Source organism: Xenopus tropicalis, chromosome 8 (assembly GCF_000004195.4).
Source record: "Xenopus tropicalis strain Nigerian chromosome 8, UCB_Xtro_10.0, whole genome shotgun sequence".
Taxonomy (NCBI): Eukaryota; Metazoa; Chordata; class Amphibia; order Anura; family Pipidae; genus Xenopus; species Xenopus tropicalis.
Genome location: NC_030684.2, coordinates 72,911,519 through 72,975,013, shown reverse-complemented (window position 1 = coordinate 72,975,013; position 63,495 = coordinate 72,911,519). Strand labels below are relative to the sequence as shown.

At 42.4% G+C, this 63,495-nt stretch overlaps 1 protein-coding gene across 1 annotated transcript; it reads right to left on the bottom strand.

Moving 5' to 3' along the window:
• Window positions 1–5,167: 5,167 nt before the first annotated feature.
• Window positions 5,168–35,504, bottom strand: hla-dqa1 (major histocompatibility complex, class II, DQ alpha 1). Its single transcript, NM_001113067.1, is given in 4 exon segments — window positions 5,168–7,647; window positions 19,551–19,832; window positions 34,870–35,115; window positions 35,383–35,504. Coding segments are annotated over 4 exon segments (738 nt in total). The 5' UTR covers window positions 35,441–35,504; the 3' UTR covers window positions 5,168–7,495.
• Window positions 35,505–63,495: the final 27,991 nt, after the last annotated feature.

Sequence of the window (63,495 nt, the reverse complement as noted above, 5' to 3'; positions counted from 1 at the left end):
GTGACTGGAAAGCTAATACTGAGGGAAGATTAAGCCTGTGAGACCAGTTCCTTTGTCAGGAGATACTTTTCAGATGAAGTGCTACTATGCAGGGTATTGTGGTGGGAAAGATAATAATGCTACTACCTGCCCCAAAAAGCCAAGAACACTGACTCTAAGGGCTCTCTCTCTTCAGATGTATGTCTCTGTCACAGTAAAGTTGCTACACACAGCCTCTTGATACATTGTAACCAAATTTGGCAATGCCCAGGAATCATAATCTACCTGCAAAACTGCTTTCAGTATTCCCTGCTAAATGCATTGTAATTAAATCTCGCATCATGCCTGGAACTCATTGTATTATTTGCAATAGCTCTCTGTTAAATCTTATAATTATCTACAGGGAAGGTTCTCTGCCTTAACTTCACTTGGTCCCAGCCACTGAGAGATCTCAAATGCTTAAAATGTGTTCACATGATGTCTGCTATGAAGAAAAGCAATAAAAAAACTAGAAAGGGAAGTTTGAGAACAAACTTTATGTTGATTTGAAAAATGTGAAGTCACTGAATGAAATCTGACCTGTTGTTGGCTCCGCCCACTTTTTCTAACCTCGTACCACAGTTATATAGTAAAAGCCACTGTGCAAAGTTTGGGGACCCTGGTTTTAATAGTGTCTGAATGGCAGCAATTTAATTTTCCCCAATGAAAGTCAACGAGTGACATCTGATTGGTGGCTCCACCCACTTTTTCTAACCTGGAACTGCAGTTACCCAGTGACTAACTCTGCAAAGTTAGGGACGCTAAGAGTAATAGTTATAGATTAATCCTAGGGTCCCTAAAAAGTCAGTAGGTGAATTGTGATTGGTGGGTGTGCCCCCCTTTTTCTAACATTGTCACCCAGTGACAAACAGTGCAAAGTTTGGGCACCCTGGCATAAATAGTGTGAGAATGATGCATTTTAAATTTAAACCAAGTCAATGGGAAAATTTGGGGGTTCGGAGCGGCGCCACAAACAAATGGGGGGCGGGATCGCTTAGAAAAGCACAAGCAACATGTTCTACTATAGGACAAAGTAGCGTCTAGAGTTTCGGTGTTGTACCCTTAAAACTGTAGGAGGAGTAGCATTTAGAAAATGGGGGGACCTAAGAATAAGAAGAAAAGGAAGAATAAGCTGAAGTGGAAGAACAGTATGTTGGGTTTTTCAAACCAACATAAATAAAAAAAAATCTGGATGTTAAAATACACTTCTTATTAACTTCTATGTCATTTTGAGTCTGAGTTTTAGGCCACGGCCACAAAATCTGCTTATTTCTGTGTCTGCACAGACAGGCACAGTGTCAGCCTGTGTACAGATGCATGGAGCAGATTTTGGCATGATAATGTATACTATAGTGTTTCCATGCCAAAATCCACTCCTATGTCTGGACACAGGCTGAAGCCTTGCCTGTTAGTGCTGATACATGAAGGAGTGATTGCGAGTGGAACAGCTGTTTCTCTGCCTATTTTATTTGCTGAATAAGTAAAAGTCCATACACTCACAGTTACTTTATGAAACACTTATAGGTTATCTGTTGGTGCAGTCCTCCAAAGGCTCCGCACTCAATGTGCAAGTAATTACTGAAGAAAATAGGAAAATTTCAAATGGTGTAATGAATACCTCCAAGTCTTTTATTGCGGAGAACACATAAAAAAGCCAAACATTTCAAGGGCTCCAAGCCCTCTTCATCAGTGGAAAAGTGCACACAAACAGAAAACCACGCCAAACAAATTTAAATGTAATACAGTACCACCCCCAGCATTCAGTGTCACACACAAAAGCATACAAGACCATAGACAGTATTTCTATAGTTTGGAAGCACGCAGTGCCTAGTTACGTTATATTTTAGTCCACACAAGAAGATAGTCATGCATAACATCGCACAAGATAACAAGGTAAAGCCACATAATGCATGATAATGTCATGCATCAATTCTCATGAGACCATGCGCAGCATTTTAATTAGTTGAAACTACTCAGGACATCATGTTATCGGTTTCACTCCACTATAGTACGTCTCTAATCTGCATTGAATTCCATTACATCTGTGCCAACCAGGGTCGGACTGGGCCAGTTCGACCTTTGCCAGCGCTCCCCCTTCTGACCGTTCCTCCCCTGACGCGTTTATACGCGCTCAGGGGATGACGTCGGGTGGGGGCCCTGAGGGGGGGTTAGGGGGGCCCCTGGGGGGGTAGGGGACACGGCTGGCTGGGGCACCTGCAGGGCCCCTGGGGCGGGAGCCCTGGTGGGCCATGCACCCCCCAGTCCGACCCTGGTGCCAACCAATATGTGAATCTGGCGGCCATCTTGCCAACTACTATGTTTATATATATATATATATATATATATCATTTACATAAAGCATATATTTAAAAAAAATAATCTTAAGTGAAACAGGAGGTAATTAAATGCTCTTGAATCCACAGTCCACAGTATAGTATAATTTATCACCCCCAAAAAAGAGAAAAGATTATCAGTCAAATGTAACAATTTAAACTGTTACATTTGATTTAAAATCTTTTCTCCACAATAAAAGACTTGGTGGTATTCATTTTGCCATTTGAAATAGTCTCTGTGCATCCTTCCTATTTGTATTTGCCTTCTGTGGCATTAGCCTTAGATGGCAAGTTTTTCTTTTTATTTAAGATTTCCATTTGAGAAGTTTGAGAAGATGTGACAAAAATAGTTTTAATCTCTCAAACTGTGACACAAAACTGTTAATCAATTTGTAATAAATAACCCACTAGTGTATATACTTTAAACTGGATTTGTAATTTAGAACATTTTAAAATCACACCACAAACACCTAATCCTATTGTCCAGTACTGAAACAGTATGCCACTTGCAACACAGAAAACATTGTATATCTACTCAAATGCCCTAGTGGTAAATGTTCTGTTGGTCAGACAGCAAGGGCAATAAAGCAATGTATTAAAGAGCACCAGGAAAATATGCGAAATTTTAAGCAGGGTACCTCAACTGACACAACTACGTCAAGACATTTTAATGAAGCTAACCACAACCAATCCCAGTTAAAACGGATGGTGTTGAAAGTAGTGAATGCCTTACCAAGAGGTGGTAATTTAAAAGAACTATTACAAACAGAGGCCTTTTTGATAAAAAAAAAAACTGGACACAAGTCCAAAAGGTATGAATGATAGCTGGAGCATAAAATGTTTTCTCTGGTCACGGAATGTAACACTTTGATGTGTATGCTAATATGAGCCTTTTTCTTTCCAGATGAATAGTTGCCCCATTATGAAATGACAATAGAATATACCCGAATATGTATGTAACCCGTATTTATCTAAAATAGTCAATTTGTCCAACTAGGAACAGAGCATGGGGTACATTGCGACTTTCTTAAACAGGATGGGCCTTTGCTATGGGGAAGGAACTTCTGAAAGATGTTGTTGTACTATACCTCCCACTGCCACCGTGTAATGCAAATGCTTAGGTAGATGATAAAATGGAGACCAGGAGCTCTTGCAAACCAAACTTTAACTGTTTATTGTCCAAGACAAGTAGTAGTAGTGCAGGGAAATCAATACTCACAAATGCATAAATAGCAGTAACACTCTGAGAATAGTAAGAGAGGATGCCCACCGGTTTATCCCACCTCTTATGAGTCTGGGCAGGGTTGAGACATCTGTCAGCACAGCACCACTATGGAGGGCAGTCTGGATAGATACCTCAGTCCTCAGGTTGAATACCTTTAGCTTTAAAGAGTCCTACAGCCGACTGTGGATCAGGGATTTAAACTCACCCGAATCCCGCATCTTAACCGTGGCCCTATGCTAAAGCAACAGTGCCTGTATGTAAGGGTACTTCCAGCTAACCTCCTGGTTGGAGCCTGGAACTGCTCTATTTATAACTATCTCACTCCCCTAGAGCGTGCTATTAAGGTGTTCTTCTATGCTTGCTATTCCTCATTCACGGAGTCCCTATCCCCAACTTCTCTAGAGTGCAGATGGTAACTCTAGAGTAGGATTTGTCTTTACTGGGGCCTTTCTGATCCCAGGCCCAGTGGAACTTCCACCTGAGACATCAGAGGCAGCCAAAGAGGAAGATACACCTCCTTGCTAAACACTATATGAGAGTACAAGGGGTGTGGTAAACCAAATAACCAATAAGGCATAAGTGCAAAGGATAAACTAGATATATGGGTCTTTGTCCAGTAACAGCATAAACTAGGAAGTTGTAGGGTTTAAAGCCATAGGGGCATATTAACCCTATGGGTCACTACATGTATACTAGAAGTACAGCTAATGCTAAGAGTGTTGGGGCATTTTTTCTATTTCGATATCTGAGATATGCGTTTTCCCTTATTCTGCAAAATGGTATGAGGCAAAATTGGGCTTATTTTCAGGGGATATCAGTGGTAGGCCAGTAATATGCAGTACTTTAATTGAATAGATGGACTTTACTAAGAGACTTTAATAAGGATTCTATTAAGGACACTTACTGGATACCTCTAATGAACTATGTGTCACTATATATGGTAGGATTTTTCAGTCACACCTCCTTATTAAAGGTCATTGATTGCATCACTTCCTTTCAATGTATAAAAAGTTGTTGTAAACAGCACCGGATTTCTTATCCCCGCCCCCCCCACTCACATGCGCGCACACATGTGCAGGCGTTTAAACTCGCATATAGAGCAGTGGGGAGAGGTCCCCATTGCTCCGTATGGGAGCAAAATTTCAACATTTTGTTGCGGCATGCTGCCCCTAAATTTGTCCCACTCTAGGCCCGGGCCTTTCTGGCCTCTCCTCAAATCCGGGCCTGGTTGTACACTGTTGGTTGGTTATGGTTACACTAGATAAAGAGCCTTAGTGCTCGAAACATGTTGTGTAAATAAAGCACATTTCAGCAACAAGTACTGCAGTGTGGCGCTCTCTCAGTGACTTTTTATGGTTATATGTTTCACACCTATGGTTGGGGTGTACATAGAGATTGCGAGCAGGAGCTTTTAACCATGGACAGCATGGTTACCTTCACTGTTTGAGATATTGTCCAGTATTTGAGTATTCTAAAGAGCTCTCTTTTATAAATTAATAAACAAGGTGGAATCAGTAAAAACTACAGAATATGTAACAATGTGAACAAGAGGTAAGTGTGTGCAGTATAAAAAAATACAACAGGCAACAGGTTGAATGCAAACATACAGTATTTAATGCATAAGGCAGAAGGCACAAAACTAAAGAAAATGTCCTACGTGAGATTTAAACAGCACTCTCTTATAAGATATAAATCTCTTAAGATATAGTTCTGTCTTCAATCATGTGTTGCATTCCAGCTACCGCAGGGTTACAAGCATTATTACTATACTGATCATCTCTACAGAAAGACAAAAGTTAAATGAATTATAGGGTTGGGGTTACACTTTTTAATAGCTTTATTTTTGTTTAGGAGATCAAGAAAAACAGCAGGGCATCCATTTAGTTTGTACAGAAAGTAGCAATCAAGATCAGGGCTATATAAGAAAATACAAGAAAGTACATGACTGGATAGAATACTTTGCAGTTCTGGAGCTACCAGACCATAGAGCAAGCCAATTAACAGAGGATGTTACAACTTCAACATTCAATAACGATCCTCCTTGTAGCTGGGGGTAATTTGATATTCATTCAAAGCCAACACATACATTGTATTTTAAATCATCATCAAATAAAATTGTGGGTTAGAATGATATACATCACACAGAAACCATTGCAAATATTGAGGCTGCAATTAAATGTAATTTTCAATTTCAGAGATGCATCTAAAAGCTAAGCTAATTTAAAAACAAAAAAATCAAGGAATCAATCTTTCATACACTGTAGCAGAGATTATAGTATGTGTGATGCCCAATGATATATGAGTGCTATTTCATGGTGAATATGAACAGTTTCTATTCTGTTTGTGTAAGCAAGGTATATTCAGCAAAACAAAGGAGAACAGATACACCACATTAAAAGAATACAAAATTGTCCCACTGATTTGCATACCACCCTCAAGCACTAGTATAAGCACTTGTCAGGTGACAGCTGGAAACATGAACTGCCATGATTTTGTGTTACTTAACACCTTAGAGCTATGGTGTAAATGGCATATTGTCCATTGTGTTTTGGGGCAGAAAAGCACTTCCAGAATTGTCATATGTTTCCCACTGAAGTGAAAGGAAAGTAGCAGTGGTGGATTCTACACTTCTCTTCTGTCTGCAAGTTTTTGTTCAAGAAGGTGAAACATTTGCCATCAGCCTTAGACTTCACTGTATATTTAAAGGGGTTTCACCTTTCAAATGCTATTGTCTGTTTTCAAAGTACAGCAAGAGTTATGAAGTTTTTCTATTCTTTATTAATGTGAGCAGTTTAGTAAACTGCTACAATTTGATTAGTTGATATATTTTTTAACTTCAGTCCCTACTGAGCATAATCCTTTAGATATATATAAAAAACAAGACAGTGAGCCGCACACACAGGGACTATATATATTGGTGAGATTCCGCCAATGCTTCAGAAAGATGTATCACAAATGTAGGAAATTGTAACAGTTCAGACTGTCTGTTTATAGTGTAGTGGACAAACACCAGAGGGAGGAAGTTTAACTTAAATCTATGGGATTTAATAGGATCTAGTAGGAAGGAACTGAAATAGTCATTGTTATTGTACAGTTGTACTGAAAATAAGCATTTGTTAAACTTATCCCTTTAAGAAATAAAAGAAAAAAATGCCTCCAGCCATGCAGAATATAGATACAGTTATTTCAGAATGAGACCAGAGACTTTTCTTTGAGTTTAATTCAAGTCTCCAGAAACTTCCTACTGCAGTCAAATTGCTGAGTGTCAGTGGAAAAATGTCTGGGTAATGCTGCAGCTTCTGGCATTATGTGAGTGCCTTTCAGATAACCCAGTGCTGATGATCTTTGCTGGCTATCAGTATGCCCTTCTCTAAACAGAATTAAGTACAAGAATGGTTTGGGATGGGATAATTAAGGTTAAATGAACAGGTAAATACATTGGATTTCCAATTTGAAGAAAATGATATTGCATTGGGAGGGGAAATTTACAATATTATTTCAGTGAAGTATGATTCATAAAAATATCAGAGCTATAAGCATTACAACATTCTCTGCTTTGAGCCTCAAGTTACATTGCCTGCATTACAGACTAAAGCTGGCCATACACGGGCAGATCCACCGGATCCGCACCTACGGGCAATGGGGCAGTCGGTTCGGGGACCGCATCAACGAGTCGATGCGGTCCCCGATCCGACTGGATTTTCTAACCTGGCCGATCGATATCTGGCCAATTTTAGGCCAGATATCGGTCTGCCAGGCCCCTCGTTTCTGCCCCTACATGGGCAGATAAGCTGCCGAATCGGTCCAAGGGACTGATATCGGCAGCTATAATCAGCTGCCGATATCAGTTGTGTGCAGAAGATATTATGCAGTGTTACTAGAAATAAAAAGCAGTAGACCCCCCCCCCATTTCTCTACATTAACGCTGGCTCCTCCCCTGTGCAGCACTTTGCTTCATCCCTTTAATGATGAGCATGACTCCAGCAATAATCCCAATGATTCCAACTGCCAGACCCAATGCACAGATCACATTTTGGTAGGCCTCTGAGGTGGGTGTTGGGACATCATGTTCTGTAGGGAAGAGAAACAGATTTTCAAAAACACAACTTTTAACAAAATAATACTTACATAGTTACATAGGGTTGAAAAAAGACCAGAGTCCATCAAGTTCAACCCATCCGAGTAAACCCAGCACCCACAACCTATACTTACCAATCTATACACTCACATACATAAACTATATTTACAACCAGTAATACTAACTGTAGATATTAATATCACCATAGCCTTGGATATTCTGCTTGTTCAAAAATGTATCCAGGCCCCTCTTAAAGGCATTAACAGAATCTGCCATTACCACATCACTAGGAAGGGCATTCCACAACCTCACTGCCCTCACCGTGAAAAACCACCAACGCTGCTTCAAATGGAAGCTCCTTTCCTCTAATCTAAAGGGGTGGCCTCTGCTGTGTTGATCGTTAATGGGAAAAAAGAACCCCCCCTATCTGCCTATAATCCCCTCTAATGTACTTGTACAGAGTAATCATGTCCCCTCGCAAGCGCCTCTTTTCCAGAGAAAACAACCTCAACCTCGACAGTCTAACCTCATAGTTTAAATCTTCCATCCCCTTTACCAGTTTAGTTACACGTCTCTGCACTCTCTCCAGCTCATTAATATCCTTCTTAAGGACTGGAGCCCAAAACTGCACTGCATACTCAAGGTGAGGCCTTACCAGGGACCTATAAAGCAAAATTATGTTTTCATCCCTTGAGTCAATGGAATGTGAATGGAATATACCATTTTAACAGGATGTAATCCCTATAAAATGTTGATGCTTAAAATTCCAGCTAAAAATATAAAAAGCGGGGGGGCGTGGCTGACCTAGCGTGAAGCAGACGTGTTTCGAGGACGCTCCCGGGCTCCTGACCCAATCCTCTTCCATCTGAGCATATTAACAGCCATAAAGCCCCAAAGCAGTGCCCAGGCTCCTAAGGAGACATATCACCATAGTTTCAGGCCAAAACAAGCTCTCCCGCTTCGTCCGTTGCACAGATCCTGCTCCGGCCCAGTGACGTGAGTGAAGCCGGGGACTCTCGTAATTGCACTACCCGCTGGAGGCCTAACGAGACGTGCGGTTCCTCGCCACACTGCACCTACGCACCCTTTACTTACCCTCCACACGCACTATAACAGGCTGCACTGATCCCCCACGGAGCAACGCCAGAACCTCACACAACACCTCGCACCAACACCATTATCTGGGCAGCACAAGGAAGGCAAACAACCCTAGCCCACGGCAGGAGTCTAATCTCTGCTGAGCCACCCAGAATAAGCCAGCTGGCTCTTTACCCAGACACACTCTATCCAGCAGCGCTACTAAGCAATATACAGCACATCTAAAATCTGATGTACCCATGAGGGGACGAAACTAACCACCAACAAACATGGATGCTTAACACACTAGCCCCATGCTACATAGCCAGGAAACAGGTGGAAAAACGCCAAAATCAAGTAGCAAATAACTCTCATAAACTGCTGATCATCTCCGGGCTAAAAAGGGACCAAAACATCAGAACAAAAAATCACCCCAGCAACTGACTGCATACTTTTCTCCACAAGCGCAATCCGACCCACAACCACAGGCGGACGCCATCTCAGAACCGCACGGAGAAGCACAGGAGAAACATACAGCACCCGCTCACGAGCTATCGCCAACAGAGGCGGACATCAAACAGCTCTCTCAAGACATAAGGAAAGAGGTACAAGAGCTGGGAAAATGAACTGCACACATAGAAACGAAAATGGGCGAATATGCACAAGCACACAATGAGCTAGCAGATTCACAAGCCCATATAGAATCTGAACTAGAACGGTTAAGCAACAAGGTCGCTGATTTAGAAGATCTCGAAGGAACAACCTTAAACTCAAAGAGGTTCCAGGGTCGGTCCAACCCCAAGACTTAGAGACCTACCTAAGAGGCCTAATGCAAGCAATACTACCAGATGCAACAGAAACTGAACTTACCACAGACAGAATCCATCGGGTCCAAAAGCCTAGGGCAGCACCAGAAACAGCCCCAAGAGATGTGCTAGCAAAAAATCACTTCTTCAGAATCAAGGAGAAACTGCTACAAACAGCCCACAAGAAGGATAACTGGCCGCCAACGTATGTGGATTTACAAATATACTCGGATCTCTCCCAGGCCACACTTGCTAAAAGGAGATAATTCGCAGAAATAACATCCAAATTAAGAGAATCCCCTATAGATGGGGATTCCCGGTCAAACTAATCGTGATAAAAAGTGGCGCACCAATGGTCCTCAACACACCCGACGAGGCTGAAAAATCCTTACACAAATGGGGCCTAGAACGCAGCAGAAGGTCACCAAGACATACTTCTCCCACAGTCTCATCCCCACAGAAAATCAAAATCACCAGAGAATGGAAAAAAACATGAATCACAAAAGGAAATTCCTTCCAAAATCCACTCGAAAACATAATCTGGTTTAGAGCACGATCAGCTCAATATTTTTCTCACTCCCTGTTATTGCAACAAAAAATCCTACCTCCCCACCCCAAGTCCTACTGCTATATTGCACTCGGGCACCATTAAAGGCGCAGAAAAGCCAAATTCGACCCTGCGGTAGATGGTAGCTATATAACCTCTTGAAATAGTTGTTATCTACTGTCTTGCTAATCTATATTTGATTTACTGTTAATATGGAATATCAGTTACTAAACAGTGTTTTCAGTTTATATGTTATACATATTTGGTTTATTCTTACTCACCAGGCTAATGCCTATAACAAACCAAACCTAATATATATGCCACCACTTAAGGGGAAGCAAACAACAATGCTATCATGGTATCTTTCTACTCCCTAAACGCTAGGGGTTTAAATACCCCACAAAAAAGAAACCTAGCATTGCATGAGGTCTTCAAAGCAAAAGCCGACATTCTATTTTACCAAGAGACACATTAAAAAAGATCACCCCAACTTCATGAACAAAAGATACCCACATAACATTCATGCCTATTCCAAAACAAAATCTAAAGATGTTTTAATATTAATTAAATGCCAAAATGGTATTCCAAAAGCAACAGTTGTTTGCAGACCCCTTAGGTAGATATCTGATGTTAACATGCTCAATAGAAAACCAGTCTTATACATTAATAAATGTATATGCTCCAAATGATAACCAATTGCAATTTTTAACTAAAACTTTGACAAATCTGTTGGAACATATAAGAGGGAGATGTATCATGGCGGGAGACATTAATAGTATCATGAACCTACAGCTAGACGTACACAGAACAAATAAAATAAACACTACCAAGCAGCAAATAAAAACGGCAAAAACAACAAGGGACCTGTTCCACAAACTAGCCTTAATAGACACATGGAGAGCTAGATACCCACAGGAAAGAGAATACACTTTTTATTCGCCTAGACATTCTATGTCCTCTAGAATAGATCACATATTTGTAGACCGTCAAACTATGACAGCAGTAAAAAAACATGGATTGGAATACAGACCTGGTCAGACCACGCACCGATAGGTATAGAATTAGCCCCAATGAGATCTACACAACACCTAACACCCTGGCGACTTAACAAGTCTTTATTATTAAGACCAGACATCCAAGTCCAACTCACAAAATCTATAACAGAATACTTTCAACAAAACACAAATACAACTGTAGACCCCCAGGTGGTATGGCTGGCACAAAAAGCAAGTTTATGAGAAGAAATAATAGCAAATAGTAAAAGGAATCCGAAAACAAAAGAGATAAAAGCCAAAACAGCCTAGAACGAAACATACAACAAGCAGAACATAACTATAAGAATAAACATACAAAACAACTTGAGCAGCAGATACAAAACGACAAAAAAGAACTAACACAAATAATTTTAGCCAAAATTTAATATAGATTAAAACTCCTAAAACAATTTTACTACACCAAAAACAATAAAGAAAATAAGATCCTAGCATCTAAATTTAGGGCCAAACAAGCTCAAACTAGAATACTATACCTAATACAAAACAATGCTAAGGAATGTAGATAAAGACGCGTTAGTCTAGAGTTGTAGTTTAACAAGAATGTTTTTATGGACACGCGAATAAAGATTACTTTTTATTGAAAAGAGCTCCTGGAGTGCTCCGTCTTTATATACATTCCTTAGCTCTGACTCACGCCTGGACCGGGGGCGTATCCAGACGTGACAGCACGGAACTCTTTGACCGTGGAACTGCTCCGGTGAGTGCTCCCCAGATATTACTAATGTTGACTAATACAAAACAATGCCAAAATTACAGACCCAGCGCAAATAGCAAACAAATTTGCAACATACTACACCTCACTCTATAACCAAAACAACCAAGATAAAGAACCTAACCCCACTAAAGTACAAATAGAACAATACCTTATTGCACTACACTTGCCCCACCCCAACAACACAGAAAAAGAACTTCTCAACGCTCCAATAATTCAAGAAGAAATAGAGCAAGCAGTAAAACTACTCAAAATAGGAAAAGCACCAGGTCCAGACGGTTTTACAAACATACTATAAAACATACAAAACACTGCTTTTACCGCCTCCTAACTACATTCCAAAACATAATGGATACAGGGAAAATTAACGGAAAAAGAAAGGTAAAGTCACTTGGGGGTGCCAAAATGTTAGGCACCCCCAAGTGACTTTAACCGCCTACCTTTTACCCCGGGCTGGTGTCACTGTCAGGAGAAAACAGCACCAGCCCGGGGTAGCTGCCGGCACTTCCTCCTTCCGGCTTCGCTGCGCGTGCATGCGCAGTAGAGTGAAAAGCCGAACTTAAACATTTAAGTCGGCTTTTTCACTCTACTGTGCATGCCCGGCCACCGGCAGCTTAGGAAGCTGAAGGCGGAAGGCGGAAGCGCTGCGCTCCAGGTACCCCGGGCTGGTGCTATTTTCTCCGAACAGGGGCACCAGCCCGGGGTACGAGGTAAGCGGTTAAAGTCACTTGGGGGTGCTTAACATTTTGGCACCCCCAAGTGACTTTGCCTTTCCTTCTCCTTTAACCCAGAATTCCTTCAAGCCTGCATCACAACCACCCCAAACCAGGTAAAACTACAGATAACTGCCAAAATTTCAGACCGATAGCCCTCTTAAATACAGACCTCAAACTATATTCCAAAATATTAGCACAAAGACTAAACAATAAATAAATAAACAATGACCAAGTTGGCTTTATCACACATCGATAAGCACCTGACAACATACGAAAATTACACAACCTCTTACACATTATTAAGAATCAAAAATACCCATCCCTACTTCTATCACTCGATGCAGAAAAGGCATTCGACAGGGTCCATTGGAAATATATGGAACAAACACTAAAGAAATTCCAACTAGGAAACACATACATTAAAGAAATACTGGCATTATATTCATCCCCTACAGCAAGGGTAAACGCATCAGGGATCCTGTCGAGTGCCTTTAACATCACAAACGGGACAAGACAGGGCTGCCCACTCTCCCCGCTCATATTTGCATTAATTGTGGAACACCACTAGCTTGTAAAATTAGACAGAACACAAACATAAAAGGAATACCAACACCAGAAGGGCCACAAACAATAGGATTATTTGCTGACGATATAGTACTTTCCCTAACCAATCCCCAGACCTCATTAACTAACCTAATTAAAGAATTAACAGATTTCTACCAAGTTTCATGGTATAAAATTAACTCCAGCAAAACCCAAGCTCTACCCATTAACATACCACATGGGGTTCTACAAGCACTACGACAAGAATACACATATGACTGGAGAGAAACTCACATCACCTACCTAGGAATCAAAACCCAGACAATCTTTACAAATTGAACTATCTCCCACTACAAAAAACACTCCAATCAGATTATCAAAACACAAAATATATCTTGGTTGGGCAGGATAGCAGCACCCAAAATGAATGCACTACCAAGATTATTATATTTATTCCGAACAGTTCAAATACTGCTCCCGCCATGGTACATCAAATTATTACAAACGCAACTGAATAACTTTATATGGAAAGGTATGAAACCCTGCTTTTAAGGTTCTACAGCAACCCAAATTAAGAGGGAGACTGGGAATTCCCAATATACTGCTTTATTATAAAGCCTCTCAACTAGAAACGGCCATCAGAATGCATTCCCCTACAACCCACAAAAAATGGCTCCTAATAGAAACAAGCTCCATACAAAATACGACTTTACCCCAATTATGCTGGCTAAACTGATTCTCACAACCTGGGACAAACTAAACAGAAAAGGCGATTTGGGCAAATTTCCCTCACCGCAAACCCCAATCTCCAACTTACAGCACCTCATCACAGAACTCTCACCACAGAGCTGGATGGATAGCGGTATTAACACGATATCAGACTTATACTTTATCACAACTTACCACACCTTCCACCAACTACAAGAAAAATTCAAACTCCATAACAAGGAGCTATATACATAGCTAAGAGTTACCCACTTTCTAAATAAGGTTACACCAAACCACAAAACTAAAAGGACAACCAATAAGAATAGAACACCTAAGCAGTAAGGTCGGAAAAGGAATAAAAGGGATTCACTCGGACTGTTACCGATTCCTACTAGAACTACCACCGGACTATAAACACTCATTTATGCAAAAATGGGAACTGGATTTACAAACAGAACTCACCCCAGAACAATTGGGTAAAATCTTTTCTATAACAACTGGCGCAACACAAATCACTTAGAAACAGCTAAAAAACTGTTATATAGATGGCATTTAAAGTGATACCGACACTAAAAAACTACTTTACAAAATATGAATCTACATAAAAAGTTACCTATAGGTCACGTGTGCTTTTGTAAGTAATTGTTACTGGATATCCCTAAACCTGACTGTTTTGCCAACCTGACTGTCCCTTCTCAGATTGTCAGTTACAGATTCTAATGCTAACGGCGTACTGCTGCACAAATATGGTCACCCCCTCACAGAGTAACATGGGGGATCAGATAGGTTATGTAAAAGCACTGGACAAATACTTTTAAGATAAGTTATAAATAGCATGCAAAGACAATGTTATTATAGTTGTAAAAAAAAGTTTAGTTTCTGGTGTCAGTATCTCTTTTAACACCAGTTCGACTGCATCATATCTCAGGCAGGGGTGGGCCGAGCCGACCGGGCGCCCTAGGCAACCCGGTCGGCTACCTCGCCCCTGCACCACGCGGTGTGCGATGCGGCGCGACGCAAAACTGTTCTAGGGGTAGGCAGGAGAGGCTGCTGTCTGGTGCCCCCCAATCATTGCACCCTAGGCAGCTGCCTCTTCTGCCTACCCCTAGTTCCGGCCCTGATCTCAGGAACCTATCCCAACGCGTGCTGGAGAGGATGTGACCACCAAGGGACCCTGATACACATAAGGTGGCAGTGCCCACAAGTTAGCAATCTATGGCAACAAGTTTTTACAATAATAACGAAGGACCTACAAATTAACCTACCAAAAACACCAGAGGCAGCACTGCTAATGCATTTCCCAGAGACTATCTCTAATTCCCAAAGAAAAATGTATTCCATATCCTAAATGTGACCACAACACTCATAGCTAAAGTCTGGAAAACAGGAGGTACTTCAAAATTAAGCAAATACAAAAGATGGACAATAGAATGACAATAATAAAAAGGAGCAATACAACAAAATTTTGGCACAATGGAACACATACTGAGAAACTATAACATCCACCCCACATAATGGGCAACAACAATAACCAATTAAAAACTCAGGATTTCATCTTAAAATAAGACTATGATTTATAGACAATAGACTTACCTGGTGTCTTCTCTTTCTTTCAAGTTATTTCCCATGTTATTAACCCCTTTTCTTCCCTTATCCTACCCAACTAAAATGTATCAATAAAGGAAAACCATACCTAAACCTTTAACCTACCACTATATATCCTCCCTTATTAAACAGTGTATAAATCAAAGACAGCGACAATACATGTTCTAGAATGTAACTATGTAAATTGCTATTACTGATTGTGCACAATAAAAAGAGGTTTAAAAAAAATATATATATATAAAAAAGGCATACCACATACCTTGCAGGGATTTGAGAATGAACTGAGGCGTTCTAAAACTACAACGCCCCAGGCTGTTTTTCTATAAGGTCTGAGCAAAAATCCTTTTAGTATGTATGTAGTATGTATGTATGTATGTATGTATGTATGTATAACTTTATTTATAAAGTGCCACAAGTGTACATTACATTAACATTTATTTATAAAGCGCCAACATTTTCCGCAGCGCTGTACAATAAGTGGATTACATACATTGGACATACAGCGTAACATATAAAGCAATCAATAACCGATACAAGAGGTGAAGAGGGCCCTTTCCAAAAGAGCTTACAATCTACAGGGAGAAAGGGTTGAGACACAAGGTGTGGGAATGGGCATGACCAGAGTTGTGAGAGGTGTGGCACAGGGTATTGCTAAGCTAGATTAGGGTAAGCCTCTCTAAATAAATGTGTTTTTAGAGATTTCTTGAAGGCAGAGAGATTGGGAGAAAGTCTGACAGTTTGTGGGAGTGAATTCCAGAGAAGGGGGGCAGCCCTTGCAAAGTCTTGAATGCGAGCGTGTGAGGAGGGAATGAGAGAGGAGTTGAGGAGCAGGTCAGTAGAGGAGCGTAACAAGCGGGTTGGATGGTACCTAGAGATGAGTTCAGAGATGTAGGGTGGGGCAGAGTTATGGACTGCTTTAAATGTGAGGGTCAATAGTTTGAATTTTATCCTGGATGGTAGGGGAAGCCAGTGCAGGGATTGGCAGAGTGATATGGCAGAGGAGGAGCGGTCGGAGAGGTGTATGAGCCTGGCAGCAGTATTCATTATGGACTGGAGAGGGGACAGTCTTTGGAGGGGAAGGCCAATTAATAGGGAGTTACAGTAGTCCAGGCGAGATATTATAAGAGAGTGAATAAGAATTTTGGCAGCTTCTTTACGCAGCGCTGTACAATCTTACAATATACAAAATTACACACAGGGAGGACAAGTGTTATAATAAATACAATAAATAAGTATAAATACACAGGGAGTAAGTGCCATGTGGTATGGGACACAGTAGGAAGGAGGTCCCTGCCCTGTAAAGAGCTTACAGTCATCTGAAATCTTAGTCCTGCAACCTGACAGTATTACCTAGAAGTATTAGTTAGATATTAATGACTAATTATATTACTTGCCTATCACATTTAGAGGTCAATGGGAGATGAAGAAATAAGATTTTCTTTTCAAGAGATTGTTTTGTGTAAGAAGCATGTGCATTATTACTAGAGGAGAAAGGCTAACAAAGGGGAGGGCAATAGGAAGAGGACAGTTATAATTAGGAAGGGGTAGTGGGATAGATGTAGAAAAAAGTGTTATCATAATATACATGTCACAATAATATCTTACCATAATATTACAAGTAGCATATCAAATTATAACTCAATCATTATAGTAAGATAAAAATGGTGATGTAATAAAATTAGTGGGAAATACCAGTTCTATGTATTCCAAACAAGACTGAAATCTCCCAATGTAATCCCTGCCTTCAGTAGAAATAAAGACTGGAGAGCTCACCACATAAATTATAGAGATCAGTACTGTTTGCCCATCTACATGAACTCAAGCAAAATTATTAAAGCAGGTAGACAGATTTAGCAGGTAAACTGCAAGATTTTTACTGTAAATAAAAATGTGTTTGATTTATCAAACAAGAAAACTATTCATACTCTTATGGTAGAGGGAACAGTTTTAATCTCGTATCTGTATATGCCTATATATACTACTTATAACTGTGTGGACAATACATAGGACTTGCTTTTAAAATATATTATACATATTATTTTATTGGGCTACTTTAAAAGCAGAAATATATGTTTTCCCACTCGTGATAATCTCATTGGGTTTTGATGCCTGAAGATTGTCCTAAAAGTTTTTTACTATGTTAGGTAGTAGAAAAGTTATAGGGTAAAACTTCTGATGTGAAGCATAACAAATTTAGTGTAAAGGTAATACCTTTATTGGCTGCCTAAGTTGATAATCAAAGCAAGCTTTTAGAACCTTTCAGTTACTTTTCTAAAGCTGATTGAAGCTGCATAGAGACACAATGTTGGCTCTGCCACTATGGCAGTAACTTCCAAGAACAGATACTCAATACATTATACATTGAAAGGTGAAGAGCAGTGACAACCCAGTACATTAAATACAGTGAGTGGGAACTTTGACCTCAGATACATTATATACAGTGAGAGGCAATGGCCTTTAGCATGGGTGTCCGCAGAAAATTTTCCATGGGGGGGCAAGTAAGCTAGCATCATCCTGCAACAGGCAATATTTAATATATATTTTTATATATATATATATATATATATATATAATATATATATATATATATATATATATATATATTATATATATTTATTTTTTTTTGCAGGATGATACTAGCTTACGTGTGTCTGTATGTAAAAATATACAATTGTAATTAAATATATTTTAATTAATGAATACATTTACAACTGTTAGTGCCTTTTGCAACTACTCTGCTCTACTCAGCTACCTACTATTCACATAATTCAGTACTCAGAAACACACATTAGATGGATCAAAATAATAATTTATTTGTAAAAATAATCTTGATAACATAAAATAGTAGCCAGTGCTCTGTTTAAACATGGCACAAAACAGGTTTGCTCTAAACAGCAAAAAACAGGGCCCCCATTCACAGGGCCCAAATTGCCCCCATAAACAGGGCCCCAATTGCCCCCATAAACAGTGCCCCAATTGCCCCCATAAACAGTGCCCCAATTGCCCCCATAAACAGTGCCCCAATTGCCCCCATAAACAGTACCCCCCATAGACAGTAGCCCCCACACACAGTGCCCCAATTGCCCCCATAAACAGTGTCCCCAATTGCCCCATAGACAGTAGCCCTCAAACACAGTGCCCCCAATAGAAAGTGCCCCAATTGCCCCCATACACAGTGCCCCCCATAGATGGTAGCCCCCACACACACAATGCCCCCAATTGCTTCATACACAGTACCCCCCATAGATGGTAGCCCCCACATACAATGCCCCCCAATTGCCCCCATAGAAATTACCCCCAACAGACCAGTCATCGGCGGCGGCTCCTTCTCTTATGCCGCTGCAACAGGCACTTCTATAAGGTTGCGCCTCGCCGCTGACATGTGACGTCATACGCACGGGCGCAACCATATAAAAGGGCCTGTTGCAGCAGCATAAGAGAAGGAGCCGCCGCCGATGACTGGTATGTTAGTGCGCACAGTGAGCACTCTGCGTAGGGAGCGGCGGTCCTGGGTGCCCCCCTGGGAGTTGGTGCCCTACGCAGAGTGCGTACTCTGCGTATAAGGAGCGGCGGTACTCGGTTTTTTTTGCTACTTTTCCAGGGGGGGGGCAAGTGCCCCCTCTTGCCCCCTTCTGTGGACGCCCATGGCCTTTAGATACAAGCAGGTTGTCAGTACTATAACTGGTCTCCATAAAGCATTTTTTTTTACTGATCTATTCATTTCATGTTGCAATCAGCCTTAAATGCCAAAATATTAATGCATGCAAATATCACAAAGTATGATTTGTTTGGGTACTGCCAGGCCAAGTAACAGCCCCTCTGCTTAAATCCAATTTCTCTTAAGTTTGCACTTGGAGAAATTGTGTTGGCCTGGGTGCAGACACAGAGCAGATTTCGGCACAACAATGCACAATGACACATTTCAGCACCGAAATATGCTCCATGAGTCCACACTCAGGTTGACACAGTGACTGAGTGCAGACACAGGAGAAAGTGGGTGCCCACAGATCAGCGATTTCTTGGATGGTGTTTATGTGCAGGCCAAGAATCAGCCCCACATGGAATTAGCCTTAGTCAATCACAGCTCTGACTATTAGCTATACTGTTAATTTAAGTCATATACTTACGCCAAACACGCCTTGTGGGTCTTTCCAAGCCCCAGTGCTCTATCTCACATGTGTAAATATCATGCTCATTTGGTATGAAAGCCAAATAATGGAGTTTACGGAAGGAATGGTCCTGTGCAGGCAGGTAGCTTGTCTCTGTAAATCCTTCTTCAATTTTTTCCCCATTTTTAATCCAGGTTGTGTTCATCACAGGAGGAAAAATGTTCTTTACAAAGCAGATAAGGATGTTGGGTTCTCCCAGTACTACAGGCTTTGAGGAGTAGAGATTGACCAAAGGAGGAACTGAAAATAAAAAGCCTATATAAGTCTTCCTTCCATTAAAGAATTTCTATATTTTAATAACCCAGTACAATGGTTTCAAAGATTTACTAGCATTAGTTAATATCAAGCACAATGCAGTCTCATATTATTATAGGAAAATGACATATCACCCATTAGTCAACTGTTTAACCCTTACTGCAAGCCATATTTCCACAAATTAGTGCACTAAATACCAAGCAATTCTAAAATGTTGTATGGTATCTTTCTTTAGGGGCAAATTAGAAAACAATATAATGTTTTTTTCAGGACTACTTCGGTCACAACATGTAACAACTGATTTTATATATATATTAAATCCCTCGAGCAACCCAATAATAAACATGGGCATCTCCAGGGAATTTTCCACGGTGTGGGAGAGTTAATCTATTTGTATTGGTGAAACCTGGCAAGCCATTTACAGCTAACAATTGTGTAATAGTGATGTGCGACCCAACCCTAGCCCTCCCACTCCCAGCCGAACCCCACCCCACCTGGCAATTGCCCTCTATTTATACACCTGTGCCTGACTTGCCCGTCTCATGTCATAGAAGGGGCGGGTAGGCACGCACCTATAAATTGAGGAAGCCGGAAGCTGGAAGTCTAAGGTTGGGGGCAGGGATAGTAGAAGAAAAAGCTCAACCTGAACCAGCCCACAACCTGCAAATGGTATGCAGAAGTCGGCCCGAATCCTACCAACTTGCAGCTAAACCCTTGGGTGCCGCAGGTTTTGGACTGGCCTCACGTCACTATTGTTTAACTAAGCTGCTGGTGAAGTAGAGCATATAAATAAAAATGTTTTGTAGTATGCATAACACACTATATAATCTGAACAAAATGCCCCAAACCTGCACCCTAATCTTTTTATTCATGACATCCTAGGTTCAATAACCCTGTCAGATACTCTGTAACACATTTAATGTCCCTAAACTTTTGGCCCCAACAGATATAGTGTTAGCTCTATGGGTATAACTTTCTATGGCTCATTTGCAAAACGGAATGCAGCATGCAAAGACATTTTTTTTGCGCTTTGACAATTGTGTGTAAATAGCCGCACACCTACAGCTTTCCTGCAGAATACAGCATTGACTGCATTAGTAAGCATTATATTGGTGAGAGGCAGGTGGAGGAAGCACATAGGCACCCCCCTCCGACCCACTACCTTGCATGTCAGAGGCACAAGCTATGGAGTGGTAGTGGGTGCAGCCTGCACTAAGGACGAGTCCTTATGGCTAGATGGATTTTTGATCTGGCGCTCAGTGCAGAGACCAGCAACCCTCAGGGCACACTCATATGTCCCTTAGTACTCTTGCACTTCCACCCTAGTGTAGTAATTGATCCCTACTGTTCCTGAACATCCCATCAGCACTGCCTACATATAAAAATACAGATGAGAGAAAAGCTAGCAAAAGGGAAACAAATTATACAGGTTTCAATTCTTTTTAGTGCAGAAAAAAAATAATTCAATAATGTATAGTGTAAAACTGAAAACTGATTTTAAAAGCAAAATATATTTCAGGAAGTCCCTGCTAAAACAATATTGCATACTTGATTTATATAATACAGTTCTCAGAAAAAACTTTTCTGGCTGCTGGGCAATAGCAGAAAAGCACTGGGGGGCTCTGGTATGTAAGCTGTAGGAACCGTAATCCAGAAAGCTCAGAATTACTGGAATGCCATTTCCCACAGAGTCCATTTTAAACAAATAAGTTATAAAATAATTTTCTTTTTTCTCGGTAATAATAAAACTGTAGCTTGTATCATAGGTGTCGGAACCATGGGGGCCCCCCCAACATTTTTATTCCCAGGTTAAAGGAAATGCCCTCTCAGCCCATAGAAACTCGTACAAGTCTTGCTGTCTCTCTTGGTTCCCAACGGTTCTTGTTTTTTTTTTTGAGTGGGACAATGGCGGGACAATACGAGCCAAGAGAGAGACAACAAGACTCCTAATGGAGGGTGAAAACCAGTGGAAAGATCTGAGTCTCCATTGTGGGTGAGATTGTTTCCTTTTTCATTTTTTTAAACCAAGACAACAGATATAGCAGCTGGGGGATGCCCCAGGCAGGTGGCTGGTGCTGTTACTCTGGTTAATAGACATCTTAGCTAATTGCGACAGTCGTTCATTGTAATGGTCATTTAAAACATATTAGGGTTGATTCACTAAAAGTCGATAAGCGTTATCGCACGCTTTTTTGCGTTAAAGTGGACGCGAAAAAAAATGCAGTATTATCGCATGTGTTAAGTTGCATATCGCGTGCGTTAAATTTCGCCCTACCGTGTGTGTTAATTTTAATGCATGCGTTAATTTCTGCACCGAAATACGAACGCATGATTCACAAACACATATCCGCGTTAAATATTGCATTAGTCTATGTGAAAATTAACACCTACTTGCGTTCATTAGCGCGCGTTCCATCAAATACCGCATGAAAATAGTCTTCGCTACTTAAATAACGCAAGCAGTATAGCGTCTAAATTAACGCAAGTATGCTTTTAGTGAATCATGCATTAAGACGCAAAAAATTTGACGCAATAAAATTTTTAACGCATGCTATAAATAGCGCTCGAAATATCGACCTTTAGTGAATCAACCCTATTGTTGGCAAAATTACTATACTAAATAGAGACACCAATTACTGTGCAAATTTTCTCAATAGCTCCACTGGCTTCACTATACTAACAATTGGGACTTATGCAACTGTTGCACAAATTATTTCAATAACCTCACTGGCTTCACTATACTAAAAGACTGGGACTTGTGCAAAATTAAAATAATTTTTGGACAATATTTTTTTTCAGTGTTTGAATTTTTAATTTTGAATCCTGCTCTTTTGGGCTATTCACAAAATATGTATGGACTAAAGTGAGGTATTACAACTGAAGTGTAGATATATGATTGTGTGAACTGGTGTGCTGGCCATCCAAGTCTTACTGTGCTTTTAATGTGGTAGCTTGTAGATTGTAAGCACTTTTGGGCAGGGCTCTTTTCAACTCTTGTATCGGTTACGGATTGCTTTATATGTTACTCTGTATGTCCAATGTATGAAACCCACTTATTGTACAGCGCTGCGGAATATGTTGGCGCTTTATAAATAAATGTTATTATTAATAATAAATTATGGTTTAAAGTTTTTGTCCATTCTGTTGAAAGTGACAGAGGTGGGTATTGAGCTCTAGGGAGCACATTATTGGAACAGTTTGTGAAAATTTTCTTTGTAACCTTTAGCCCTGCTAAAATCTTTACCCAAAGGGATTCCACACTCTCCCCATTGCCGTCTCTGGCAATTTCTTTAGCACATGGCTTTTTAATCCCTCAGTCCCTCTTAAAAAGTGTGTAACCATTTAAATTCACACCCCAGTCACATATTTCATCCTAACAAGTCTCAGTAATACCAATAATATCATAACTGTCAGTACATGCAATAGACTCCTGCTCTCCTTATTTTCCTGACAAGCTCCGTGCATTAGCCAGCATGTAGCGGAGATTACTACTTTTCCCTCTGATATTTAGATTAGGTAACAGATTTGTATGTATGTATCTCTTTATTTATAAAGCACTACTTATGTAAACAGCACTGTACAGTAGAATACATTAATAGAAAACAGGGGGTTATTAAGATAATAGATAAATACAAAGTATAACAATAAATACAAGATACAGTTGCACTAAGTTAAGAGTCAAAGACACAAGAGGATGGAGGTCCCTGCCCCGCAGAGCTTACAATCTGTATGGGAGGGTAACTTACAGACACAAATAGGCAAATATAAGTGCTGTAGGTCACAGTGGGTGTCATTACAATATAAGTGCTGGTTTCCAGATCAGGTGCTGTGAGAGTGCTCCAAAAGGTAGTTTTTAAGTTCTCTCCGGAGGAAATCAGGGAGGGCATTCCAAATGTAAGGGGCAGCAAGGCAGAAAGGTTTAAGGCGGGAAACAGCAGTTGTAGTGGGGGGCGCAACTGAGCGATAGCTCTGCGAGGAATGGAGGAGTCGACCAGGAACGTACGAAGACACAAGAGAAGAGATGTAGTGAGGAACAGAGGAATGGAGGGCTTTGAAGTTTAAGAGAAGGAGTTTGTAAGATATTCTTTGTTTAATAGGAAGCCACGATAAGGACTTTAACAGGGGAAGGGCCTGAACTCTCCTGGATGAGGAGCAGAATTCTGGCAGCAGTATTTAATATAGACTGTAGGGGGTAAAGATGGGAGTTAGGGAGGCCGGTTAGTAGTAGGTTACAGTAGTCAAGTCGGGATGGGATAAGAGCATGCGTGAGCATCCTAGCTGTTGCAATAGAAAGAAATGGACGGATTTTGGCAATATTGCGTAAGAAAAAGTTACAGGTTTTGACAGTGGTGCTAATATGGTCAGAGAAGGAGACAGGAGTCAAAGATCACCCCCAAACAATGTGCCAAATCGACAGGGCTGATGAGGGTGCCTTCAATAGAGATAGTAAAGGGGGGGTAGGACCAGGCTTAGGCAGAAAGATCATTAGTTCAGTTTTTGTTAGGTTCAGTTTGAGGTGGCGTTGGTTCATCCAATTAGAGAAAACCAGGAGGCAGTTAGAGATTTGAGTCTCAGTTTCAACTGTTAATGAAGGGGTCGAAAAATAAATTTGGATATCATCAGCATTCAGATGATATTTAAAGCCGAATGAACAGATAAGATCTCCCAAATATAGTGTGTAGAGGGAGAACAACAATGGCCCAAGTACAGAGCCTTGGGGTACCCACACATTAAGAGGAACTGGAGATGAGATGTTGTTAGCATAGGAGACAGTGAATAAATGATGAGAGGTAAGAAGAAATCCAGAAGTCTCTAGAGACCATACAAAACCTGACTGGGCACAGTCCTGTTAGACTTGTTTAGGAATATGACAGTGAATTATGCAACAGGTAAAAGGCATTTAGGAAGAAAAATCTTTAGCTGCAGAGTGCCATTGAGCCCTATGGGAGACTTTCCTTGGGCCGGGTTGGAGCTGCAGAGTGCCATTGAGTCCTATGGGAGACTTTCCTTGGGCCGGGTTGGAGCTGCAGAGTGCCATTGAGTCCTATGGGAGACTTTCCTTGGGCCGGGTTGGAGCTGCAGAGTGCCATTGAGTCCTATGGGAGGCTTCCAAAATCATGCACAGAAGGATCAAAGTCAGAAAGGTTTTCCCGCTGTTTACGATCGTTCGATACGAAAATTTCGTATCGCCAATACGATATTATCGTGACTAATACAATTTTTGTAAGCTTTGTGATATTTGCGATCTTAAGAAATTATTGTATCCAATCCGAATTTATCCCATTCGGGATTCAAACTCGTGATTTCATGAATCTGGCCCTAAAAGTTTCCTTTAACTGAAGAGGGTAAAAGTTGTGTCTTTGTGATTCATTTTCCATATAAATATAAAGGTGGAAAGTATTTAAAGATTAGAGTTTAATTGTAAAGAATCATCATCCAAGGGAATGATTATAGATTCATACCATTCCCTGCCAAGGGAATGCCCTGCCCTTTCCCTGCCAAGTATGTAGGTACTACGTTATTTAGAAAAGGCTTTATCTGCCAACCCCATAGTACCAACATCCCTGGCAGAAAAAAGTTTCTCTGCACTGGCATCGTTTGCCGCTGGAGTAGAGAGTCATATGTGCCCCCGACCCCATTGGCAAGGAGCCATGGGGGCTGGCAAGTAAATGGTAGATTGTTGCAGGATCGACTTCTAATAGCAGACACGACTGCACTTGCATTTTATCATTTTGTCTTGTGTCACCATTGGATTAGGTATTCTGACCACTAAAGATGCTGTAAAACAATTAATTTTGTTATTTCATTGATTGTATTTCATTTTTTAATTTTGCAGTTTTACACTAGCATTGTTTGTGGCATTTCTTTTAGGGGCACATTTACTAATCCATGAACGTCCGAATGCGTACTTTTCATAATGATCAGTAGTTTTGTGCCTTTTTCGTGGCCGTTGCGACTTTTTCATTGCCATTGCGACTTTGTATTTTCTACGAATTTTTCGTCGCCGTTGTGAAAAATCGGATTGGTTTTTCCACCGTTTACAATCAGGCAATACGAAAAAATCACGACGGCGTTGGAAAAGTCACACAAAATACGAAAAAGTCGTGCCGGTGACAAAAAGACGGCGACATTTTAGTTTCCAATCCGAATTTTTCCCATTCGGGATTCGGATTCGTGCATTAGTAAATGTGCCCCTACTATTGTACTTTTCAAAAATATATGGTTTTCTGGGGGTCTCTGTACAGTTAGGGGGGGTTACGGCACATAATATGCAGTCAGGGGCTCTGTTTGCAGAAGCTGAGTTGGCAGGTGAAAAAATTCATATGCACTATTTTAACTTGGGGTCCGTACATAACCACATACTTTGTTATACCTATGCATATTGGGCATCAAACTGTTCAGTAGGTGTCAGGACAAGCCGGGCGCGTCACTGGAAGAACTCGTAGAGGAAGGACCTCTCCTACACCTCCCACTAAGGATCACAGCCACTGAGGATGGAACAGGACTTGAACCAAGTGGAGGAGTGGCAGGAGTGCCGAACCGGAACGTCAGAGCAAAATCGGCAGGCAAAAGCGAGGTCGGACAGGCGGGAAGTCGGTACAGGCAGCAAGTTTTCAAGATCGAGAGTCAGGCCGGGTCAGAGAATCAAATAGGCAATCACAGGAAACAAGCTTGGCGTCTTTCACAAGGAAACGATCACTTCGCAATGCTGGTAGGCCTTTGGCGTCCTTTTGAGCGTAATGCGCCTGCGCCGGCGTCAAGACGCACGCCGGCGTCATGACGCGCGCGAGCGACGGAGCGCGCGCAGCCGTCGGAACGTGCGCTGCCGATCGGACGCGCGCCTACCTTAGGCGAACGACCAGGTACCTGACATTGCCCCCTCCCAAGGCGCGGCCTCCGGATGCGCCCAGACGCAGGTTTCCCTGGAAATTTCTTATGGAAGGCCCGGATCAGTTGAGGAGCATGAACATTGGTTGAAGATTCCCAGGAATTGTCCTCAGGCGTATAGCCCTTCCACTGGACCAAATACTGCAAGCGACCTCTTCGATACCTGGAATCGAGAATAGCTTGGACTTCGAATTCTTCAACACCCTGTACTGTCACTGGCTCTGGAGGTGCCCCAATACGACCCGGAAACGGATTCTCCACCACTTTCTTTAGAAGAGAGACGTGGAACACAGGATGGATTCGAAGGTTAGCAGGCAGCTTCAATTTAAAGGTAACAGAGTTAATTTGCTCCAAGATTGGGAAGGGACCCATAAACCTTTGGCCCAACTTCTTGGAGGGACACGATAACCTGAGGTTGCGAGTGGATAACCAAACGAGATCCCCCAGCTTGAATTCAGGACTCTTTCTCCGTCTCTTATCGGCATATCCTTTGTAATTCCTTTGAGCCTCCCGTAAAGTCTGCTGGAGCAACTCGAAATTATGCTTTAAGAACGAAAGTCTATCCTGAGCTGCAGGAACCGTAACCTCTGCTAGGCCTGGCAGAGTGGTAATATGAAATCCATAGTTAGAGAAAAAAGGAGTCTGTTTGGAGGAGCTATGTACCGCATTATTGTAAGAGAACTCTGCTAAGGGTAAGAGCGCCGACCAATCTTCCTGAGAATAAGAGGAAAAACATCTAATATATTGCTCCAACGTCTGATTAGTACGTTCTGTTTGCCCATTCGTCTGAGGATGAAAAGCAGAGGACAGGGCGAGCTCAATATGGAGTCCCTGACATAACGCCCTCCAGAAGCGAGACGTAAACTGCGACCCTCGATCAGACACTATCTCCCTGGGTAAGCCGTGAAGCCGAAAGACCTCTTTAATAAATACTTCTGCCGTTGTGGCTGCAGATGGTAACCCCACCAAAGGTATAAAGTGAGCCATCTTGGTAAACCCGTCAACCACTACCATGATTGTGTTAAAACCCCCCGACTTGGGCAGTTCCACAATAAAGTCCATGGAAATTCTCTCCCAGGGTTTCTCAGGAACCGGGAGAGGTTGAAGTAACCCCATTGGTCGGGAATGTGTATCCTTGAATCTGGCACATGTTTGACAGGAAGTAACATATTTCATACAATCCCTTGACATGCCGGGCCAAAAAAATTCCTATTAGCAAGTTCTAGTGTCTTGCGAACCCCCAGGTGGCCGGAAACAGGATGATCATGGACAAATCTGAGTACCTCGAGGCGCAGGTCTTCAGGGACAAAAATTTTATTATTAGACATGAGGTAATTACCACAACGATCCATATGTGTAGGTAAATTGTCCACAGACTTGGAGGCGTTCTGGATCTTGTCAAGCAGATCGGCTTGGAGAAGGAGAAAATTGGAGGCATGAAGGACAGTGCTGGCGGCAGAATCATTCTCGGGTGCAGAAAACAGACGGGACAACGCATCCGCTTTGCCATTCTTGGAACCTGGTCTAAAAGTAACGTGGAAGTTGAATCTGGAAAAGAAGAGTGCCCATCTGGCCTGACGAGGTCGGAATCTTTTTGCTGAGCGTAAATATTCCAAGTTCTTGTGATCAGAAAAAACTAAAATAGGGTGAGACGCCCCCTCCAACAGGTGTCGCCATTCTTGGAATGCAGATTTAATCGCAAGTAGCTCTCTGTCTCCCACATCGTAATTTTGCTTAGAAGAAGATAACTTTTTAGAGAAAAATGCGATAGGATGAAGTAGGCTCTGTACATCGTTTCTTTGCGATAGCACAGCTCCGATGGCATACTCTGAGGCATCCACCTCTAGAACAAACGGCCGTGTAGGATCTGGATGTTTCAGAATGGGAGCGGAGGTAAAACGATTCTTGAGATCCAAAAAAGCCCGCTGAGCCTCAGAAGTCCAGCAGAATCTTTTTACCGAGCTGGTAAGAGCAGTGATAGGGGCGATTATCTTAGAGAAATTCTTGATGAACTTTCGGTAAAAGTTGGCGAAGCCCACAAATCTTTGTACAGCCTTACGACTGTTGGGAACGGGCCAGTCTAATACCGCAGAGACCTTGCGAGAGTCCATAGACATTCCGTCTGAAGAAATGATAAAGCCTAGGAACTCTATAGAAGATTTTTCGAACTCACACTTCTCCAGCTTGGCGAAAAGTTTATATGCTCGTAACCGAGAGAAGACTTGTCTGACGTGGTGTCGGTGTTCCTCCAAGGAAGATGAAAATATTAAGATATCATCGAGATAAATAATAACGAAAAGATCCAAAAAGTCTCTGAAAATATCATTTGCAAAGTGTTGAAACGTCGCTGGGGCGTTGCATAGCCCGAAGGGCATCACTAGGTATTCATAGTGCCCATATCGGGTGCGAAAGGCTGTTTTCCACTCATCTCCTTGTCGAATGCGGACCAAATTGTATGCCCCCCGAAGATCTAGTTTTGTGAATACATGTGCTGAACGTAATCTTATAAACAGTTCCGAGATGAGGGGTAGCGGATATCGGTTCTTAATGGTTACCTTGTTCAAATCTCGGTAGTCTATGCAGGGGCGTAAGGAATGGTCTTTTTTCTCAACGAAGAAAATACCTGCCCCAGCAGGAGAGGTAGACGGACGGATAAATCCTTTCCTAAGGTTTTCCTCAATGTAGGTCTTGAGAACTTTAAGTTCAGGTTCGGATAGAGGGTAGATCCGTCCGAATGGGATCGCTGCTCTGGGAAGAAGATCCACCGGGCAATCATATATCCGATGTGGAGGAAGTACATCCGCTCCTTTCTCATCAAAGACATCTAAGAATTCGTGGTAAGGTTCTGGAACCAGTTTGAGTCGAGGATCAGGGGTCACAACCAGCAATCTCCCAGGAGCCAACTCAGAACAAGGACAATGCTCAGAGGGAAATGTTATTTGATTCGAGTCCCAATTGATGAGAGGGTTATGAGTCTTTAACCATGGAAACCCCAAAATGATAGGATACAGAGGGGAAGAAACCACGTTAAACGATAGGGTTTCGGTATGCTGTTGAATTTTTATTAACAAAGGAATAGTCTCAAACAGGACTGGACCAGAAGAAATATTAGATCCGTCAGCCAACTTCACCGTCAGTGGGCAGGATCTGGGTCTTAAAGGAATGTCATGAAAACGGGCGAAGTCTCGATCGATAAAGCAACCGCACGCCCCGGAGTCAATCAACGCAGGGGTCTGGAGCGTCTTTCTTGACCACTGCAAAATAGTAATAACTGACATAAGAGACAGTCCATCAACAGCTTCTGCACTAAGAAGACCCGGTATAGATCTCTTACTTGTGGGTCGCACCGGGCATGTGCGGAGCAGATGACCAGAGGCACCACAGTAAAGGCACAAGTTCAGGCGACGTCTGCGTAGCCTCTCTTCGGGAGTCAGAGGGGAACGGATGAGCCCGATTTGCATGGGTTCAGCAGCCCCAGCCGATGACGAGGCCGTGGTGGATGGAGCCAAAATGGGTTTAGGGAATAGAGGAGCTTTAGGGAGCAGCCAACTGGGTTGAAATGTCCCGGACTTTTCTAGTCTCCTCTCCCTCAAACGTCGGTCTAACTGGACGATGACATCGATGAGAGAATCGAAGTCTTCGGGAATCCCCACTCGGGCTAACTCGTCCTTTAGACCTTCAGACAACCCTATTCTGAATTGATGCTTCAGTGCAGCTTGATTCCATCGGGTATCTGCAGCGTGGCTACGGAAGTCAGTAACGTATTCCTCAACTGGCCGTTTACCCTGGGACAAAGATCTGAGTGCGGCTTCAGCTGAGGCTTCTCTTTGGGGGTCATCGTATAATACCGCCATCGCCTGGAAAAAAGCAGCAGAGTCACTAAACAACGGACTTTGTTGTTCCAGAAGACGATGAGCCCAAGTCTGTGGCTCCCCGGACAGGAGTGAGATAGCGAACCCCACCTTGGACTGCTCAGTTGTATAAACTTGGGGGTTAAGTGTGAATTCCAGCTTGCAGCTATTCATAAAAGCCCGAAACTTTTTGCGATCCCCCAGAAAACGCTCCGGCAGAGAGAGCTTAAGCTTGGCAATTGGCGGCTGGGCCACAACAGGTGGGGGTGCAACAGGAGCATCAGTAGGATCCCTGGGCAGGGGTTGTAGCTGGGCTTGAACTTCTTGGAAACCTGCCTGTAGTTCTTGCACCGCTCGAGTGAGGGTCGCCATCTGCTGGGTAAGGAGCTGCATAGCAGAAATTTCCTCAGATTCTTCCATACTGGCGAAGTGATACTGTCAGGACAAGCCGGGCGCGTCACTGGAAGAACTCGTAGAGGAAGGACCTCTCCTACACCTCCCACTAAGGATCACAGCCACTGAGGATGGAACAGGACTTGAACCAAGTGGAGGAGTGGCAGGAGTGCCGAACCGGAACGTCAGAGCAAAATCGGCAGGCAAAAGCGAGGTCGGACAGGCGGGAAGTCGGTACAGGCAGCAAGTTTTCAAGATCGAGAGTCAGGCCGGGTCAGAGAATCAAATAGGCAATCACAGGAAACAAGCTTGGCGTCTTTCACAAGGAAACGATCACTTCGCAATGCTGGTAGGCCTTTGGCGTCCTTTTGAGCGTAATGCGCCTGCGCCGGCGTCAAGACGCACGCCGGCGTCATGGCGCGCGCCGGCGTCATGACGCGCGCCAGCGTCAAGACGCGCGCCGGCATTAACGCGCGCGCGGGCGTCACGACGCACGCCGGCGTCAATACGTGCGCGAGCGACGGAGCGCGCGCGGCCGTCGGAACGTGCGCTGCCGATCGGACGCGCGCCTACCTTAGGCGAACGACCAGGTACCTGACAGTAGGCCTCTGGCATTCATATTTAGGGCGATTTGCCATTGTATGTAAAAAATTGCAGCAAATTGCAACGTTTTAGGTGACTTTCAGAAACACCATCAAAGCCGCTAAGTTTAGGAAAGCTTTGTTGTTTGGTAGTTTGGTGTAGAAAGGTGTCTTTTACTCATGTTTGATTTGTCAGAATGTGTACTCTATACAGTTAAGGGGTCTTACGACACATTATATGCAATCTGGGGGCTCTGTTTGCAAAACTAAGTTGACAGGCTAGAAAATTCACATGCATTACTTTCATTTGGGGTCTGTACATAACCATGAGCATACTGGGAATCAAACTGTTCAGTATACCTTTGGCATTCATATTTGGGGTGATTTACGTTTGAATGTAAGAAATTGTGCAAGATAAATTTGGCAAATTGCTACATTTTTAGGTGATTTTTAGATATGTCATAAAAAATGCTAACTTTAGGAAAGCTTTGCAGGTTGATACTTTGGTTTAGAAAGGTGTCTTTACCCATGTTAGGTTTTTCAGAATGTGTACTTTCCAAAAATATATGGTTTGGTTTTCGCAGCAGGGGGGTTTGTACAGCTAGTGGGTATTACAACACATAATATGCAAGTAGGGGGTCTTGTTTGCAGAAACCGAGTTGGCTAATGAGAAAATTCATATGCACTATTTTCATTTGGGGTCCGTACATACTGCATACGTTGGTATATCTATGCGTATTGGGCATATCCCTGTTCAGTAGACCTCTGGCATTCATATTTAGAGTGAACGCCTTGAGGCCCCTACATGCCACATACTTAGGTAAACCTATGCACAGCATCAAACTGTCGAGTGGACCCCTGGGGTACATAATTAGGGAGTTTTATCTTGGTACCTAATAGTATGTGGGAGGTAGGATGCAGCAAAATAAAAGCTTTGAGGTGATTTTCGGAAAGCTCATCAAAATTGCTACATTTAGGAAAGCTTTGGGCTTGGTACTTTGGAGTAGAAAGACATGGGTACTGATTTTAGATTCTGAGGAATGTGTACTTTCCAAAACTATGGTAAAATGTGTTTATTTTGCAGTAACTGAAATGACAAATGATACACCACATGGGGTGTATTTTCATTTTGGGGCCCCTACATGCCACATAGGTAAACCTATGCACATTGGGTATCAAACTGTATAATGGACCCCTGGCATTCATATGTAGGGTGTTATATCTTGGTACCTAATGATATGTTGGAGATACAAAGCTGTAGACTGGAAGCTTTGAAATTATTTTGAAAAATGTCAAATTTTCATAAATATTTATATATTTAGGAAAGCATTGCAACTTGGTAATTTGGAGTAGAAAGACAGTTTGCCTATTTTGGATTCATTAAAATCTGTTCTTTCCAAAAATGTCTAGTTTTCTAGGGTAAACCTACTCTAAGTGGAATATTTGGTCTTGAAATCTAAAGTATGCAGCTTTCTGGAGCAGTGCTTTGGAAGTTTGGTAGTGTACTGCTATACAGTAAGTTTGGTAGTGTACAGGAAGTAGTGTACAGGAAGTTTGGTAGTGTACTGCTATACAAGCAAGAAATCTCCATAAAACTATATATATTTGGTATTGGCGCATTCAAGAGACATTGAACTTTCCAAATCAGTTGTGTTTTCTTCCATAAAATAATCCATGTTTTTGATATATGTGTTTATATTATGGAAAACATTTTTCTTAATTTTTTAGACATTTAGAAGCCTATATTTTGTTACTGAAGTGGAATTACACAGAAAAATTCTCGCATATTTTGAAAGCTTAGGTTGTGCAGAAAAAAATGATATATTATTTTCCTGGGTAAACTAAAAGTACCCTCTAGAAAAGGCCCCTAAAGTGAAAAAGCGCAAAATGTTCAAAAACGATCTGTCACTAAAAGTTCCGCTTTGACCAAATTGGCTGGCAGTTAAAGGGCAAAAAAAAAAAAAAAAATGGGTTTATAAACCATTTAATGGTAGATTGGCCCAGACCATGGATAAAATAAAGTTCAAATGTCTTACCTTTTGGTAAATATAAAAAGATCATGTGCAAAGAAATATTTGGTAGTTTATTTGTTGGACAGCTGTGAACATTTCTATCCGGTGAGGCTTTCTTACTGGGCCAGCAAAGAACCACACTAAACAGAAACATTGGGGGTAAACTAAAGTTTGATGCTTGTCAACTAAACCATAACCACCAACAGGAACATTTACTTGTCAGTGGTTTGAAAACACAGCTTTGTGTGTTTGATTGTGTTGATTTTGTTGCTTTGGGTTACTAGATGGTACAGACCATGTGCAGTGAATCAGCAGCAAAGATCTGTGCCCCCCAAAGATGGGGAGCTACTGGAGCATTTTTGGGGGCACAGATCCCTGTAAAAAAGCCCAAAACATGGGGCAACATTTCTAGCCTACTTTTATAGTTAAGCTTTAGTTCTCCTTTAATAAGGGAGCTTTAAGCTACAAATCCATCATCCACCTTATTGATCTGGCACTGGGTCTTAAAAAGGTGCTCTCCCTTTCCAATAAGAGGAAGTTTATTATAGGGAGGGTTAAACTGTGACTGGTAATTTATCAGAGGCGTTGCTGCCATGAGGTGAGTTGAGACACTTGCCTCAGGCTGCAGCCTGGATAAGTTACCAGGGGTGGCAAAAATCCGCTCCTGGTAACTTAATGTTAAATCAGAATTTCAGCTTTTCTACTGCAGAAAGTGCAATAGCACTCTCTTCACTACCAATGCAGCCCCCATCATGCCCCCTCTGATGCAAAAAAGCTACACATAGGGGAAGTGAGGGGGTGGCACCAACTTGGCCGCCTCAGGCGACCAGGACCCCTGAGGTGGCACTTACACTCCTATCAACTTCTTCTTGATGCTCTGACATGGTGTCAGCCTGCAAGCACACACATGGAGCAGATTTACATGTGAAAATGCTTTATCCCCACATAAACAATAACCAGAAAGAGCAGCTATCTGTTTAAAAATATAAACATGGTTTTGCAGCACCAGTGTAATTATCGTCACATAAGGAAAAAATTTGCAGTTGTGTCAAAAAAGTTGTGGTCACATCAAAAAACGCTGCAAATTTGTGTGGTAGCCACATTTCAAGAATTTTTCGGAAAAATGAGACAGATTCACTCATCACTATGCAATACCAATTGTTTACAGATATTTGTTGCTTTTGGTCTGTTTTACTGCTTTGTTGGTTATACAATGCAAAATAAAAACATTTAAAAAATTACCATCCCAGTACTCATCCCTCAGCTCACTTCGAACAAATTAAATTCTATACTTAACTGTTAGTCGCTGCTGTGCTGTTTGATCTCTTTATACCAATGTCCAGGTTATATCTCGCTACATTTATATCTTGCAGGGCTCCCTGTGGATCAAATGATTCATGTTCGCTCAGCCCGGGGAGCGTCCAAACCACAGACTTCGAGTCCAAATCCACGTGGAACAACTCATTCCCGTTATAGTCAAACAGATATTCCCCTGTGGGTCTGCGGGTCTGATAGAATAACGCAGAATAATCGAAGTAATCAACTAAAAGAGTGGATACAATAGTCAATACATTAGATACAGTACAATAAATAAAATGGTTCGCACCATTAGCTAATTCTTATATAAATCATTTGCCAAAATTGCAGTTTGTTCCCTTCAAATAAAACCTGCTGATACACGAAACCACTAAAAACCATCTGAGCATACTCTATGTGTAACTTATATAAAGTACATAGTTGCCTTGCCAGTTGTTACCAGTTGTAGCTAATAATACATCACGCAGAACAATATTGCTACTGTAGCTGATACCTGTTACAGCGTCACTGGGCTTCAGCGCCAGCGCTAACAGCGCACATAGAAGCAGCATGTTATTCAGATCAGATTGTACAGTAATGTCCGAGCGCAATAAGCCCCTGACCGAGATTTCCCTTACAGCTTCAGCACTCTGATACTAACAGCGATTTCAGATATGTTAGTTCGAAAGTGTCAGCCAATCAGAAAAATAAATGCTTAGTGTGTCGTTGTTTCCGGGTAGAATTATATTTGTGAAGCGTAAGTTTAAATACTGAGATAAAATTAAGATGTGTGTTCTGTTGTGTTAAGTGTTATTGCTTATGCCCCTTTTCTTGTGAAGTGCGCTCACAGTCTGAAAACAGGCATTAGGGAGAGTTGCTTATATGGACTGTGATTGTGCACTTGTATGCTTACTTGGCACAAGAGAGAAATAATCAAAAATACATGTTACTTTTTATTAAAGCATTTTTAGTAATAAAATATACGAAGTAACAGGTAGCCATCACAAAAATTGGACCCAGCTTGGCAGTCACCCTGAAAAACAGTGTTAAAGAAGAAGTAAAGGCAAAAGCATCTGAACACCTTGCTGCCATCTTTCTGCTTTCCCAGGCATATCCTGCACAGCCCTGGGGTCATTTGTGACCAGAGACTATTTACTTTTTTCAACACACACACTGTACATGCGCCAGTCATTGGTAACCATAACACATTTGTCCCTTTATACTGCCAAATGCATATATCACATCCCTCTAAGGCTCATGCCACACGTGGCGTAGGGCTGATTTTTTTCGGCAAGCGGAAAAACGCTTGCCGAAAATACAGCCCTACGCCTGCTACTTGTGCCTGCACCCGAATGAATGGAATACGCTTGGGTGCAGGCACATGTAGCCGATATACGCATGAAAACGCGAGAGAATGCAAAGTCAGCCCTGCGCCACGAGTGGCATCAGTCTAATAGTTTGAGACCACTAGGCTTTAGCCCTTTATACAAACAACAATTTATCACACACCCCTGTCATTGGCTGCCACTGGTACTAAGTATATATGTAGTAATAAGTCAAATCAACTGGACTTGCTGTACTTTTCTTGAAGATGTTTCACCAGTGATTCAACTGGCTTTCCCAATTCAGAATGACCTGTACAAAGATCTTCCTGGAATAAATACCCAGGAATGTTGCTCCAATCAGCATAATCTGTTTATCATAACCAGCATGGGATCAGGGATCTCATGAAGGTGAGGTGTTGATTGTATTAGCATGAGTGGAGCTTTGAGGTATTATTAAATCTTCCAGGGAGAGGTGCCAAAACAGCATTGTACGTGGCAGAAAATAGATGAAGGAGCCCCCCACCTCTATTCAAACTCAGTTTTTCTGTTTTTACATATTTGGCCTCTTTAACACCTTATTTGAACCAGTCGGACACCCCAGCTACATATGGGAGGATGAAGTTCTTTCACCTGTCCTATTTTCCTCCTTCACCAGTAGTTTTGGTGTTATTGCTTCACTTTCTACCGTTTTTAACAAAGGCCCAATCTGGATACCCACACGTCTTAAGGGCCCTTCTGAGATGTTCCAACTCTTTTAACTTCGCCTCTGTGCTGGTGGGGATCTTTTCTGCCCTGTGATGTAAGGTTCTGATAACCCCCAGTTTGTTATCTAGTGGATGTTAGGAATCAAACAGCAGGTACTGGTCTATGTGGGTTGGTTTCCTGTAGACCTCTCTTTCCAGCTTTCCACCCTCTCTGACTCTTACCAAGCAGTCCAAAAACGCCAGCATGTTATCTTGCACATCTTCCTGTGTAAACTTGATATTGCGGTCCACTTTGTTGATGTGCTCAGTGAAAGTCTGTACCTCTTGTGTGTGTATAGATAAGCATGAGAATTCAGAGAAGCTGTTAATTATATAGGCTGGTTTTCAACCCAAAACAGCCTTATAAGCTGCAAACAGTACAGGGATATAGAAGTTCAGCCTGGTTAGTGCACACTGTCTGTGCTATCCTCTGCAGTCTGCTGGGATTAAAAAGTGACAGCAATGGGGAAGGTGTGAAATCCCTTTAGATTTCAGCAGGGCTTAAGGTTACAAAGAAAATGATCATTGCAATATGCAATAAACCAACCCATATAAGTGAGGAAGATGAGGCCCAGCTACTATCGCAAATGAAGAAGACTTCACAGCTAGGTGAAGTTATTATCATGCGGGAATTATCCAAACACTGACTGGAGTAATCTCTTTTGGACCTGGTGATAACTAATAATACTGAACTCCTCTGACATTTGTGTGGGTGACAGGGGCGGGCCAAGCTGACCGGGTGCCCTAGGCAACCCGGTCGGCCACCTCCCCCCCGCGTGTGCTTTAGCATGCATGCGCAGTTGAGGGGGGGTAGGGTTTGCAATGCAATAGATCATTGCCCCCACCGCGTAATGACAAGCGGCGGGGGCAATGACTAAAGAGATCAGACTAGGGGTAGGCAGGAGAGACTCCTGCCTGGCGCCCCCCAATCGCTGCACCCTAGGCAGCTGCCTCTTCTGTCTACCCCTAGTTCCAGCCCTGGTGGGTGAGCATTTAGGGAAAAGTGGTCAAAATGGGGTCTCCTTTGGGATAATGTTGCAGAGACAGATCTATAAGGAAGTAACTAAAAACACAAAACTTTAGACTTTGCCAATATAAGGGCATAAGTTGCCTAGGCAACCCGGTCGGCCACCTCGCCCCTGCACCTCCCCCCCTGCGTGTGTCAAGCATGGCATGGGGGGGGGGGGAGTCATTGAAAATTATAGGCCTGTTAGTCTGACATCAGTGGTAGGAAAGCTTTTAGAAGAGGTAATAAAGGATAGGGTACTTAAATACACTGCAAGCCACAATGCTATAAGTTTGTGCCAGCATGGTTTTATGCGTAACAGATCTTGCCAAATTAATTTAATTGCCTTTTATGGGGAGGTGAGCAGGTGGTATGTCAGTGGATGTCATCTATTTGGACTTTTCTAAGGCATTTGATACAGTGCCACAAAGAAAGTTAATGATAAAATTGAGAAATATTTGCCTGGAACATAGAATTTGTATGTCCATGGGCAAAGACAAGTAACAAAGAACAATGTGAAATGCAATAAAATTGCTAAAATTGCCTAGTGAAATCTGCAGTCAGAAGTATTTTGGCTTGGGCAAATTAGTTTTACAGACAAAGTCAAGCGAACAACACTTATGTATAACTGAAAATGTTTGCTAAAAATGCAATAAAATGACTAAAAACGCACCAAAATCAGTTGTGCAGTGCGGTATGTCTGTACACTTGGCACATGTTGTGTGCATGTGCAAGTAGGTGTGAGTGCTTTGAGTGCTGTGAATGTGTAAACCCCCCCAAACTCCCCAAAATGTATGTGTATGTAAGTGTAAGTATAAGTGTGTGTTTGTGTGTATGTGACACTAACCTGGGGACACGCAGGCTGGAGATCCACAGGAGGGACCCAAGAACCGGAGGAGCCATCTTCTCTGCAGATCCTGTGAGTGGGTTCATGGGAGGGGGGCAGGAGAGCAGGAAACAAGAGGGATGTAGTAACCATGTGCCAATAATTTCCTATGGGGCCCCTGGGCGATCGCGTGATTCCCCGCCTCTGTTTGTTAACTAGGGACTAGAGATGTAGCGAACTGTTCGCCGGAGAACTAATTCGCACGAAAATCGGGTGTTCGCAAGTTCGCAAGTTCGCGAACTTTTAGCGATGTTCGCAATTTTGGGTTCGCCTTAGCTGGAGCCAAATTTTGACCTCTCACCCCAGAGCCAGCAGATACATGGCAGCCAATCAGGCAGCTCTCCCTCCTGGACCACCCCCGGACCACTCCCTTCCATATATAAACCGAAGCCCAGCAGCCATTTTACATTCTGCCTGTGTGTGCTTGATGAGTTAGCATAGGGAGAGAGCTGTGCAGGGGTTTGAGGGACAGTTTAGGTAGCTTTGCTGACTAGTAATCTACTTTCTACTGCTCTGTATGTAGCTGCTGTAGACAGCTGTCCTTCTGATCTCATCTGCTGTAACCCAATAGTCCTTGTAAGGACTGCTTTTATTTTACTGATTACAACAACGTATTTTTCAGAGAAATTTTTGCCCTTGATCCCCCTCCTGCATGTCACTGTCCAGGTCGTGGCACCCTTTAAACAACTTTAAAATCAGTTTTCTGGCCATAAATGGCTTTTCTAGGTTTCAAAGTTCGCCTTCTCATTGAAGTCTATGGGGTTCGCAAAGTTCGCAAAAGTTCGCACTTTTTGGCAGAAGTTCGCAAACGGGTTCGCGAACTTTTTTTGTGAGGTTCGCTACATCCCTACTAGGGACTGGGAAACAAGCGGGGAGTGAAGCCGCTCCTCCTCTCCCAAACCCAGAAGTACTGCAGAACGTAGAATCTACACATGGGTACTTTTATTCACAGAACGTAGATTCTACATTCTGTGGCACTTAAAGTGTTAAAAGTGGTTTGCATGATTTCTTGAACAACCATAATATTCAAGGCTACTGAGATACTAAACGCTACAATTGGTTTCAATGTTGGTATATATAGTTTATACACAGTATGTGAGTGTGTAGATAGGTCAGAATAGGTTATGTGTGCTGGTGTTCACTTGGAGGGGTTGAACTTGATGCACTATTAACTATGTATCCACTGCATTGCTCTATGTAATGTCCTAAATCTGTCTCCTTTGCCACATTATAAGTTGTGATTTACCTGTCCATGTGAGCAACTTTGGGGGCCTGGGCCCCTCCACATAAAAATCTTTCATACTCGGAGATTTTGTGCAGAGGTGTTTAGACTAAATCTGCCACAGGGAATATGAAAGTATGCATTTCTATACCAAAATCATCTCCCTGTGTGTGCACACAAGCTAATGTTGTGCCTGCTAGGCTTTTTTGGCCTGCATTTCTATGCTTGCAAAGAAACAGCTTTGTGTGCCATTGGCTCTAAAGCTTGTTAGTGGTTGGCATAGGTGGAGGCTGACTTGTTTTGATTTTTTAGTACCTGTGGGAGTGGGATGATGATACAGTATAGTACCTGTGGGAGTGGGATGATGATACAGTATAGTACCTGTGGGAGTGGGATGATGATACAGTATAGTACCTGTGGGAGTTGGAGGATGATGTATGTATGTATAACTTTATTTATAAAGCACTACAAGGGTACATAGCACTGTACAATCTTACAAAATACTAAATTACACACAGGGAGGACAAGTGTTATAAAAAATATAATAAATATGTATAAATACACAGGGAGTAAGTGCCATGTGGTATGAGACACAGTAGGAAGGAGGTCCCTGCCCGGTAGAGCTTACAGACTAAGTGGTTGGGTAACATACAGGCACAAATTGGAAGGTAAGAGGTATGGGCATTTGCCCTTAAGCGCAGGACTAGGCAAAATAATGTTTTAGTGCTCCAGAAGGTAGCATCTGAGTTTTATCTTAGACAGTGGGTGATTGTTCCCTACAGAGGGATTCAGGGATAGAGTTCCAGAGGTAAGGAGCAGCAAGATAGAAAGGTTTAAGACGAGAGAGTGCAGTGGGTGTGGATGGTGTAAAAAAATGGAGGCTCTGAGAGGAGCAGAGGAGACAACCAGGAATGTGCAGGGAGACCAGTGAAGAAATGTAGTGAGGAGTAGAGGAGTGAAGGGCTTTGAATGTTAGCAGAAGGATTTTGCTAGAGAGCTCAAGTGAGGCTGAACAGGTTCCCTCTTAGGAGAGAGCAGGAGGATCCTGGCAGGAGAGTTTAAGATTGATTGCAGGGGAGAGAGGTGGGAGTCTGGGAGGCCAGTTAGTAGGGGATTGCAGTAATCTAAGTGGGAAAGGATAAGGGCATGGATAAGTGTTTTAGTGGTTACTTGTGAAAGAAAGGGGCGTATCTTGGCAAAATTACTGAGGAAAAAGTGGCAGGTTTTAGCAGTATTATTAATATAGTTAGAGAAGGAGAGTGACTGGTCAAAGTTAACCCCAAGGCAGCATGCTGAATTATCATGTTTAATATTCATGCCATCAATAGTAATGGTGAAATGAGGAGAAGGGCTAGATTTGAGCTCTGTTTTAGCTAGGTTAAGTTTAAGGTGGCTTTGGTTTATCCAGGAGGAGATATACAGGAGGCAGTTAGCAATCTGGGTTTGAACATCAGTGGTTAGTGCAGGGGTGTCTAAATATATCTGGATGTCATCTGCATAAAATTCCAGAGAGGAATTGAATATGTGGGTAAGAGCTGGAGTTAGGGCATGGGTACACTGTTTTAGTAGTGATGAGGGCATAGGATCCAGTGAGCAGGTAGTAGGTGGAGAGGAACAGAGAAGCTGAGAAACTTCAGACTCTGTTACAAGATCAAAGGAGCTGAATACGGAAAGAGGAGATTTGGGAAGGTTGAGATTACTGGTATCTGTAGGTTTGGAAAATTGTTTGTGGATAGACTTTGCTTTTAAAGAAGCCAGCAAAGTCCTGGGGTGTATGTTCAGATGCGATTGATTCATTAGGTGAAGGATGAAGTAGTGAGTTAAATGTGGAAAATAAGCGATGTGGGTTTGATTTATTATTATGTACAAGTGTGTTATAGTAAACTTGCTTGGCCTGGGATAGGGAAGTATTGTATTTCCTCCAAATGCGCTCAGCACAGGACTGCAGAAATCGTGTCTGAGAGTTAAGCCAGGGACGGGGATTGTGGGCACGCCTGCAGGGGGGCATGGGTGTTTATTGCAGATGATAAAATAGAGTTATAGGTATTTACCAGTAACTCAGGTTCAGAGGGAGCACAGAAGGAGGAGAGTGGTTATATCAGCAATTCATGTGCTGCCAATCAGGGTTTTAGTAGAAGGAGATTGGGAGATAGAAAAAGAAATATGATGATCTGAAAGAGGAAAAGGCTCACTGTTAAATGCAGATAGATCTAGATTTTTGGAAAAGATCAGATCTAGGGAATGACCATCCTTATGGGTAGCTGTATTAGTCCATTGCCGGAGATCAAAGGAGGAGGTTAGATGGAGAATTAGAGATGGCCAGGACTGAGAAGGGTCATCTCTATGGCAACTGAAATCGCCCAAAATAATTGCAGGGGTGTCAGAGCATAGAAAAAAGGAGAGCCAGGATTCAAAGTCAGGGACGAATGTAGCCAAGGATTTTTTAGATGGAGGTCTGTAAACAACTGCCACCCACACAGAAAGAGGGTGGAGCAGCTGAACTGTATGCACCTCAAAAGAAGGAAACATGAAAGAAAGAGGTATAGGGATTAGTTTAAACTGGCAATGAAGGGAGAGCAGAACGCCTCCCCCTCCCCCATGGCCTGTAATGCGGGGTGTATGAGAGAAGGAAACACCACCATAAGAGAGCTGCCTCAATAGCATTATCATTGTAAGAGAGACAGGTCTCTGTTAGGGCAAACAGGTGAAAAGACTTAAGTTTGTGAGTGATACTTAGTGCTATAGGTGTCCTCGTGCCTAATTACGTTAAGTCTTCAATATAGACAATAAACGTAGTGCTCAAATCTCCTGCTGCTTCCTCCAAAGAAAATACCCCTCTTGAATGGGTATTAAAACATGTGCAGAACCAATGTGTTTGAAGCACATGAAAAATAAAAATACAAAATAGTACAATATGTTTCAAAAGTTAATGAAACTAAAGTGAAAGAGTTGTGCCTATAACTCCAAATGCACATAAAATCCACAAATTTCAGTGTGGTGTAGTTGCACACTCACCAGATGGTAGTTAAGATTAAGAGGGAAGTGAAATCCACTGTTGATAGAGGTAGGTTCAAGATCTCCATTCAATTTGGGAAAGCAAAAGATAAAACAGAAGATAATATAATACCCTTTATTAAAAATAGGCCTGCTGCAGTACAGGCTACTTACAGTATCTGGATAAGAACAAAACGTATCACAAACAGCCAGGGCTGCCATCAGAAATCACGGGGCCCCTCAGAACAGAATTTTCTGGGCCCCCTCCTCCCACGCCCCACACGCCTCCCCAATGGCCCCTCCCATCAGTACAAAGGACACAGAGACATTGGTAGCCAGCATGGGCGTCCGCAGAAAATTTTCCAAGGGGGGCAAGTAAGCTAGCATCATCCTGCAACAGACAAATTGTATATATATATATATATATAGACAAGCAGAGTACCGCACACAAAGGGACTTTATGAAAACAAAAAAGGTTTATTGGAAAAATCCGACGTTTCGAGCACCAAACTGTGCTCTTCCTCAGGGACAAACCAAAAGACAAATTGCATGCAAACCCCTTAAATACCCTAATGTGAAAAAATGGCGCCAAACAGTGCAGGTCATCACCATAGTAACCCATATACACAAATAGCATGTAACAGTACATAAACTGAAAATCACAAGTGTGAAAACAAACGGGCATAATTGCATATATATCTAGCTACTGGATGAAAGCAAAACAGAATGAAACAAATGAAATATATGTAGCCGATGTAGGTAGTAAACGTATCAAATTAAACAAGAAACAGTGTTGCAAAAAAGTGAACTAAAAAAGCTCCCAACAGAAACAGGTACAGCTTACCATTTAGAAATAACCGGAGAAGTAGAATAGTAAGTGTCATACCAAGAGGCGGTGGGGGAATCCACCGTCCTTGGCAGAGAGAGATCGCTGCTGTGCATAAGAGTTACTGCCGCCCCACACACTATCGTTGTCACAGTGATACATGACGTCATCATATGGAGTCAGACATAACGTCGTTGCTATGACAGCGGCTGAAGCAGAGCCGAATGGGAGAACTATCACGCCCTAGCTGGGGGGCATGTGCAGGTCGTTAGGCACATCACATATGTAAAGGAAAAAGGGATATGAGATAAAAAAATAAAGGATATAAGATAAAAAAGAATATAAGGTAAAACAGAAAACTAACAGGTAAGAAAGGAAACATAACAGTAGTGCGAGGGATAAATAGATTAATGTTTAAATAAAACATCAGTCACAGAAAGGGAAAAAGCAAAAAATGTGCCAGTAAAAGAGTTAATGTTCTACATAGTTTTATTGCACGCCATGTATAAGGCGTAAGTGTGCGGCCCGTGTAACTAGATCACCACAGTTGCCAGTAAGATATGGCACTAGGACACCGCTCATACCTAGATCGGTATAGCGAGTGCTTATCGCACCACTATGAGTGCTTATCAATTACACCACTGCGGGTGCTGAACAGTATTAGTTAAGAGGGCTAGTAGCTGCACCGCACCAAGTGCTGCTCCATGCCAGCTTTTTAGAAACCGTTCTTGGTAGCACTATGTGCCAAAATAAGTGCTGTTTCGTCAACACTATTGTGGGCAAAACTGGTTACACAACCATAGGTGACAGAATTGGCACATGATGTCTATAGTAAAAGCCTTAATAGAAGGTATCAGAGCGGGCAGTGAGTGTAGAACAAGGGGGCACTGTGTGTGACTGTGTAAAAGCCAGGGTAAACTACCGAAGTGTGAGTACTAAAATGATAGCAGGTGGCAAAAAATATGGGGTATTTCGCGTTCAATGCTTCAATCGTAGCGACACATCTCCATTAGACTATAGATGGTGGGCATATGGCTAGAAACGTATCATGCTAAAATTGCAGGATCATAAAATGAGGTAAATAAAAATAAAAATAAAAATAAAAATAAAAGGAAAAAGAAGAAAAGTAAGCAGAACAAAAGACACCAGATGTAGTGAAAGATGCTACAAATACCATAAAGGTGAAGGGCTAAGTAATGTAGGGACAGCAAACAATATAAAAGACATACAGTGATAGTGAAAATAAAATAAATCGTAGATGGTATACATAAAATCAACGCTGTACTGAGTTCAGGAGAAAGACAAAAATATATAGGTTATAGAGCACAAACACAGCAAGGCTTAAATACCTATATAGACTGGAGCACAACAATACTGTCAACCAGTAGTCAGGGTTCTAAATTAATGTCACACACGGCATAATTAGCGCCGGAAAGTAAACAAGGACCGAAAAATTAAAAAAGAAAAAAGAAAAAAGAAAAAAATGAACTCCTGACAAATAGAGACAGTTCAAGGAAATTACTGGTTGCATATGTGTCAAAGATCACAGTCAAATGAAAATGGAGAGTGGGAGTACTTCATTCAGTCCACGTGGATTGACAGTGTCCAGTTTGAAGATCCATCTGGATTCCAACTTAAGCAGTTCCAAATCTCGGTTGCCTCCCCTCCTAGGGACCGGAACGTGGTCTATCAGCATATGTCTGAATTGAGGAAGAGAATGTTTAGCAGTCACAAAATGTTTAGCTACAGGTTGATCAGCACTCCCAGAGGAAAGACCTGCTCGGATCGCACACCGATGATTGTTCATTCTGTCTCTGTATGCTGTAGCAGCTTTTCCAACATATGCAAGGCCACAGGGACACCATGCCATGTATACCACATAATTGCTAGTACAAGTCAGTCTGTGGCGGATTTTGAAGGTTCGACCAGTGTGTGGATGTCTGAAGGTGGTTCCCTGGACCATCCCATTGCAAGTCTGACAGCCAGTGCATTTAAAGCACCCTGGTTTGTGTAATGAGCCTAACCAAGTGGTAGGTTTTGCTGGGGGTTTCAGGTCCTTGACCATCAGCATATCGCCCAAATTTTTTGCTCTCCTATAGCCCATGAGGGGTTTCTTACTTCCTGTAAAGGGTAGTGAAACATCCGACGTAACAATGTCCCATCTGTTAAGGAGAGCCTGTTGTAGGTTTCTGCTTTCTACAGAAAAGGTGTTAGTGAAAATCAATGGGGGCTGTTTGTCCAGAGATCTAGTCTTAGGGGTTAAAAGGTCATCCTGGGTAAATTTCAGTGCTTTGGTTTTCTGTTCCAATATCAATTTTAAGCTGTAGCCCCGTTGTGCAAATCTATCGGCCATCTGATTGACTTGAGTAACTGCTTTGTTGTGATCAGAATTGTTTCTGATTACCCGAAGGAATTGAGAGAACAAGACACCCCTAGAGGTAGAACAAGGGTGATGAGACCGTGCGTGTAAGATAGTGTTGCGATCCGTGGGCTTACGAAAAAGTGTGGTGCCCAAGTGATCCCCAATTTTAAAAATCTCTAGGTCGAGGAAATGAATAGAGTTGTCATTCCACTCTGCTGTAAATCTTACTGGGCTGGGTAAGTCATTCAAATAGCTAACAAAGTCAGACAAGTCAAAATCAGTGCCCTGCCAAATCATGAAGCAATCATCTATGTAGCGTTTATAGAATAATATGGACGTTCCTATTCTGGGGTAAATGTATGTGAGCTCGTAGTGATGCATAAACAGATTGGCAAACGACGGGGCAACATTAGACCCCATGGCGGTGCCTGAGGTCTGTAGGTAAAACCTGTTCTCAAACAAAAAGTAATTATGGGTCAGCACAAAGTCAAGAAGGGCACATAAAAAGTCAGTGGGAGGATTGGAGTGACCAAAGTTGGTGAGTGATGATCGGATCACATCTATCCCAGCCTTATGAGGGATAATAGTGTACAAACTGGACACATCCATAGAGACTAGTGTACAGTCATGAGGAATGGACAGAGTGCGCAACAAGGAAATCAAATGAGTGCTGTCCTGTATGTAGGAATCCATGGATTTCACTAAAGGCTGTAAAAAATGGTCCAAATAAACAGCTACAGGTTGGCACAGAGAATCTGTGGCCGAAATAATCGGTCTACCCGGGGGTTTGTCCAAAGATTTATGAATCTTGGGAATAGTATAGATAAATGGAATTCTGGGATTAGGACTGATCAAATATTCATAGGTAGGCATATCTATCCAGCCACTGTCTAATCCTAGACGAAGTAATGACCCCAGCTCGTGGCTGTATTCAATAGTTGGATCTTTACTTAGATTGCTATAGGTAGTGGTGTCAGATAACTGATGCAGGAGCTCAGTTCGATAGTATTGCTTGTCGAGCAAGACAATAGCCCCACCCTTATCAGCCCGGCGTATGATGAGATCATTATCTGACTTCAGCGTTTTAATGGCCCCCCATTCCTCTTTAGAGAGATTACTGTATGTAGTACGTGAATTGTCAGGTACATTGCATATCATTTTGCAATCATTCATCAATAAACGAGAAAAGGTAGAGATGGAGGCTGGAGTGTTGGGGGGGATATAGTTGCTTTTAGGCTTAAACAAAGTAATGGATGAGTTTTCGGAGTTTTTGAAATGATCCTTCAATTTTAGGGTACGTGTGAATTTAAATATATCTTGTGTGAGCTCAAAGGGGTCTGCATGATGTGTAGGTACAAAAGACATACCCTTAGATAAAACAGACATCTCTTGTTTGGACATAATATGCTTAGATAAATTAAAGATCACCGTCTCTTGGTCGTCTGACCGTGGGGTTGTCTGGGGGGTTTTTGTCGAGTGCCCCCCCCTGCCCCTCCTTGGCCGTCTGTTTCTGTGGCCTTTCTTGGTCCCTGGGACCTTGTGGAAACCCCTAAAAAAGAGGGAGTACTGGATTCAGTGGAGGTGGTCAGATCAGAGTCAGAAGAGTGTCCAGAACTATCTATAGTGTTCAGTGTATGTGGCTTCTTATTGAACCTGGTTCTAGCCCTTGGTCTCTGCTTGCGATCAGTCAAACCCAACAGCCACCCATATACACGTCGGTCCTGATAATCTCTCTTAACAGTGTTGAGCTTGCTCTCTTTGAAGTTAATTAAATCTTCCCGATGTTTCTTTATGTTATCGTCAAGTTTATGTTATCGTCAAGAGTGTGCAGAGAAAGATTTTCTGTGGAGGCAATGTCAGTTTTAACTGGTAGTAAGTCTTTCCCCACCTGTTCTATTACTAACAAAATTAGATCCAAGGAGCATTTATTTAAGATTTTACACCACTTGCTCAAAAAGTCAGGGTTGTTTCTACCTAAAGTAGGTATATTTTTTATACGAAAGCCCCGAGGTATCAGTTTTTGTTTGTGGTAAGAGGATAAGTATGTGCCGTGAAGCAATAGGTCAATTTCACGTTTTTTCAAAGATAACAATGTGTGGTACACCTCTAGGGGGGTCTTACCGCCATCAGATACCAATGTGTCTGTGAAGTAGAGTTTCTCCGCGTCCTCAGCGCTGTAAGACAGTTCACCTGAGAGATCCAAATCGGCTAACACATCAGTGTTGCCAAATGCCATCCTTTGTTAGCTATTTGAATGACTTACCCAGCCCAGTAAGATTTACAGCAGAGTGGAATGACAACTCTATTCATTTCCTCGACCTAGAGATTTTTAAAATTGGGGATCACTTGGGCACCACACTTTTTCGTAAGCCCACGGATCGCAACACTATCTTACACGCACGGTCTCATCACCCTTGTTCTACCTCTAGGGGTGTCTTGTTCTCTCAATTCCTTCGGGTAATCAGAAACAATTCTGATCACAACAAAGCAGTTACTCAAGTCAATCAGATGGCCGATAGATTTGCACAACGGGGCTACAGCTTAAAATTGATATTGGAACAGAAAACCAAAGCACTGAAATTTACCCAGGATGACCTTTTAACCCCTAAGACTAGATCTCTGGACAAACAGCCCCCATTGATTTTCACTAACACCTTTTCTGTAGAAAGCAGAAACCTACAACAGGCTCTCCTTAACAGATGGGACATTGTTACGTCGGATGTTTCACTACCCTTTACAGGAAGTAAGAAACCCCTCATGGGCTATAGGAGAGCAAAAAATTTGGGCGATATGCTGATGGTCAAGGACCTGAAACCCCCAGCAAAACCTACCACTTGGTTAGGCTCATTACACAAACCAGGGTGCTTTAAATGCACTGGCTGTCAGACTTGCAATGGGATGGTCCAGGGAACCACCTTCAGACATCCACACACTGGTCGAACCTTCAAAATCCGCCACAGACTGACTTGTACTAGCAATTATGTGGTATACATGGCATGGTGTCCCTGTGGCCTTGCATATGTTGGAAAAGCTGCTACAGCATACAGAGACAGAATGAACAATCATCGGTGTGCGATCCGAGCAGGTCTTTCCTCTGGGAGTGCTGATCAACCTGTAGCTAAACATTTTGTGACTGCTAAACATTCTCTTCCTCAATTCAGACATATGCTGATAGACCACGTTCCGGTCCCTAGGAGGGGAGGCAACCGAGATTTGGAACTGCTTAAGTTGGAATCCAGATGGATCTTCAAACTGGACACTGTCAATCCACGTGGACTGAATGAAGTACTCCCACTCTCCATTTTCATTTGACTGTGATCTTTGACACATATGCAACCAGTAATTTCCTTGAACTGTCTCTATTTGTCAGGAGTTCATTTTTTTCTTTTTTCTTTTTTAATTTTTCGGTCCTTGTTTACTTTCCGGCGCTAATTATGCCGTGTGTGACATTAATTTAGAACCCTGACTACTGGTTGACAGTATTGTTGTGCTCCAGTCTATATAGGTATTTAAGCCTTGCTGTGTTTGTGCTCTATAACCTATATATTTTTGTCTTTCTCCTGAACTCAGTACAGCGTTGATTTTATGTATACCATCTACGATTTATTTTATTTTCACTATCACTGTATGTCTATTATATTGTTTGCTGTCCCTACATTACTTAGCCCTTCACCTTTATGGTATTTGTAGCATCTTTCACTACATCTGGTGTCTTTTGTTCTGCTTACTTTTCTTCTTTTTCCTTTTATTTTTATTTTTATTTTTATTTTTATTTACCTCATTTTATGATCCTGCAATTTTAGCATGATACGTTTCTAGCCATATGCCCACCATCTATAGTCTAATGGAGATGTGTCGCTACGATTGAAGCATTGAACGCGAAATACCCCATATTTTTTGCCACCTGCTATCATTTTAGTACTCACACTTCGGTAGTTTACCCTGGCTTTTACACAGTCACACACAGTGCCCCCTTGTTCTACACTCACTGCCCGCTCTGATACCTTCTATTAAGGCTTATACTATAGACATCATGTGCCAATTCTGTCACCTATGGTTGTGTAACCAGTTTTGCCCACAATAGTGTTGACGAAACAGCACTTATTTTGGCACATAGTGCTACCAAGAACGGTTTCTAAAAAGCTGGCATGGAGCAGCACTTGGTGCGGTGCAGCTACTAGCCCTCTTAACTAATACTGTTCAGCACCCGCAGTGGTGTAATTGATAAGCACTCATAGTGGTGCGATAAGCACTCGCTATACCGATCTAGGTATGAGCGGTGTCCTAGTGGCATATCTTACTGGCAACTGTGGTGATCTAGTTACACGGGCCGCACACTTACGCCTTATACATGGCGTGCAATAAAACTATGTAGAACATTAACTCTTTTACTGGCACATTTTTTGCTTTTTCCCTTTCTGTGACTGATGTTTTATTTAAACATTAATCTATTTATCCCTCGCACTACTGTTATGTTTCCTTTCTTACCTGTTAGTTTTCTGTTTTACCTTATATTCTTTTTTATCTTATATCCTTTATTTTTTTATCTCATATACCTTTTTCCTTTACATATGTGATGTGCCTAACGACCTGCACATGCCCCCCAGCTAGGGCGTGATAGTTCTCCCATTCGGCTCTGCTTCAGCCGCTGTCATAGCAACGACGTTATGTCTGACTCCATATGATGACGTCACGTATCACTGTGACAACGATAGTGTGTCGGGCGGCAGTAACTCTTATGCACAGCAGCGATCTCTCTCTGCCAAGGACGGTGGATTCCCCCACCGCCTCTTGGTATGACACTTACTATTCTACTTCTCCGGTTATTTCTAAATGGTAAGCTGTACCTGTTTCTGTTGGGAGCTTTTTTAGTTCACTTTTTTGCAACACTGTTTCTTGTTTAATTTGATACGTTTACTACCTACATCGGCTACATATATTTCATTTGTTTCATTCTGTTTTGCTTTCATCCAGTAGCTAGATATATATGCAATTATGCCCATTTGTTTTCACACTTGTGATTTTCAGTTTATGTACTGTTACATGCTATTTGTGTATATGGGTTACTATGGTGATGACCTGCACTGTTTGGCGCCATTTTTTCACATTAGGGTATTTAAGGGGTTTGCATGCAATTTGTCTTTTGGTTTGTCCCTGAGGAAGAGCACAGTTTGGTGCTCGAAACGTCGGATTTTTCCAATAAACCTTTTTTGTTTTCATAAAGTCCCTTTGTGTGCGGTACTCTGCTTGTCTATTGAATTGTTTGACCAGCACCGAGGGCAGTTGTTTTTTGCTCAGAGGGTGTGCTCCTCTCTGTTTTTGTATATATATATATATAAATATATATATATTTTTTTTTTTGCAGGATGATACTAGGGGAGGCTAAATATGGCCCATACACAGACTGACCTACAGCTAATGTGAGACTTAGTGGATTCGCTGCTGGCATAAAAAGTTAACCTCCCAACTACCTCTTGCCGTTCCCACTGACTCCCAGGGATACTGTACAAAAGTGCGGGTGGCGGGTGTTTTTTTTTTTACCCTAAAATGTTTAGTATGTAAAAGTCACAGAGCAATATTTTTTGGCCCCCATTTGAAATCTGTATAGAGGCAGAACAGAAAAGCAAATTATTCAAAAAAATTAATTAGGAAGACCAATTGCAAAGTTGCTAGGAATAGGCCATTTTATAACATACTAAAGGTTAACTTAAAAGTGAACCACCCCTTTAGATGTGTTTATGTTAGTTTTATAGCAAGAAAGGCAGTGGGTTCTGACTCCCCATTATATACAGTGAGACGCAGTCCGTATTTACAAAACCAGCACATTATATGCAGTGAGAAGCAGTGAGTACTGATGGCAGATATTCAGGCCCTGGCACTATAACACTGGCACTGATACACAACATTGGCCCCACTGTAACTTACTATAAATTAACAAAACAATGACAAAAATAAAAAAAAAATAGTAAGTGCAAAAAACAACAACAAATATACAAACACACAATGAGCTTTTTCAGAGGGAAAGAGTTAACTTACCCTCCATGTGTTAGGGTAGGGGATAGATTATAAATTATTAGAGATGTCAGGTCAGGCAAAAAACAATTTAATGTCAGCTAGTGATTCTTTAGAACTGTATAGTACCTGTGTATAGTGCCTGTGTATAGTACCTGGGTATAGTACCTGCGTATAGTACCTGTGTATAGTGCCTGGGTATAGTACCTGTGGGATGAAAACTGCAGCAAAAGTTGAGAGTTGGTTCTTGGGTAAAGTTACAGCTGCAGATTCTTCTTTTCAGTCTTCATTTCTGTTACCAGTTTGCAAAATCTCCCGATCCCTGTGTGCATCTGTGCTCTGATTGGTCAATTTTACTATCTGTCAAGGAAGCTGTGCTCCGATTGGAGAATCCACAAGAAGAAAGATCCAATCGGAGCACAGCAAAACGGGCTTGAGGGGACAGTGCAGAAACCGAGTAAGGTTTTTTGTTTTTTTGCTACTTTTCCAAGTGCCCCCTCTTGCCCCCTTCTGTGGATGCCCATGGTAGCCAGGGCCCCCTAAAACATTGGTAGCCAGGGTAGCGACCCCCTAAGACATTGCTAGCCAGCCGAGGGCCCCCTAAAACATTGCTGGTCCTCCCCCAGCATCCTCATACTATGGCCCGCTCCCCGCTGCAGCATCCTCCAGTTGCCCCCTAGCATCCTCCACAAAATCCTCCAGCGTCCTTCCCAACATCCTCCAGCATCCTCCCCAGCATGCTCCAGCCCCACCTACCATCCTACCCCAGCATCCTCAAGCCCCACCTACCATCATCCAGTTTCCCCCCAACGACCTCCCCAACATCCTCCAGCATCCTCCCCAGCATGCTCCAGCCCCACCTACAATCATCCAGTTTCCCCCCAACGACCTCCCCAACATCCTCCAGCATCCTCCCCAGCATGCTCCAGCCCCACCTACCATCCTACCCCAGCATCCTCCAGCCCCACCTACCATCATCCAGTTTCCCCCCAACGACCTCCCCAACATCCTCCAGCATCCTCCCCAGCATGCTCCAGCCCCACCTACCATCCTACCCCAGCATCCTCCAGCCCCACCTACCATCATCCAGTTTCCCCCCAGCGTCGTCCCCAACATCCTCCAGCCCCCCCAACATCCTCCTCCCTACCATCCTCCTGAGGCATCTCCTGAGGCATGTCCTGTGGCTCTCCCTAGCACCCGCCTTCTACATCCTCCTCCGCCGCCGCCGCCTCCTCCGGCTATATCCTCTTCTTATGCCCACCGGCTTGCCGCTGCAGTTTTTATAAGGTTGCGCCCGTGGTCAGCGGGTAATTCAATTGGCTGGGCCCCGTGCGTACTTGTGACGTCAGTACGCACGGGGCCCAGCCAATTGAATTACCCGCTGACCACCAATGACCCAAGGGCCCGTAATTCTTTAAAGGGGGCCCGTGCTTAAAAGCTGTGTCACGGCCGGGCCCCCTTTAAAGCAACAATCGGCCGGGCCCGGGACAACAGTCCCCCCTGTGCCCCCCTGATGGCGGCCCTGCAAACAGCTCTACACGTTTCACGTGTCCGCCACGCTTCATCAGGAGAAATAAAAATGTTATCTAAAAACATCATCTTATATTAGCAAATCACATGGTAATTAAGATCAGAAACAGCTGACCCAAAGAGCATAGGTGTAGATTAAGCATAAACCAATGGGGAAAGGAGGAGGGAGTAGTGACCTAAACCCATATGATCCGCCCACCATATAGAGGAGCTGCATACAAATCCCATGAGTCCCCCCTGGCCAGATTTTTTTTTCCCCTCCTCTTTCCATACTCTTTTTTCGCTTTACCATTTATTCCTTTAACCTACTCACCTCCTCTTTCCTTCTCATAAGTAAAATTGAAAAAACAAAAACACAGAATTGTACATAAAACAAAAGCTGAACTAAAATGCTGCCAAATCTAGCTCTATATTTAGACCATGAGGTTGTAGTGTGTTTAGTTTAAAAATCCAGTAGGTCTCACGCTGACGTAATCTAATGAATTTATCACCCCCTCTGATGTTAGAGGAAATTTGTTCCAATCCCAAAAACACCAGGCCAGTGGTATCGCAATTATGTACCATCTTAAAGTGTCGCGAGACACCATGGTTATTTTTGCCGAACTTAATATTACGTATATGTTCCCTTATTCTAGTACCGATGGATCTAATAGTTCTCCATACATACCACTTATTACAAGGACACACCAATAAATAAACCACATAAATGGAAAGGAAATTAATAAATTCTCGAACCGTAGGTATAGCCTCTATATGTAATTTCTTGGGGGCTACATAAGCAGTGTCGGACTGGCCCACCAGGATACCAGGAAAACTCCTGGTGGGCCCAGGTATAAGTGGGCCCTCCTGCTCCTAAACATTTGGCCTGTTTCATGGTCATTCCCTATCTGTGAATAGGAAGAAAGAGGAGAAATAGATGTTAGCATGTAAATAAAAGAGACTAGGAGAATAAAGATATTGGGTAAGGAAAGGAGGAAAAATAGTTTGAAAAGCAGGTCTAGGGTCTAAGGTCTTCTGGTGGGCCCCCGGGTTACCAGTCCAACACTGTACATAAGAGCAAGTGATGCATCTCTTTTTGCCACATTTATATGTCCCCTTCAAACCAAAGTTATTGATGCATTTCCTATCATTATAAGTGCCCCATACTTTTGAAGGAGCTAACAAATTGAGAGTTTTAGATTTTTTTTAAAATAGACCTACGGTTTCTCCCCAAGGTATTCTCCTAAAATTGGGTCTACAGTCAATACAATCCAATGTTTTTGTTCAATCTTTTTAATATTAAAGGTGCAGTGTTGAACTTAGTGTAAAAGTTACATTTATGTGACATCCGTGCGATGGGGTTTTTTTCGCCAATAAAGTATTCCTATCGGTATCCTGTGCCAACTGTTTGGCTTCATTCAACCATGACTTTTTGTAACCCTTTTCTAGGAATCTATTTTCTAAGATCGAACACTCCTGTATAAAGTCAACCGACCTGGAGGAATTCCTTCTAGCTCTAAGATACTGGCCTTTGGGGATATTTCTAATGCACTTATTATGATGGGCACTGGATGCATGTAACACACCATTCCTATCAGTAGTTTTACGGAAATGCTTTGTCTCTATTTGGTCTCCATTACTAAATAGAGCAAGGTCTAAGTAGTTGATACTGCTATCACTGATTTCGGTTGTAAACTGGAGATTATATGGATTGGCATTAATATGTATAATTAACGCATCAATAATGTCAAGGGGGCCGTCCCAAATGAATAGCAAATCATATATGTAACAAGTGTATAAGATGATATGTTCACTAAACTTGGGAGAGTTCCACACAAACTCATCTTCCCACACTGCCATATAAAGATTCGCATACGAAGGAGCGAATTTACTACCCATAGATAGGTTACTAGTATCTGAATATGTTGACCATTTTTTACAAGAGGTAGTTAAGAAACAAAGGTCATATTTGAGGGATACTATGGATTTATTGAATAAAATCAAACAAATAACTTGGAAGGATACTTATAAATGGGTCACATGGGATGTGTCTTCTTTATATACCTGCATACCACATGATAAGGGACTTGATTCCTTTACGATATAAATTACACACAGAGAGTACTCTTTCAGGGCCTTTTCAAAAAATTTTGTTGGATAGTATTAGTTTTATACTAACACATAATTACTTTGTTTTTCATAAATTATTTTATTTACAGAAGAAGGGCACCACTATGGGTAGTAGATTTGCTCCTTCGTATGTGAATCTTTATATGGCAGTGTGGGAAAATGAGTTTGTGTGGAACTCTCCCATGTTTAGTGAACATCTTATACACTCGTTACATAGATGATTTGCTATTCATTTGGGACGGCCCCCTTGACATTATTGATGCGTTCATTATACATATTAATGCCAATCCATGTAATCTCCAGTTTACAACCGAAATCAATGATAGCAGTATCAACTACTTAGCCCTTACTCTATTTAGTAATGGAGATCAAATAGAGACAAAGCTTTTCCATAAAACTACTGATAGGAATGGTGTGTTACATGCATCCAGTGCCTATCATAATAAGTGCATTAGGAATATCCCCAAAGGCCAGTATCTTAAAACTAGAAGGAATTGCTCCAGATCGGTTGACTTTATACAGGAGTGTTCGAACTTAGAAAATAGATTCCTAGAAAAGGGTTACAAAAAGTCATGGTTGAATGAAGCCAAACAGTTGGCACAGGATACCGATAGGAATACTTTATTGGTGGAAAAAAAACCCTGTCGCATGGATGTCACATAAATGTAACTTTTACACTAAGTTCAACACTGCGGCGTATAATATTAAAAGGATTGTACAAAAACATAGTAATGTATTGACTGCAGACCCAATTTTAGAAGAATACCTTGGGGAGAAACCGTAGGTCTATTTTAAAAAATCTAAAACTCTCAATAATTTGTTAGCTCCTTCAAAAGTATGGGGCACTAATAATGATAGGAAATGCATCAATAACTTTGGTTTGAAGGGGACATACAAATGTAGCAAAAAGAGATGCACCACTTGCTCTTATGTAGCCTCCAAGAAATTACATATAGAGGGTATACCTACAGTTAGAGAATGTATTAATTGCCCTTACATTTATGTGGTTTATTTATTGGTGTGTCCTTGTAATAATTGGTATGTATGGAGAATTATTAGATCCATCAGTACTAGAATAAGGGAACATATACGTAATATTAAGTTTGGCAAAAATAACCATGGTGTCTCGCGACACTTTAAGATGGTACATAATTGCGATCCCACTGGGCTGGTGTTTTTGGGATTAGAACAAATTTCCTCTAACATCAGAGGGGGTGATAAATTCATTAGATTACGTCAGCGTGAGACCTACTGGATTTTTAAACTAAACACACTACAACCTCATGGATTAAATATAGAGCTGGATTTGGCAGCATTTTAGTTCAGCTTTTGTTTTTATGTAAAATTCTGTGTTTTGTTGTTTCATTTTCACTTATGAGAAGGAAAGGGGCGGAAGGTGAGAAGGTTAAAGGAATAAATGGTAAAGCGAAAAAAGAGTAGGGAAAGAGAAGGGAAAAAAAAAAATCTGGCCAGGGGGGACTCATGGGATTTGTATGCAGCTCCTCTATATGGTGGGCGGATCATATGGGTTTAGGTCACTACTCCCTCCTCCTTTTCCCATTGGTTTATGCCTCCCTCCCCATTGGTTTATGCTTAATGTGCACCTATGCTCTTTGGGTCAGCTGTTTCTCATCTTAATTACCATTTTATGCATGTGATTTGCCAGTATAAGATGATGTTTTTAGATCACATTTTTATTGCTCCTGGTGAAGCATGTTGGACACGTGAAACACATAGAGCTGTTTAAGATACGTTTTGTTCTTATCCAGATACTGTAAGTAGCCTGTACTGCAGCAGGACTATTTTTAATAAAGGGTATTACACTATATTCTGTTTTATCTTTTGCTTTTCCAAACTGAATGGAGATCTTGAACCTACTTCTATCAACAGTGGATTTCATTTACCTCTGCAAATCTTAATTACCATCTGGTGAGTGTGCAACTATACCACACTGCGATTTGGGATTTTAAATGCACTTTGTTATTATTTGGTGTTATAGGCACAATTGAAACATATTGCACTATTTTGTATTTGTATTTTTCATGCGCTTCCAACACATTGGTTCTGCACAGGTGAAAAGACTTGGAGCAAAACAGATCATGAATTAAAGGACATGTAAACCCCACACACGAAAATTTAATCATTGAACAGCCTCTTTGAAATCTTTCAATACCTGCCACTCTGGTTGTCCAGAGGTTAATAGTAAGGCTGCAACATTCCCTTAATCACTTAGATCTGCTTCTCCTCCTGTAACCCACTCAGCCCCCCTCCCTCAGGAATTTGCTTTGGCTGTTGGCTTGTGGGCATGCTCAGTTGTTCTAAGCTCAGATTACTAAACACCCCCCCAGTCTAGCAGCCAGTAAAGGGATGGAATTGCTGGTTCCCATAGAAACTCAGCTCTAGCTGTCTGCTTCAATTTTTTTCTCCCAACCAACTCTCCTGAGCTCAGCTCAAACAAAGCAGAACTTTTATCAAAGACAGTTCTGCCTTAAATGTATGCTGAATAAGTGTCTGTGTGTGTGTATGCTGTTTGCAGATTTAAATGTATCTAATTATGTATCAGAGGAAAAATGGCCACCAGGTGAAAGCTGCTATTTGGTTTAGGAAAATGTGATGGTGCTGGCAAACAGAGGGGATATATGCAGTACAAATAATGCCATTTGGGTGGGGGAGACGTGCCCAACTGATATACATTGTAGGCAAATGTAGGCTTTACATGTCCTTTAAAGTGGCTTAGTTAGTTACAGAGCGGGTATTAAGAAGAGCACAAGAGAATGGGAGATAAGAAGAGAGAGTAGGAATTTGAATTAGGTTAGACAGGTTAGTAGTTTGCGATGGTTTTACCAGAAGAGAAGTATTGTGTGGGCAATAGCAGATAGGTATAGAGCAGGGACCAGGATTTGGAGATATATCACCTGCGGCAAGTAGTAGTAGAGATGTAGCGAACTGTTCGCTGGCGAACTAATTCGCACGAACATCGGGTGTTCGCAAGTTCGCAAACTTTTAGCGATGTTCGCAATTTTGGGTTCGCCTTAGCTGGCGCCAAATTTTGACCTCTCACCCCAGAGCCAGCAGATACATGGCAGCCAATCAGGCAGCTCTCCCTCCTGGACCACCCCCCCGAACCACTCCCTTCCATATATAAACCGAAGCCCAGCAGCCATTTTACATTCTGCCTGTGTGTGCTTGATGAGTTAGCATAGGGAGAGAGCTGTGCAGGGATTTGAGGGACAGTTTAGGTAGCTTTGCTGACTAGTAATCTACTTTCTACTGCTCTGTATGTAGCTGCTATGGGCAGCTGTCCTGCTGATCTCTTCTGCTGTAACCCAATAGTCCTTGTAAGGACTGCTTTTATTTTCTGATTACTGTTACGCTAGTCTTCTTTTCATTGTGTACTGCAGCTCCGTCTGTGTGTGTTGGAGACAGGTGTGCTGCTCATAGTAGTGCACCAGCACCAACCACACATTCACATCATTTTTTTTAATTTGTTTTTTTTTTACTTTGCTACTGTAATTTATAGAGCCCAGTGCTATTAGTCTAGCTGTGTTGGGGACTGGTGTGCTGCTCCTAGTAGTTCACCACCAGCACCAACCAGAGATAACTTTTTTGGTATGATATCCTGTGGCCCTAGGAAATTGCCCAGTGTTCCGAAGGCACGTACCCTGAACTCCAAAAATGCTGAAGAGGTAGTTGACTGGCTTACACAGCACACCATCCTCTACCGTTTCTGCCAGGAACTTTGCCACAACATCCTCATCCTCCTCTGCTATGGGCACCCCACATACCACTTCCTCCACTACTGCCGCCCCTTCTTCACTGGATGAGTCAGAGGAGTTATTTTCACATGAGTTTGTTGAACTGAGTGATGCGCAACCATTATTGCCAGAAGATGATGAAGGAGATGAGGACGTTACACCAGATGTCATAATTCAGGCAGGCAACACAACAGAGATGGACATAAGGTGTGATGAGGTCCCCGCTGCTGCTGTCTTCTGTGAGCTGTCAGGAGAAATTGATGCATCTGAGGAGAATGATGATGAGGAGATTGATGTTTTGTGGGTGCTCAGAAGAAGAGAGCAAGAGGAGGATAGTTCAGATGGAGAGACGGAGAGTCAGAGAAGCAGGAGGAGAATAAGACTTAGAAGAAGCAAGGACAGCTCACAGGGAACAGTAGGGCAACAACATGTATCGGCACCTGTGGTCAGCCAGCCAACTTCTACTGTTACCGCCAGAATGCCAGCATCAAAAGGCTCAGCAGTGTGGCATTTTTTTAATGTTTGTGCCTCTGACAAAAGCGCTGTAATTTGCAATGAGTACAGTCAGAGTCTTGGGAAGCCCAACACCCACATAGGTACAACTGCTATGCGAAGGCACATGAACACCAAACACAAAGCACTATGGGAGCAACACCTCAAAAGGTAGCAGACAAACTCAAAGCCACCCTCCTTCTGGTCCAGCATCTTACTGCTTTACCTCTGCTGTCCTTGACCCATCTCAACCACCCTCCACTCCGCCTTCCACCTTGACCACCAGTTCCTGGTCATCTGCCCCCAGCCAAGTTTCTGTGAGGGCCATGTTTGAGCGTAAGAAACCAATGTCTCTGAGTCACCCCCTTGCCCGGCGTCTGACAGCTGGCTTGTCTGCACTCTTAGCCTGTCAGCTTTTACCATACCAGCTGGTGGACTCTGAGGCCTTCCACAAATTTGCAGCAATTGGGACACCGCAGTGGAAGGTACGCAGCTGCAATTTTTTTCCCAGAAGGGTATACCACACTTCTACCAGCATGTGCAGAGCCAAGTCACTGCATCTCTGTCACTTAGTGTTGGGGCAAAGGTCCATATGACTACTGACACATGGTCCTCCAAGCATGGTCGGGGCAGGTATGTCACCTACACTGCCCACTGGGTGATCCTGGTGATGGCTGGGAAGCAGGGAATGCGGGGTTCAACAACAGTGGAGTTGGTGTCACCGCCACGGATTGTATGCGGGCCTGCCACCACCTCTACTCCTCCTTTGCTCTCTACCTCAGCTGAGTCCTCCTCTGCTGCTGTGTCCTCCTCCACACCTGTGCACCCCCAGCTCCCCATAGGCTATTCGACGTGCCAGGTACGCCGTTGTCATGCTGTCTTGGGGATGACATGCCTGGAAAGCAGAAACCATACCGGATCTGCACTCCTGTCATCTCTGCACTCACAGGCCGATCGGTGGCTGACCCCACACCAACTGAAGATCGGAAAAGTGGTGTGTGACAACCATGGGCGTCCACAGAAGGGGGCAAGAGGGGGCACTTGCCCCCCCCGGAAAAGTAGCAAAAAACCAAAAAACCTTACTCGGTTTCTGCACTGTCCCCTCAAGCCCGTTTTGCTGTGCTCCGATTGGATCTTTCTTCTTGTGGATTCTCCAATCGGAGCACAGCTTCCTTGACAGACAGTAAAATTGACCAATCAGAGCACAGATGCACACAGGGATCGGGAGATTTTGCAAACTGGTAACAGAAATGAAGACTGAAAAGAAGAATCTGCAGCTGTAACTTTACCCAAGAACCAACTCTCAACTTTTGCTGCAGTTTTCATCCCACAGGTACTATACCCAGGCACTATACACAGGTACTATACACAGGTACTATAGCCAGGCACTATACCCAGGTACTATACAGTTCTAAAGAATCACTAGCTGACATTAAATTGTTTTTTGCCTGACCTGACATCTCTAATAATTTATAATCTATCCCCTACCCTAACACATGGAGGGTAAGTTAACTCTTTCCCTCTGAAAAAGCTCATTGTGTGTTTGTATATTTGTTGTTGTTTTTTGCACTTACTATTTTTTTTTTATTTTTGTCATTGTTTTGTTAATTTATAGTAAGTTACAGTGGGGCCAATGTTGTGTATCAGTGCCAGTGTTATAGTGCCAGGGCCTGAATATCTGCCATCAGTACCCACTGCTTCTCACTGCATATAATGTGCTGGTTTTGTAAATACGGCCTGCGTCTCACTGTATATAATGGGGAGTCAGAACCCACTGCCTTTCTTGCTATAAAACTAACATAAACACATCTAAAGGGGTGGTTCACTTTTAAGTTAACCTTTAGTATGTTATAAAATGGCCTATTCCTAGCAACTTTGCAATTGGTCTTCCTAATTCATTTTTTTGAATAATTTGCCTTTCTCTTCTGCCTCTATACAGATTTCAAATGGGGGCCAAAAAATATTGCTCTGTGACTTTTACATACTAAACATTTTAGGGTAAAAAAAAAAGCACCCCCCACCCGCACTTTTGTACAGTAGTTGGGAGGTTAACTTTTTACGCCAGCAGCGAATCCACTAAGTCTCACATTAGCTGTAGGTCAGTCTGTGTATGGGCCATATTTAGCCTCCCCTAGTATCATCCTGCAAAAAAAAAAAAAAAAAAAAAAAAAAAAATATATATATATATATATATATATATATATAAAATATACAATTTGTCTGTTGCAGGATGATGCTAGCTTACTTGCCCCCCCTTGGAAAATTTTCTGCGGATGCCCATGGTGACAACGGAAGCAATCTGTTGGCAGCACTGAGACTGGGCAATTTAACACATGTGCCCTGCATGGCACATGTTCTCAATTTGATAGTCCAACGGTTTGTCTCAAAGTACTCAGGATTGCAGGACATTCTCAGGCAGTCCAGGAAGGTGTCTAGCCATTTCAGACGTTCCTACATAGCCATGGCGCGCCTTGCTGACATTCAGCGGTGGCACAACTTGCCAGTCAGGAGTTTAATTTTGCTGGAATTCAACGCTACTCATGTTTGAACGTCTGCAAAACATGTTGTACAATGCTTTTAAGGGTGATGTCACTCCACATTCCAGGGGCAGAGGTGCCAGTAATTCTCCCACGAGCACACCGGCAAGGACAATGCACTTTGGCCACTCGGTAACATCAGACATGCAAAGTTTTTTCAGTCCAAGGCAGTGCCAGAACCCTTCTGCATCCACCCTCAGAGAACGCCTCGACCGGCAGGTAGCGGACTACCTGGCATTAACTGCAGATATCGACACTCTGAGGAGCGATGAACCCCTGGACTACTGGGTGTGCAGGCTTGATCTGTGGCCAGAGCTGTCACAATTTGCCATCAACCTCTTGTCTTGCCCCGCCTCAAGTGTCCTCTCAGAAAGGACCTTCAGTGCAGCAGGAGAGATTGTAACTGAAAAGAGAACTCGCCTAGGTCACAAAAGTGTGGATTACCTGACCTTTATTAAAATGAATGAGGCATGGATCTCAGAGGGTTACTGCACGCTGGAAGACTAGTTCTGACTCCCCATGCAGCTGTCCTTCTCTGCACGCCGCATGACTCCACACACAGCTGTCCTTTAGCGTCCTCCTCCGCCACTGTACAAACTAGGGTGCAAATCCTACTGGTTTAATTTTAAGCCAAACTTTTTGGACAGGTAAATCCTGAGTTTTTCTGGTCTCTGTGCTTCAGTGCTTGCGACAAAAAAACGATTATTTTCAGCATTTATATGCCATATTTTTTCTGGCCTCTGTGCTTCAGTGGCTGCGACAAAAAAAAAACAAATATTTTCAGCATTTATATGCCATATGTTGCACATATGAAAATGAATTCAGATT